The sequence below is a fragment of the Scomber scombrus genome, chromosome 9 (assembly GCF_963691925.1).
Source record: "Scomber scombrus chromosome 9, fScoSco1.1, whole genome shotgun sequence".
In the NCBI taxonomy this organism is placed as follows: Eukaryota; Metazoa; Chordata; class Actinopteri; order Scombriformes; family Scombridae; genus Scomber; species Scomber scombrus.
In genome coordinates this window covers 17,762,746-17,834,834 of record NC_084978.1, presented here as the reverse complement: position 1 = coordinate 17,834,834, position 72,089 = coordinate 17,762,746, and the positions used below count along the sequence as shown (strand labels likewise).

Here is a 72,089-nt window from a genome sequence, read left to right as displayed (position 1 = left end):
GCAATTTCTGCAAGTTGTGTCATCAAGATAATCTCTGTGATTGTTTCAGCCACATCCTACTGCATCTCTTTAATTGGTTCAATGCAAGGCAACAAAAGAACATATGGATGCAAGACTGAAAAAACAATTTTCTACCACCATCTACCTAGTTTATTACTGTGTATGAGCTGTGCACAAAGTTCATGTGTAACTCCTGTGACTCCTTCAAGGACAGCAAACTGTCCAACAAGGAGTGGTGTTACTGTTTCCAGAAGCCTGAGGGTGAGGAGAGTTTTTCTCAACCTGATGGAGTCTGAAAGAGCAAATTATTAAGCTGGGGGGAGTTGAGAGGATGCAGGGAGGAGTTAAGAGGGGGGGAAATTTAAAGAGAATGAAAATGTCTTGAACAGTAAGGTTTGCAGGCACAAAGGTGCACAAACTTTAACTCACACTCATTTCCACACCCAAAAAGCATCCAAAAGTAGGACATTGTCAGTGGTTGTGCTGCAGCCTCATGCAGAAAGAATGATGGTGAAAAGGGAAAGAAGTACAACATGGAAACAAGAGGAGAGAAGGAGAGAGCTGGCAAGATAAGCAGGTGTGCAAAAGAATAGAGAGTCTTTATAAACTTTGGTAGGTAGTTGGTGAATACATATAATACTTTGATTGATGAAGGGACTGAATTACTTGATTCGTGAATGTAATTATGTTGGGTTAAGTGGAAGAATCATTAATGAGAAAAAAGTGACAGGCTAAGAAAATGAAAGTGTGTTTTCTATTAGGTAGAATTGTGTCTTCCTGTGTTTGTAGTATTGCCTTGCCAAAGTAAAACAAAAGTGGGATTCAGACTCAAAGTCAAATGAAGAGCCACTTGTCAGTTTAATTTAGAGACATCTGTCAATCACTCACCCTTGTAGAAGGCCACAATATGCCCACTTTGGATGCTAACCTACACCTACAGTACAATAAAGACACACAATATATTTCATGTTCACACTTCTTAGATTTAAAGGAAGCAGTAACTCAGGCTCATTTGACATCCTCTACACAGTCATTCATCTTTTAGCATATTAGTCTTCTCCTTTACAGCAACACACAGCTTGAGAAGTGGTGTGTGTGTGTGTGTGTGTGTGTGTGTGTGTGTGTGTGTGTGTGTGTGTGTGTGTGTGTGTGTGTGTGTGTGTGTGTGTGTGTGTGTGTGTGTGTGTGTGTGTGTGTGTGTGTGTGTGTGTGTGTGTGTGTGTGTGTGTGTGTGTGTGTGTAAGTAAATGTGTTGTTACTGAAGGTGACTGCCTTTAAGCAGATGTATGGCTGATGTCCAGCAGCCTACACAGTGATATCTGTGGATTATGATGTCTTTGATCACAACTAGAGCAGATGTTACTTTAGATATATCCTGACTGGAGGCATGTTTGATTCTGTTTTGATATTTAATATTCTCAACAATCCTCCCTTCCCTGTGTTTTTCTGTCCTCCTTCATTCCATCTCCAGCTTCCTATATTCGTCATTGCACTGAGGACTGCTAGTAAGCCAACCCATGGCAGAACTCGTCCATCTTTGAATGTGACTAAATACAGCAACGAGATTGGCAGTTCCAGACAACAAGGTAACCACAGCACAGCACAGCACAGCACAGCACAGCACAGCACAGCACAGCACAGCACAGCACAGCACAGCACAGCACAGCACAGCACAGCACGCACACACATACAAACACTTACTTCAACTAAATGAAACATCTGTTTGCATTTTATGAGTTTGATAATGAAGATGAATAAAACTGACAGGTTGGTTCAAAGATACATGTTTCTGTCATACTTGGGACTGATTATGTAAATTGTGTTAATGTATTATTCAAATTTCTACTAGTCACTGGAAACTGAACAAACAAACAAACCACTTTCCTATGCATTCAAAACTCCATATCACCACCCATCCAGTGTTGTATACTGGGAATTCTCCAGTCCTACCCTTTGCAAAATGTGTCTGTGTCTCAGAATTAGCTCTTTGATCCAGGTTGTGTGCTATGAGACTGCCATCTCTCCACCTATGTAATTTGGACTGCTGGAGACACCCCTCAGAAGTCTTTCAGCATTAGACTAAAAAATTGTGAACGTCACAGTTACAAGTGTACTGTCTTCTACAGAGACATCATGGAGGGATGTGTGGGTGGCACACAGGTCACTAACTATTTAAAGCTGTTTTAAGCAATTGTCTGACCATTAGAGAAGAAAGACTCCAAAAGGAGCTCACAGGAATTCATTTAAATACAGTATACTGTAAAATCATGTATCAAGATCTGGTTAATGTTTTAGCAACCACTGTTCTAACATTACTTGCACATTCACAAACTTCATGAACATCCAAAAAAATATCAATTTTACCTGTTTTCTCACCCCCTGATGGCAAATCCAACATTTGCCCCCTTTTTGCCCATGTTTGGTCTGGCTTTAAAAAAAAATCTGGCTTAGTCAGTGAAGTTTTCTCTGCCAACCATTTATTTACTTTGGCTCCCCACAGTGTCATGCTGTATAGGTAGCATTCACTTGTGTGGTGTGAGCAGTTGTGCTGGGAGTAGCAGATTTAAATTGTGGATGGTGGCAGGAAAACTAAACCAAAACCGGGAGCTGAAATTGCATAAGGCTGCAGTTTTAACACATTCACATTACAGGGAGCCATTTGATTCAGTTTTAATTTCATTTCTCTCTATCAAGTGAACAAAACAGCAGAAATATTTGACTTTATCATGCAATCCAATATAATCACTTCCTTTGTGAGGTTTGTAATGTTGAATACCCATTGCCTTTTTGTCAGAGAGGTTTAGATTTGTGGTGTTTTTATGTCGAATTGTGTTTAGTTCTCAGATGTTATTTTCTATATCACTTTATATGTGTGTTGTGTTTTTTTAGTGCTCTTTTTGCCATTTAACTCAAACTCCCAAATATTTTAACTCTTAGGCTTGTCTACCAGGAGAAGTAGCCATCACAACATAAGAAAGGAACACAGAGGCAGTGTTGAAGGACGATGAACCTGACTCTGTTTAGTTGCTCCTTCCATCTACTCTCCCATCAGCCAACCAATCACATCTGTTCTCTCAGCACAGGTCTGGTTTTGTTTCAGCTGGTCCACAAACGTATCAACTTAAATTGACACAATCTAAAAAATCGTATTGAATACTGATTATTTATATATACATGTATGGCTAGGGATGGGAACTGAGGACCAGTTCCAATTGAGAACTGGTTCCAAATTCCAGGAATGGCATGGTTTTAACACTTTACACACGAGTGCCACTGCTTCCCAACTAAGCAGCAGGTCTGTTACTGTAGCTTAATGTCCTATTGTATAATAACACCTAACATAACATAACCCTAACCCTAACACAATCAATAAGAAAATCTATAAAGAATCGATAATGGTATTGGTACCAATGAAATCTTATCAATTGACTAAAACATGTACTGTATCTTACCAACTGAAACTGATAAGAAATTGTGGACCTGTGAGAAATTCCACTTGGTTGGTACTTGGCTGATCAATTCTCAGCCATTTAGCAAGTGTGTCAAGTGCCTCCTCAACCTTGTCATTGTTTGTCTGTCTCTTTCCACAATTGCAAAACAGATTCCAACAGAATTGCTGTCTTTTATTTCTCAACCCTCCTGAAACCCACAATGTGATGTAACAGACTTTCTCCTCTCTGTCACCTATTTCTTACTCTGCTTCCTATTTGTTGCAGTTTTTACACCTCATTCTGTCATCTTATTCTCTGTGTCTGTGCATCACAGTCAGGGCTTCTGGCCTCAGTCCGTGAGGTCAGAAATGCTATCTTACGTACTGCCATAAATATTGTATGTTTGTTCCAGGAAGGTCAGATCTTGGGAATGTTCTCCATCTCCTCTCATCTGTATCTCACAACTAGGCTCATTTAAGGGTTCTCCAGTGTCAATACATCTACACTGCAGGACTTGGAGGAACTATTATTGGTGATTTTGAATGTTGGAAAAAGTCCTAAAACATAGATAAAAGATTTAAGTTGTTTATTAGGGCCCGAGCACTGACAAGTCAGTGAGGGACCTATTGCTTTTGCCAGGATTCTTATTATTATAATTCATTATTATTCACGTTCTTATGCCGTGTAATGAATCGCATTTTTGGCAGCTTGAACATAAATGAAAACTCATGAAATTCTGCACACACGTCGCAGTTGGTGAAAATTTATTTAATTTAATGTGATTGGACGCAAGCGTGGTAAGGGGACTCGCTAGCGCCCCCTAACGTCGGGTCATGTGACCACAAATCCTCTCGGATCGGCATGAAATTTAAATATGTTACAGCTCTCATCGGATCATTGGGAAATTAATTTTGTGGAATTTTTTTACCAAACAGGAAGTCGCCCACGCGGCGTGGCGTGCACCGATTTTCATTTTTCGAACAACGCTTTGAGGACTTTATGATGTTCACAGAATCATGAAACCTGCCACGTAGGTTTCAAATCATGAGCTCTTTCATCTGATATCACATTTGCCCAATATTTTGCCCCAACAGCTCAGTAGCGCCCTCTAATGCCTTTTCCCACTTAGCATGTACTGACAAGCTCTAAAACTCACCAAATTGGACACACTCATCAAGACTCACAAATATTATTTTTTGGTATAACCGCAACCTTTTAAGTGGCAAAATGACTCTACAGCGCCCCCTAGAACATTAAAAAATGAAGCCCCGCCTTCTACATGCACGTACATGAACGAAATTTAGGATTCATATATATCATGACCAGACGCACAAAAAAGCCTCTTGGACCCATACCCTAAGTCCAACAGGAAGTCGGCCATCTTGGATCACAGGTGCATTTTTTCCGCCATTTTCCCCATTTCCAGGCCTCGCACTTTAACGAACTCCTCCTGCAGTTTTGACTCCACAGACTTCAGATTGGCATTGTATCATCCTCAGACCTTGATTATGTAAACTTGATCACAGATTTTACCTACGTTATACCAGGTGGGCGTGGCAGTCGTTTGTTTGTATAAACAAACAACTCCTTATAACTCCTCCATACATTGTCGGATGTTTATACATGCACTGCGTAAAATGTCACACCTGGTGACGCCGTTTCAATTTCAACATCATTGGGGGTGGATGTGGCAAGGGGTCTCCATAGCGCCCCCTAACAGCAGGTCATGTGACCACAAACTTTGTCTGATCTTCGTGAAATTTACAGGTCTCATAGCACTCATGGGTAAACCCTCAAATTATTTTTTTCAAATTTTTCGCTCTAACAGGAAGTGAGTTATTGTGCATTTCCTGCGTCAATTTTCCGTTTTTCCCTCTGCGTTTAGAGGACTTTCCCATCTTCACAGAATCACCAAATTGCCCACATAGGTTCACACTCAGGCGCACTTTAATTTGAGACCATAACTGCCTCTGGGCGTGGCACAACAGCTCAAAAGCGCCCCCTAATGCCTTTATCCATTTTGTACATTTTTCCAAACTCCTACACTCACCAAATTGTACACATACGTCAACAGTCACACATATTGACTACTGACAAAATTTGGGATTTTTAAGTGAGAAGATGACTCCACAGCGCCCCCTTGAAGATTTCAAAGTTTAAGCCCCGCCTTCCACATTGACATAGAAAAATGAAATCGACAAGGCCTATGTATTATGTCCAGACGCACAAAAAAGCCTCTTGGACCCATACCCTAAGTCCAACAGGAAGTCGGCCATCCAGGCTAAAATTTTCAATCTGGATAATTTTTATTATTATTATAGTTGTACGCCTTTTTGACAGCCTAAACATGCCCCAAAACTCACCAAAACTTGCAATCATGTCCGATCCGGAGAACACTTTGATATTTTAAGGAGCGCGGAAATGGCCGACGCAAAAATTGATTAATAGCGCCCCCTAGAAAATTTAAAAAATCAAGCCCCTCCACTCAGATTGACGTAAACAAACCAAATTCGGGAAACACATGCATCGTGTAAAGACGCACAAAAAAGCCTCTTGGAGCCATAGCCTAAGTCCAACAGGAAGTCGGCCATCCAGGCAAAAATGCTCAATCTTAATGATTTTTTGACCCTTCACCCACATTCCTTATTGCTTAGAAGTCACTCAGACTCATTTGTGGTCTTAGACTGCCATCTAGTGGAGACATTAACAGCTGCACACAATGTTCAATTAAAGGCACAGGAGCAAAGACATCTACATGCCAGTTTTGACAGCCCTGCGACCGCCGCACGCACCGACGTGCACGTACGGCGTTACAATTGGGGGGGTAAACGGGGGGGTGCGAGGGCCCTTCGACACTGCTTGCAGTTTTAATTTTTGTTTGTTTTTGTAGCTGAGATTAGGATGAACAGTATGCTGCTGCTGCTATCACTGTGCTACATATGATTTTCTTTCTTCTTCTGTTTTCCAATGCTGAGAGGGTTGTCTTTAATCACAGGGTTAGTGGTTCAATTCCCAGCTCCTCCTATCCACATCTTTAAGTATCATTGAAGGATCAAACTGTGCCTATCAATCAGTTCAAGTTGTTTCCAATCAGCAGGCCATCGCCTTGATGGCGGCCATCAGGTAAAAGCATTTTGCAAGTGCACTTATTTGTAAAAACATGTAACCCAAAAAAAATCAGTCATCCACCAGTTGACCTCTTTAAAAAATAAAAAAACTTGAAAAAACAGACATAGCTAACGGGAAATAACAAATAGTTTATTTGTTGGCTTTGGAAAGTAAGATTAGTTTAACTGAGTTCAAGTGTCTCTCTAGAGTTTGCAACTACTGAGCTTCTAATATAGTCCTAATGGTACTATTATCACAAATTACTCTGGTTAGGAGCAACAAGTGACCTTTTGGGTTTTATTAGAATGAACCAACATATCTCAGAAGAACTTCCAAAAGTCCCCAATGTAAGGACCATTATATTAAGCTTGGAAAATCTAACACAGTACAAGTACACTAGTGTTTAATCTCACTCCACTCTGATAAACAAACTATCTTTGAGGTCACGGTGCATGCTTTCATTAGAGAGTGGAAAGCACATTCTGTATAAATTTGTTCTTTGGTTGTTAAGAGATCATTATCTCACAATTAGTAACATTGGAATGTTATACAGAGTGGATTAGATAGAAGTCTTGTTGCTGAAGTTCTACAAAAACAGCATTAAAACCTACAAAAATACACATAAATCATATAAATCATAATCATAAACATTTCTGTGACTTTATTGGAACTATACTGACATCATTTCATTATTAGAAGATTATTTATTAGTGATGGTGAACCTAAAATAGTTGTAAACAAACATTATTGTCAATCAGCAGGTTTGCTGTTTGCTTCTCATGTCAATTACTAAAGCTCAGCTAAATTTCTATTACACTGCTGATACTTGTTTTAAACAAAAATTATATACCACTACTCACATAGATATTGTATGATCATCCCTTTTCCATCTATGTCTACCTTTTGTATTCTTTCGTCCGGAGCTTCCACTCTTTTCTTCACTCAATCCTCATCTGCAACCAGGGATAACTGACTCTATTACAAGGTCCACCTCTTTTACTGGCTTGAGTTCATCGATTTGTCTTTTTTGTATATTTAAATGGACAGTATTGATTTACTCAGAGATGAATACGACAAATGGGCATGAGCTCATTTCGCACTGTTACATCCCATTTTGTCACCTCTCAGCTCCTCAGTCAGACTGATCTTCACTGTTGCCCTGTCAAGATGTTGTCAGTAAACTACCATTTCCTGCTTGGTTGCTGTCTTCCCCTTTGGCTATGAAATGATGTTCACTAGGCTTTGGGCATAAACAGATGTACACATTTACTCTGTTACACACACAAAAACATTTAACAGATTTGTTTTTTTTACAAACACAAAGTATTTGTCCATAGATTGCACAGTTTATATCCAGGTTGATATAATAAATGTGACATTGTCAAATTGCATTTACATTAACTAAGCTGTATGAAATTCACTGTCCTCTCTGCAGTGTAGAGTTCTTTGTCTCTTCCTAAGCATATTGAATTCCAATGAAATGGTGATGTTACAAGCTGAAAACGTTTTGGTTTTACTGTGACAGCTGTGACAGGTTGAATAAATTTAAGTCTGTCCTTTTCCATGCTTTCTGTTCAATGTCCTCATTTCAGCAGCGGCAGTCTACATGTGCCAGCAGCAGACACACATATGCAACTGACAGTACTGCACACACACACACACACACACACACACACACACACACACACACACACACACACACACACACACACACACACACACACACACACACACACACACACACACACACACACACACACACAAATTATGCTCTCACACACACATGTGAGACCTATTCATGCAGAAACACAGCTGCAGTATAAATTGCGTTTTAAAAATATGACACGTTTGTTTATTTATGTTATGGTGAATGTGAGTAATGCATTGAAGAGTATTTTGGACAAATCATTCATATTGAGATGCATGCATGTTACCCAAATGGCATTGACTTTTGATCGTTGCCATCATCATCCTTCAAACAAAGCTTGCCTCAGCAGACACGCCTTTGTCTTCATTTAATACGCTATATTAAATCCATTGAACAGATAATGCCCTTTCTGTAGTCAATTTGATTAATGCAACTCGAAGAAAATCAATTTTCCACTATCTATCTCCCCTGATTCATCCCCTCTTCCCATCTTCCTCTCCTTATCAGTCTATCTGTGAGGTAATCGTGGTGGTGGCTCTCATATAATGATGTCAGACTGTTTTAAAGCTAAGCTGCATGAGTGATGGTATGGATTATACATACATGCACTGGGCTCAGTGGTATGAAAACCTCTTTTTTTTCTCAGACATGGCAACGAAGACTTCTATGTCTCTGGTGCCCACAGATTACAGTACCATAAATGAATGTGGTTGGTATTCATCTTAAACAAGTACTGACAATGGAATTTAAAGTATTTTCCTCCACCTTAGTACATTACATTAATTGCGCTAAAAGCTAAAGGAACACAGTCATTAGATGGGGTACTGTGCTGTTTATGCATGTGACAGGCATTGATGGAACAGATGTTTCTGAACAGCTGCATTTGGTATATTTTTGCATACACAAATGTGTTTTTTCTGTGTACAAATGTGTGCATTAATTTGCATTCTCCAATATAGACTGTTTGCAGAAAGGATATACCATCATGCCCTGGGAAAACTGGGAGATTGATGGGAGCATCTGCTAATCTCTCCTTGGGGAATGATGGGTGGCATCCAGGCTTTATCAGCTGCATGTATTGACTGCGACACAGCACTATCCTCCCAGCTAACATTGACAGGTAGCACATTTTTTTATCAAGAAATTCTGCTATTCTTGCATATTTATTACTCTACATTACAGTAACAGAAAATAAGGCAAAGGGAGTTTTTTAAGTCTAAACTTCAGCTGCAAAATACACTGAACTCTCTGCTCCCTGAGGCGTGAAAGACAATTGGATTATGCCCTGGGTCAGTCAGTGGTGTAGGCAAGCCAGCTGGTCCATATTACCTTTGGGTTTAACCCCTTTTCAATGCATCATTAAGATTGACTGTGTGTCCTGGCCTCTAAATTGAGGTTATTGGTCTTAATCCACTGCGCTGATAAACTCCTAATAGCCTACACTGTGTGGACATGAAGTATGCCTTGCCCTGTGCCTCAAAAGGCCTCATTTATATTTATGACAACCTCGACTCTCCATTCCTGATTAATCCACTTAATATTAGGACGCAGATCTGTAAATCTCCTCCTGCCTCTGTGGAGAGCAGTAAGAGAGCCAATGTTGTGACAGGAATGTCAACTCTGGGATTTGCAAAATAAAACAGCATTTACACGCCAGAACACCCATGCCACTGTGAACCCAAATCTTTTCACTTGTCCCTTAACTAAAAACTCACAGCAGTGCAGCAGATGGCTGGCAGACAGCAGCAGTTGTGCATTTTCAGACCCTTACAGTTCGTCCTAAGAAGATTGGTTTAAATCATAAGCAAGCTATTGAAGTGCTGACGATTATGATCCTCTCTTTCACTATGCAGTACCAAGAAAGAGAGCATGAGAGACACATACTGAGTCACAGATTAGCTAGTCAACAGAGAATAAGTGCTGCTTAATTCCCTCTGAGGAGTTCAAAGGTTTCCTCATCCTTGTTGAGAGCTGCACTACCCACACCAAGGAGCAAATTAAGTTTTCATGGGCGGGTAAGCATCAAAGCATTAGTTCTTTCATGACAGCAAGGTTATCAGAGTCACAGAAATTGGTGCCTCTGATCGAGAGCTTTGATTTGTTTTATCCTGATGTATTTTTATTTGTGTCTTTTTGACTAACTTTTACAGGGTCAGCGATGTCTGGTCCCCTCTCGAATAGACAACTAAGAGGTTTCACAACCTCATGTGATGATGTAATTGCCTGACTGTATCTAGAAGTAGCTCATTTGGGTGCATCCTCACTCTCTCTTTCATAGCTTGTACCCAACTCAAATTTCTTTGTGGTGCCAGCACAAGTACCAGCATTCACTATTTGATTAAGAGGTTACAGTTTTGATTGTTATTTTATTTTATTAAAGTTGTGGTCATTGGAAAACAATTATCCCTTGATAAGTCAATCATGATGGGAGTTGAATTAAAAAATGTTTAATAGCATTAAAACATTGTTGTTTCAATGTATATTTGAAGCTCTTTAAATGCTCTTGAACACAGAATACTAATCAAATTCACACAACTTGACAAGGCTTTAACTGCTTGCATCATGAGAATTAATTTGAACTAATAACTGAGCCAACAAAAGGTGCCCTTATATTGGTTATCCTCATTATTGCTAATAACAAATTCCTCAGTTTCGTATGCTGAGGATTAAACATTCTGTCACCATTCTCTCCTCATATGAATGTTCATGTGTGACGACCAGGTGAAATGAGGAATAACAGCCATGACCATGACAGCTCCTGTCCACAGCACAGCGAGTGCCATCCATTTCCAAGCGACAGATCATTACAGCTCTGATGGTCGACAGATGGTGATGAATTGGCTCTGATGCTAGCACTGGACAATTTTGGAGGCAGTCAGTTGCACAAAACTGCTATATCACTCTACTCTATGATGTAGCCATCCAGAAAGTGCCAAATACTGACAGAAATTCCACCCTCACCAGAGATGGCTAATACCATGGGGATAATCCCTGAGCTTGTTGTTTTATGCACAAACAGATGTTTGTTCTGATAGAAACCATCACAATTCACTGAAGACGTTGACTAATATTCAGCATATGGCAACTTAATAAAGTCTAACAAATTGCATGCTACAATTAGAAGAGCAAATACACAGCAAGACTTGACTTCTGAGTGTCCCATTGAGCAATGCAAAAAAAAAAGAAGGGATATGACGTTCCTTCATCTACTAATAAGACTATCGATGACACGGCAGACGCCCATTTGTCCACTAGCCAATGCTGTCATCTAGTGGTTTAAAACTGCATAGGCTCCAGTGTTGTTTTACTACTCTATAAAAAAGGGGGGGAAATTATTTTGGCTCTGGGCCTCTGTGTAGATCTTCTAGGAGGGTGTCTTGTCTGCCATTGTAGGCTATAACTGTCATACCCTTTTCACTGAATATGGTCAATAAATATGCCTTTAGCAGGCCCACTTGAATGATAAATCTAAATGGAATTATGCAATAGCAATAATAATAATGCAATAGCTGTCATCCACATTTTCTTCTTAAATTTGCTAATAATGTGGTGATCAAAGACAGATAGGACTACAACCACAATCCACAAAATATAGCATATTCTTTTGTCAACATGAAATAACAAATGTAACATTAACAGTGAACAATGATTAGTTAAAAAAGTTGTCTAATATGAGGTTGCCGTCTTTCTGTTTCTTTTCTATCTTTTCTCCCCTCCTTAAAAAAACCCCCACATGTCTAAAAAAGAAAAGGACAGGCTGAGATCTTTCACTTAATTTAATCTTCTACACCTGCAGAAGGTTAAGTATTTGATTGCTATGTTGAAGAATTACCTCTAACCCAGATTAAAATCCACACTGTACTCACAATCTGCCCACACAACAATCTTGGTTTTACACATAGCTTACCCAGCATCTCACCCAACAATTAGCTTCTGCATCATCAATCTCAAACAGAAACTCACTGGAGTACTGTTCCACCTTTCTTGTAAAACCAGCTAAATCTGTTTTTTTAAGAAAAGATTTACCACCAGTTACACTAATTGGACAGGTGACCTTTCTCCGGCTTCAAACAAGCCCATCAGCAGTTTGGAAGCAATATTATCCTGAAACTGGTAGGGTAAAGGGATCTGAACCTTGCTGATTTTGGTGAACAAAGGACAACATATACGCATGTGTTATTTACAAGATACCTGTTGTATCGCAAATTGTGGCAGTTAAACCTGAAATCACTGTTGGATAGGTGTCTGATGTTCATTAGAAATGTTATCTGTACAAAAGTGAATAAAAAGTAAATCCAATTACCTTGTATGGGGCATCTGTGGACTTAAATCATCATCAAAAGAAAAACTTAAACTGTGCCAGTTTCACATTCTGCTATCTCTCTTTTCTCTATAGTAAGTGACAAACTAAGAATGACAAGCCAAACACATCTCTGCCTGTACAGCTGGGTAGCAGAGTTAAAGGATAGGTCAGGTGCCAAAATGAACACTGACTGAGGTTTTCTTTGCTGTGATCTGTAATCATCTTTGCATACTGGCTATTCAACTTTCCTCTTCAAATGAGCTTTCAGTGTAAGTGATGGAGGCCAAAATCCACAGTGTGTTCACCCTAACCCTAACCCCGAATTCCGGGGACAGTCCCCGTTTTGGGTGACCTGTCCCCGGTCAAAGCTGTCCCCGAAAATGTCCCCGATTTTGACACTGAATGGGGGGAAAATACGCACAGAGTGTGTGTGTGTGTGTGTGTGTGTGTGTGTGCGTGTGTGTGTGTGTGTGTGTGTGTGTGTGTGTGTGTGTGTGTGTGTGTGTGTGTGTGTGTGTGTGTGAGTGATGTAACGTTAAAGTAAGTATGATTGTTTATCTGAACTGAAGACCTAACGTAACTTTATAAAAGTCAGTGAATGTTAACATTATGACAATGTTTTCATATCTGTCATTAGTGAAGCTGTAATGTTAACGTTAGCATGAGATTACCAGGTGATGACATTGTATGTGGCTCTGTTTTGGAAGAGGGGGAGGTGGAAGACTGCTTTGGTAGCATATGATTTTCCTGTAGGCATAGGGACATGAGACTCTGTTAAAAATAATTAATTAATTAATAAGTCAATGGTTGACTGTAGTAGTTATATATGCAGACCATCTGATCAGCTGATGCCCTGAGTCACTGTTTTGTATGTCACTATTGTTAGTAAAGGTGTAACTTGTTATATTAGATTACCATGAGATTAAAATATTATCTCTATGTTGCTGTGTTGTAGATTAGAGAGAAAACAAGTATAGGAGAGACTGATAGTAAAGAGTGAAGGAGAGAAGAGGAAAAGAGCAGGAGAACAGTGTGGAAAGGCAGAAATAAAGAAATTAACAACAGAGTGAAGAAGAGAAGAGCAGGAAAACAGTGTGGAAATGCAAAATAAATAAGTAAACAACAGAGTGAAGGAGAGAAGAGGAAAAGAGCAGGAGAACAGTGTGGAAAGGCAGAAATAAAGAAGTTAACAACAGAGTGAAGGAGAGAAGAGGAAAAGAGCAGGAGGACAGTGTGGAAAGGCATAAATAAAGAAGTAAATAACAGAGTGAAGGAGAGAAGAGCAGGAGAACGGTGTGGAAAGGCATAAATAAAGAAGTTAACAACAGAGTGAAGGAGAGAAGAGCAGGAGAACAGTGTGGAAAGTCAGAAATAAAGAAGTAAACAACAGAGTGAAGGAGAGAAGAGGAAAAGAGCAGGAGAACAGTGTGGAAAGGCATAAATAAAGAAGTAAATAACAGAGTGATGAGTGACTTTTGTGGGTGCACTTTATAAATGTAGGTTTTGATTTTAATACAGTAGTAAACTATTACTATTGGCTCTGTTCTTGCAGTTTTTCTCATGTTCTCCTCTGCTCTTATTCTACCCAGGCTCGTGAGGCGGAGGTGGATGAATGAGGGGATCACGGTAATGTCACCCATTTTTTGATTGCCACCTTTTGTGTCATAAATATCAGTTCAGTGTTCAGTTGTGAGTAGAAACTTTTGACCAAAAAATCCATCCTAACTCAAGCTAACAAGACTAAGATATTTTTGTCTTCCTCAGTGGATGGATGGTTGGTGATGTCACCCATTGGTTCTTTGTTTGATTGCAACCTTTTGTGTACAGCCTTCTTACTAGAGATGTATTTTCTTGTTGTGACTTTTTTGTACTATTTGGGCCAGGCCCACAGTTTCCAGTGGCACACATTATGTGATCCACTTACATCTTTTTATATGTTTTGACTTGGTAATTATTATTAATTACATCTTGATGATATTTACTAGCTACTGGTCTGGCAGCTGTCTTTGCACATGACACTTATTTTTGGAAGAGAGATGTTTTTTCTCATGTATTTTTCTATATTTGTGTTTTTGACACTGCTGTGCGCTACTGATACATGATATTTATGGGTGCTGATATTTTGATTTATTAACCTGGTCCTTTTGTAATAGGACAGGATAAAATACATGAAAAGTACTTGTCCCCATTTTTTATTTCATAATGATAATATTTAATGATTTTTCACTGCCGCATTTTCATTTCAGAAATCTGGTCACCTTATTTAACAGTGTATCTTAAGCTTGTGAGGCTTCAAAAGTCTGAGTTATTCATATCAAGTAGATATCCAACACACGTAGAGTCTTCTTAGCATCAAATTCCCTCTTGTGTTTCCTCAGACAATATTTCCCTGTTGAGATGCAGTGGAAATATAATAACAAAAAGAGGGACTTTGGCACTAAAAAGACTGTAATGTTGAGAGCTATATTTGATTTGACTAATTTAGACAGATGAAGTTTCATATTAGCTTCAAATAAACTTTTAACTGCATTTTTAAACACAGAAGGAGGCGTAAGGATTTTGAGCCCTATCACTTACATTGCAAGTGCATTATGAAAGAATCTTGTGAGAGTCAGAATGAACAGGAGTAATGAATGTGGCAAGAAAAAGCTGTTTAAATGTGCATTTGAACACCTGACTGTTATTTTAAGGCAGACTTGAAAAAATGTGAACATGTCCTTTAAATTTTAAGAAGCACACAAAGTGTAATCAAAACATTTCTGCAGACGTAATGGCTTGTCACAGTGTCATAGCTTATCCAAATGTCATCAGCCTACCAACTGCTGGTTTTTGAGGGTCACATGTTTCTCCCAGTTGGCTGTGTTTTTAGACCCAGAGAAGAAGAGTTAAGTTACCAGTAAGACAGTGCTAAGCACAGCAAAACATTTTAATAAGATGTGGGTTCAATATCAGTGAACCTATCCTTTAAACATCCCTGCACTTCTGATATTTCCCCCCTAAAATAGGATATTATATTTTTCTCCTAAAAACAGTATATTCTCATAAAATGACTACTTTTTTGTCATTACCACTTAATTCTTGTTATATCATGACTTTTTTCAAAATATTATGACTTTATTCTCAAAATTTCAGATTTTTCTCCTCTCAACGTGGCCCATGACTATATAAATATGTTTATATTTATATTGCTGGTATACTAAATATGAATATATTATATATATAGCCTACAGTCAATGGTGTAGCCCTTATACCCCGTAGAAAAGACAGGTTGATAAGTACAAGCTCTAAGAGCAGCCACTAGATGTCGCCCTTCACACCAAATATTTTAGAACACATTTTAAATAAAGAGCAATAACATCTAAACCTGACTTCTACAAGTAGAATTCAACATATTTCATGAATGTCCTCACTATGTAAATCCCGGGAACATCGCACCTTATTATGTAAATCCCAGGAACATTGCACACATATACTCTCAGGAACATTTATAGCCTATATTGCAGATTTATTTACACAGATTGTTTACTGTGTATACTATTTTGTTTTATTTATTTGATCACTTTCATCTTTACGCGACTACTTTTTTCCACTGCATTGTTGTGTCGATTTGAATTTCTCCCAAGGGGGATCAATAAAGATAGATCTTATTTTAGAGTATCTTAGAGTATCTGAGCTCTACTGCTAAGGAGTCTTCAGCTAAACGAATGAACAGAAAAGTGACACTATAAAGTTATTGTACTACTAGTCAATCTATTGGTTCAGTTTTAGTCTATGAAGCCTCATAACATCAACTACAGATCCCATAACCCACGGTGACGGACGCCCTCTCAGTTTCGATGACGTTTTCAGTTTTTTGGCCAATCGTTGTTTAGGATGTTATGATTGACGTACCAGTCGAGAGTCGTCATTGGTTTCTATGTGGTTTCCAGGAAGTGAACGCCAACAATCCTAACCACCTAGCCCACGTGAGCCTAGTCGATTGCACCACGCGCGGCGTGCGGCGGAGAGAGACACCGGTTGGGAAGTCAACGTCACTCCTCGGACCACCGACTCGACGTAGCAAAGCAGACCGAGAGTGGAGCGGAGCGGCGTTGTCCGAGGCAGGTACCGTACCGGCACCGTTTATGCTCATATAAATTCAATACCCACAAAAAAGCTGACAGTCGGTTTCCATCTGGTTTCCAGGGGAACAGGGGGAAAAGTAGGTCGTATTAGATAAGAACAGGGTGGACGCTAGGGCCTGGCAGGCTGTAGGCCTGTTAATCTCCGCGGTCTGTCCTGACAGAGGCAGCCCGGGAAGAACCGCTCCCTCGCGGTCAGGGCAGCTGCCAGTTACTGGTCAGGTGCCGTAACGGACACCCCGCCATTAGTTCGGAGAGGTATTTAGTCCCAGCTATAGTTATGACGACATTTGTTGTTAATCCATTTGGGATTGCGATTATCGATCAGTCTAGTCACTAACCGATTTACGGCATATGTTTTGCTCTCTTTTTCACGTCTTTTCAGGTGCTGAAGCGATTACAGCTGAAAGATGGCGGACGACCCCAGTGCGGCGGACAGGAACGTGGAGATATGGAAAATCAAGAAGCTGATTAAAAGTTTGGAAGCTGCCCGCGGGTAAGTGGTCGATGTGAGCTTTCAAACGGACACACTGTCCTGCGGTATATGACTTTCGGGTGATGGTGTTTAGGTGGACAACAGCTGGTGAACGTTTTAGTGGGGCCGAATTTGGGAGTGGTTAGCCTAGCATAGAATGTAGCTAACTTAGCTTACTGTAGCTGTGGCTGCTAACTTGCTAATGCAGTTAGCCCTAACTGCTGTCGCATTCAGTGCGTTTAGAGGCGAGAAACAATGTGGTAATCTCACAGAATGTGTGTTCTGATTTTGCTTAGGTTCATGTGCAATCTGTGATGGTGTGGGAAATGTTGCCTGGCGTCCCACATACGGCATGAAGTTAGTAACGGTTGTGTTAGCCGTGAAGCTAATGGGACCCGCTAATAGACGTCATCTCTGTAAAGAGGCCGCCATGAGTGTCTTTAACAAGAGAACACGCTGATGGGAAAGAAAGGCCGGCTAGCTTGCTGCCTCTCTTCCACATGCTGTGATAGACGAATTTCTCAATTTTGTATGACGCCGGCCTGACCTGTTTACATGTAGGTTATGTGACAGCTCGGTGTTTCCCTACAGAGTTCATTAAGTTGGTTACGTTACCTTTTGATAGTCGGGCTGCTTAGCGTTACATTAAAGCTTGAATAGCTACAGAAGAATAATTGAAAAGCAAGTAAGTCTCTTTCTGAATTATAAAACACGACGCTAAATGGGGGTGTTTCAATTCCAGCTAGTGGCATGCTTTGCGACAGCTTACCATCTGCGCAGAAATTTGTCGTCCTGTGCTCCACTGCCTGCCATGTCACACACAGAGTTGACCATTTGCCCCATATTCATCCAACTGCTTCTACCTGCCACTGTGTTTGTATGTATGTGTGCAGTGTCAGCCTGCTGCTGCCTTTTCAGCAGTAGTGAATAGAAAGACAACAATGTGGGACAGTGGAACTTAAACTCAGTCCTTGGCTTCAAGGACAGTAATTTTGTATTGTGTAATTGGAAACCCACCCCTCAACCTTTCAGACCTTGTCAAGGTGATGTTTTGCCATGGAAGGTTTTATGTTTACTAAATGGGATAGAGTGAGAGGAAGAAATATATTAGCAGCAATAAAATGAACAGGTTAACATTCAAATAATCAACATTGATTAGAGTTGATGTGGATAACACCTGTTATGTCAGTGTACTTTTGATCTAGATATGAATACTGCTACTGTGTTGTAAAGCCTATTACACAGTAGTTGTGGTAAACTAAGTTTGGTAGTGTGTTGTTACTAAATGTGCATGTATCATAAAGTGTGTATCCAAGCAATAACATTTTACCCTCTGTCTCTATAGTAATGGCACCAGTATGATCTCACTGATCATCCCCCCCAAGGACCAGATTTCCAGAGTGGCCAAGATGTTGGCTGATGAATTTGGTACTGCTTCCAACATCAAAAGCCGAGTCAACAGGCTCTCTGTACTCGGGGCCATCACCTCTGTACAGCAAAGACTAAAACTCTACAACAAGGGTATGTGTTACAATGACAACTCCGATAAGACCTTGCTGACTTTCCTGTGGGACTTTTGTTTTCTGGGGCAGCTGGACAGTACTTATCAGGATGTCTTCAGTGAAAAACAAGCCTCATGTTTTCAATAAATGCCAGATAGTCAGATCTAGTGTTGAATTTCTAAACAGTATGTTGTACAAACAGTAGGTTGACTGAATTGTTCAGTCTTTTCCCACATTTATTATTTTTTTCATTTTTATATTTTACATCCATGAAAAGCAAATTGATAAAACAGCATTATGTAGCAATGCTCTTCTTCCATGTGAAACATGGCATGTATTACTTTTTACTACTTTAGTGCTTGCTCATAGAGGAATGTTGGGTCTCAGTAAATAATATTGGAAAGCTTGTAGTCTAGACCTGCTCTGTAAAGTGCCCTGAGATCTGTTATGATAAGTAGTCAAGTCCATTTTATTTGTATAAAATGGACTTGACTACTTATAATAAAGTATTAATGAACAGGCTCAATATGTGCTGGGTTTAGTATTTAATTGCTAATTAGGTAACCACTTACCACTTTGAGATACTCTCAAATCTCCCTGTGAATACTGTAAAAACAAACCAAAAGTGGATTGTCCTCTAAGATTCTACTTTGTTGATATTTTTCTGTACTTTTTTTGATAATATTCAACTTAATGTGTCTAATTTTATGATCTCTGACTTTCCTTTCCTGTCAGTGCCACCTAATGGGTTGGTTGTGTACTGTGGCACCATTGTGACAGAGGAAGGTAAGGAGAAGAAAGTCAATATCGACTTTGAGCCTTTTAAGCCAATCAACACCTCCCTTTACCTCTGCGACAACAAGTTCCACACTGAGGTGAGAGCATTTACTTGGTTTGTGTGTCTGTATACTTCTTTTAGAGAACGGCACATGACTTTCTTCTCTTTATCCGCTCTCTTCGCACATCCTGTCCTCATTCTCCTAAACACAGGCATTGACAGCCCTGCTCTCCGATGACAGTAAGTTCGGCTTTATTGTGATCGACGGTAGTGGGGCGCTGTTTGGCACACTGCAGGGGAACACCAGGGAGGTACTGCACAAGTTTACTGTGGACCTACCTAAGAAGCACGGTACTTACCCACGATCCCCACACAACACTGAATTTGATATTTTCAACTACATTGCACTGTAGAGAACTGATTAAATAGTACTCTATTAGTTTGTTGCTCTTAGTTTTGCCAGTTAAAAACATCCTAATTGTTGCTTCTTTTATCTTTATCTTTCCCTCAGGCAGAGGAGGACAGTCTGCTTTGCGTTTCGCTCGTCTTAGAATGGAGAAGAGACACAACTATGTGAGAAAAGTGGCTGAGACGGCTGTCCAGCTGTTTGTGTCCAACGACAAAGTTAATGTGGCGGGAATGGTCCTGGCTGGTTCTGCTGACTTCAAGACTGAGCTCAGTCAGTCTGATATGTTTGACCCAGTAAGTGTGTTCTGATGAAGAGTAGTTTTAATCAAGTATTTACTGAACAATTTGGAGACTAGATAAGTAAACAATTTAGAATCTAAATGTTGTTTTTTTATACTAACACTTGTCACTGTGGGAAATAAATACTAAAATAAGGCAGATTTAATAATATAGACATAGACATATTGTTAACCTGTTGACCTTTATAGTGCTATTATAGTGTCTATACTTGCTTAATATATTCTTCGTATTGCTTTATAGTGTGTATACTTTTAGAAAACACAAACCTGCAAAGCCGTTAAACACATAATACACTATTAATACAGCTTATTATAAGGAATTCCTGTTTTAGCAACATGTATGTAACGGTTTATCTCGTAATTTCTGCGTTTGGCAAATACATCATGGTTTCTTGTGTCAACTGGGTTTTTCTCACACCTTAGACGTTTAGTCTAAATGCTAAAAGGCATTTTAACCTTTTTATATTCTATATACAGCTATACCCTAATGGAGACTACTTTCCTCTAGACTCTTTTAAAGCCCTTATAACACTGCAAATATACTGAGTATACTTAGAAGTATATAGCTTCATACTATGACAAAATACAAAATGCCCCCCGCAGCATAACAGAGCCACCAGACCTCTTACTGTAGGGGAACATCAAGGCCTATACTGTTATCTTGGTGTTCACCACACATGCCCTCGCCCACTTGTTGAGAATATGGTGAAGGATGACTCAACTGATCATATCACTTTTTTCTACATCTCTGTAGACCAGTGCCTATGGTCTTTGCACCACTGAACTCTCAAATGTGCATAATTAGGGGTTTATGCACTGCAACCCTATTATAATATCCCTCTCTATGTAATTGTGGACAGACTGTTCTTGCAGACAGTCTGATCACGTCCTGCATTGACATTCTCAGTCACCTGAGGAGGAGTTGCTCTTTTGTTTTTCCTTACATATTGCACTAATGTATACTCCACAATTTCTGACCCTATTTACTGATGTCCTTTCTGTAGATCTGAATGCAGATGCCACTTTAGTCATTGTTTCTATTGAAGCTCCTGCCATCCGTGCCTCAACAATTGACTCTCTTAAAGTCACTTAGATATTTTCCTCTTTCCATCTTGATACAAATCAGAATCAACTGTCTCTTTTTATACATGCCACAGAACATAATTTAATACATTTACTATGCTGTTAAGACCAGATATGGCCACAAATGTTCATGTTTCAGGAGCTTAAACTAGAGGATGTTTTGACTTTTCACTTAAGAATGTATTAAAAAGATTGGTTGCTTATCAAAATAGTTGCTGATTGAGTTTCTATCAGTTGAGGAATCAACTTATTGTCGCAGCTCTATCTTTAACTAGTTTGCATGTTTTTTTGTGTGTTTTTTTAACAGAGGTTACAGGCCAAGGTTCTGAAGCTGGTGGATATCTCATACGGTGGAGAAAATGGTTTCAATCAGGCTATCGAGCTCTCCGCAGAGGTTCTCTCTAATGTCAAGTTCATCCAGGAGAAGAAGCTCATAGGTAAGTGGTGATAACACAGTGGAGAGGCACTTATAGGTGTCACCCATAAGAGCAAAAGAAACAAATGCTTTTGTTGTGATTGCTTTCAGTTAAATATGTATTCCGCTTTACTAAATTTCTGTCTGTCTCACTACAGGGCGGTACTTTGATGAAATCAGTCAGGACACAGGGAAATATTGTTTTGGTGTGGACGACACACTCAAAGCCCTGGAGATGGGAGCGGTGGAGATCCTCATAGTTTATGAGAACTTAGACACCATGCGTTACATTCTTCGTGTGCATGGGGCAGAGAGCAACGGAGCGGAAAATGGTAAACAAACCACATACGCCATATTTACCTTTGCTGAGAAATGAAACAATATTATGTTGTAAAGACTAAATATCAATGTGTCTCTATTTGGTTTTCAGATGAGAAAACTTTGTACTTAACGCCAGAGCAGGAGAAAGACAAGTCTCACTTCACAGACAAGGAGGTGAGGGCCACACTAATAAGACAGTCCCCAAACATATTAATTTAAATTAGACCCATTACCAATCATGTCTGACTTTGTGTTTACAGACGGGGCAGGAACATGAGCTGATTGAGAGCATGCCACTGCTAGAGTGGTTTGCTAACAACTACAAGAAGTTTGGAGCCACGCTGGAGATAGTCACAGACAAGAGCCAGGAGGGATCCCAGTTCGTCAAGGGCTTTGGAGGCATTGGGGGTGAGCACACTTATTAGAGTAGAGGTCATAACACTTCCACTGTGCACTTGTATGGTATGAAGTTAAGAACAAGAAATCAAAATCTAGTATGTGGCTGGGCTGTGTTTGGTCAATGTGCAAAACGGTGGCCAATTTATTACAGGAATAGTCGGTGTCAGTCCGTAATATTTATCTGCAATTTTCAATAAAGGTCCTAATAATATTTGTAGCATATCACATGACGTGGTAAAGCAACATTAGAGTAAAGGTTATTCTTAATTTTAATTAATATAATACTATTCTAATTATTTGTTAACTGCCTCTGCTCTTTCATCTGTTTCTATCGGCGGATGTCTGTAAACATGGTCTCATCCATTTTTTACATAGAATTAGCATTGTAGGTTAACAGTCTGTCAGCTGATATCTTTCAGAGCTCACAAACATCGTAAAACGTACCTGTCACCTGTCCAGCATGGTGCTATTAAACCAGAAACACTGCAACTGCACCTTATTTTCATACAGTCTATTGGCTACAAACAGCACAGCATGACCATGCTAACATGGTTAGGCACGCTAACAATGCTAGCCTATGTGTAGGCTTGTAAAACTTCTGTCGTTTGTCTTTGTATCTGCTGGTTGGTGCTCCACTAAGTCTTGGACCCTCTGTGTGAGAAACTTCGGTCGGTAAACTTTCTCACTTAGTGAGTCAGTTAGACAGTGACGGACAGACATTCTGGGTTTTTGGGCTGGTCTGTGGCCAGTCGAACTAAAAAAGGAGGATATACTTAGTTCAGTGATTAGCTTGTTCTGTGAGTTAGCTCTGTGGCATAGCGAGTAGGTGCATAGATTTTCAGCTGAAGGGGGCAGGTTCAAGCCTACATTTATCCACAAATATCCACCATGATAAAGTGTCCTTAAAATATAAAGGGCGTGTTTAGACATCCTACAAATACTTGTGGCTTTTCTTCACTACCTTTTCCTTTGTAATCTTGAATCATCACTCTAACTGTCCCAATAGTGTAGGAGACAGAATAAGCCTCTCCATTAATCTCATTTTGAGGACAGGAGATCAGTAAAGTTACACATTCTCCTTATTTGACAGTGCATCTGAATGTAATTTCAGACCGTATGTCCTATTCATCTTATCAATGATAGATGCTTCATTGATCCTTCAAAGGAAATTGCTTATTTTACAGCAAGCTACATCTACACGTAGCGTCACATAGAAACACATCTGACTACCCAATTGAGAAAATGAAAAAACGTATTATTAAAAATACCCATTAGTTGTACTAATGAAATAAACAAACTGTGTGTGTAATAAATAATGATAAAATACTTGGTGTGCAAAAAGTGCACTGCAGTAACTAAACCATATCTATAATAGTAGTAGTAGTTTCTATAATGGTTATAACACAAAAAACATCACTTGACTAATCCCAATTATTCAATGGTTATGTATTTACAATAGTTTCCTGCTACCAGAAAAGCTTTATTACTGTCAAATAAGTATTAGTGTTATAGAGTCCTTACTAGTGCAGATTCTTTAAGGACTCTGATAATGTAAAATAAAGCACATTTCACAGGACAATGTGCAATCATGGAGGGTCTAAAATGTAGAGCTGGTTAAATAAACTTTAATAGCAGTACAAATTTTAAAAGAAACAAAGTAATACAAAAGAATAAAAGAGTCCTATTTCCAAAAATACATTTTATTTAGTTAGTCCTTTAATTAGGTAAGTAGCACTTAAAAAAGGATTTCAGGAATTCAGGCTTTTTAGCTACTAAAGCTCCAACCCTGATACCTAATGGGGATTAGACCAACCTTAATACAAATTCTTCCTTTTAATGCTGTCCCGATCTAACAAAACTTGACATAAGCTGGCCAGCCATCACATTACTCTTGTTAATCTATCGTCTTTGTGTTCCTCAGGTATCTTGCGGTACAGGGTGGATTTCCAGGGCATGGAGTACCAAGGAGAGGACGATGAGTTCTTTGATTTGGATGACTACTAGGTAGTCGGGGACTGATATTGGGAGAAATAAAAAGAAAAGCAAAGGAATGAATGAAGAAATAAGGAAAGAAAATTGCCACCTCTCTTGCAGCAAGTGAGAGGTGCAACTGTGTTGACCCATATATATGACAGACACAACTTCCAATTTACCTGTTGCATACACAAACTTGCACATACATTTCATCTGTACACACAACAAAATACATCACACAGGCTGAAGAGGAGTGAGATTTTCTTTCATCCAGAGAGGGAGAAAGCCCTTCCTGAATAAATCCCTGCCTTAGAGTGCTGGTTCCTTCCCCTAGTTGGATTGGACTCGACTCATTTTTGTTCTTTTTTTTCCCTCCTCCCCTCCATTTTGAATGAACACAACAGCAAGTTCCCAGATTCCTCGCTGCCCTTAACCCGGTCTGAAGATGAACTTTGGACTCACTCCTCACATATAGAAAATATATTTTCCTTTCTTGCCTCATCATGTCCCTACCCTCTCTCTCTTCTCCCTTCTATGCTTTCTCTCTCTTTTTTTTTTTTTTTTTTTTTTGCATTTCATTTTTTTACTGGTAACTGCTGCTGTTGTATTTTATGAGAGTGGGGGATTTTTTTTACCTGGGTTTCTGTAGAGAAAGGGGGACAAAGTATTAAATTTGAACTGCTGAAAACCATTGCTACCTCCTCATCTGCTGTCGTCTCAATCCTGTGCCGTGTCTGTCCTCTTCTGGAAAGGCTGACTTTTTCTCTGCTTCACTGACATCAAATGAATTCTTATTATTATTATTATTATTATTATTATTATTATTATAATCATTGTAACAGGTGTGTGCAAGTGTGGGTGAAGCATACATTACTGCCTTTAGGTGGTTCCAGATATCTAATCGGTTCATCAAGATAAATCTCATGTCGAAATTCAAATTTTTAATAGCAGAAAGCAAAGGTACCAAATCTTTCGGATATAGGTAATCATTAGGATCCTCCCACTATTGAATAGAATTGCATGTATTAATACATTTGTTCATCCAAAGAAAAATCCATTCACATCATCAGTATATCATGAATTTGGCAGTGTATTCCCACACGCGTTGAAATTTGATCGTTTAGTCATCTGAATGAAGAGGTTTGGCATTCACCTGCCTCCATTAGGAAATAAGCCAAAAGATAAGAGATCGGTTCGTAATCATACATTGTATTTTACAGGGATCTATTAATGAAAGCCCATTGTCAAAATAGAAAGGACCTTGATTCGAGTAGGTACTAAGTATGGTTGAAGTAAAACAAACCTGCACAGTGAAACCTGCCTTAGATAGTGTATATGTTGAGTAATTTAAATAAATACAGTCGATTACCTGTCAGGTATTTTTAAAAGACCAATTGGATTCATAGAAAGGGTCAACAAAGGTGAATTAAGACAAACAATGACAATAAATTAAGTTGTGCCTGGTTTACTTAGTTGTCAGGATTACTTTGCTGAGTCTGGAACAGGTTCCAGATTTGAGGTTGTTCCAGGTTTTACTTTAACTGGATAAGTCTTAATTGGGACCCCCTGCTGTAAAAGATTTGTTTTGGTTTTGGTTACCACATTATTTTAATCACTTATTCATTTTAACCATTCACAATCCTCAATGGAGTGACTTGAATATTTAAATGATGAAAATGTTCTCAAAAATTGTATTTAACTGCTCATTGTCACAAAGCTATGTGAACACCAAATCTGACACCCATGCATCATAACTTAAACAGCTGGTTTTTTTGGGGGGAGCTTAATCTAAATTACTATTGCCATAAATCACACATGACATTCTAAATTGCCCAACATCCTGCAGCATCTCATGGCAAAGCTATGCGGATGATTGATTTTGCCTTAGTGTATTCCTCTTCAGGATAGCAACAGCATCTTCATCCATTTGCCCTTTTGTTTGGGGGAGTCACCGGGGAAGCCTTGGTACCACGGTAAGCCAATCAATAAAAGGCAAAACGATAGAACCACACCCCCTTTGACAAAATCTGTCCAATCAGCGCCTTGTTTTCATTGCATGGGCGTACCCATCCCCCACCCACCCCTTTGACACAGCCCTACCAAAGCTGTGTGGTTGAGCGAAGTGAATGACGTCTCTGCATTTGCGGGCCGCCGACGCAGGGCTGGGTTTCCATTTTCAGAGCGAGTTTCGGGGGGGATCGTCAACATGGAGCCGGAGATGGAGGACAAAACGTTGGAACTGATGGTAAGATTTTTCTTTTCGATGTGGCATCCTGGACACTCGAGGTGTGCAGTATCACATTAATATTGAGGGAAGCGGCGAGGCTCGATTCGACGGCCGGATGAGCTGAAAGCGGCTTGTCGGGAGAGGTGGAGGAGAAAGGAGGAGGGGGGGGGGGGTGACCAGAAATCAGAGGGAGGGCCTGAAATTATCGATACATTTAGCTAAGAATGCTCCGGATATTGACTGGATTGATAAACAACACCTAGACATCGACATCTGATAAATGTAAATCATGTGTTCTTTTGGCTAAATCCGGTAAACTTCAGGGTAAACCAGAGGCTGATGTGTAGTCGTCGGCCGAAGACAGCCGATGATTCTCGGAGCAGCGCTCACTGCGGTGACGCTGCGCCACCTTCACTGGGCCCTGTCTGATACCTAGCCGTCCAGCTAACACTGGCTACCAGGCGATGAACCACGTCAATTTACGGGAATGTTATTTTATGTAGTTTATGTGAAGACAGACCTACACGGTAATAGATATGTAGAGCGGGTCGAGGAGCTTCCACAACACGCCGGAGTGAAGCAAAAATCTTATCAATGTGCCGCTCGTCTGTTTATATTTTTAAAGTGCGTAGAAGGAAGTGTATTGCTTTTTCATTCACATAGCATTACCGCGATTAGCGATTTAGCAATTAGCTAAATAGCTAGCATGGTAAAAACGCTAACTTGACAGCCATTTCCATATCAAAACAGTCAGCTGGTCATGATATTAAAAGAGCTTTTGCTTACCATAAACACAAAGTGTTACTTATATAGATGTTTTCGTTTATAGGCGGTTAGATTTGATGAGTAGGTAACTTGGGTTTCTTGTTGAATTATCAGCTATCGTGACAAGCTAGCCAGCTAGGCTAATGTTGGCTTACGAATGGCTAATATTAACATTACAGGGGTCAGTGTTCGTAAAGAAAGACGTCAATTAAGACGAGGCGCTCGTCTATATATACAGTTGTTATAGTTAATAATTAGCATTAGTTTGGTCGGTATTCAAACCTCACACACACACACACACACACATATATATATATACACATATATATATACATATATATATATATATATACATATATATACACACACACACACACATATATATATATATATATATATATATATATATATATATCACATTTAGCCTTCAGTTTAACCAACACACAAATAAATTGTACTGCCAAACAATATTAAGATAGCTAATTAGGCCTCGGAAATGAAACATTTTTTTTAGATTGTTTAGTTGATATCCTGGAGCATACGTATCCAGCGTGACTGAGCGATAAGTTTGTATCTAACGCTATTGTTGCTAAATGGCCATATCCACAATCACAATATATGTTTATAGATCATGAATAATCATCACTGAGAGTAACTGAATGTCAATATAGAGTCAAATTTACTAAAGGAGAAAGTCAGTGGATTACTGTGAAGTGAGAAACACGAATGGTAATAAATGCAATGCTCTTCAAATGTTTGTTTGATCTGTATTGTGGCCTTTAGGTTCAAATACATATTAAAAGCACAATTGATAATATATAAATGTTTGTAAATACATAATATTTGAATGTACCCAAAGTGCTGACACTGCCACAGGGTAAGATGTACATCTTGAAAAGGTACATAAGTTATTCATCTGACAAGGGCACATACTGTATGTATCTCTGTGTAGCCATGAACTTCTACACCTAATCTACTTCTTTCCACTGAAGAAAGCTCGCACATATTAAAATTGAGGAAAGATTATACACTTGTGAAGCATTTTGGGTCAGAAATCTTCTAGCTCAAAGAAAAGTTTGATTCCTGTCTGGGTTGTGTCTGTTTGTTTTATTTTATTTTATTTTTTGTCCCAGTGTTATTTCACTAACCACTCATGAGAGTGGGGATGGCAGAACAGTGGGTGGGGTGTTTGTCAAAACAAGAGTGTCAATGATTGACAATTAATCCCATTAACCCTCCCTCTCCTCTACCTATCCCCACCCAGTTCATGTCTAATATTGCTTCTGTGTGTATGTTTATCAGTCTGTATCTTGTGTGTGAAGGAGTGTGTGTTCCTGCGCTCACTGTGCCAATGTGTGTGTAGCTCTAATACTGGTTTTTCCCCTCACTATTCCCCCACCTCCTCCCCTCTTTTCTCCCCTCACCTTTAATGGTTACACACCACATCCTCATGAATCCCCACCAAACCTCACCTATTATTTATCCACTATTTTTGTATTCTTACACTTTCCCACACCAACTATTCTATTCCTCCATACAAACTTCTCAACACTTCCATCCATATGTCAATTCATTAATCCATCCATTCAATCATCTCCTTTGGTATCCTCCTCCCAACTTCCCTCATTAACTCCCCACGCCCCCACCCTCCTCTTTTCCTTTACTACCCATCTCTGGTCTCTCGCTCTTCCCTTTCTCTTCCTCCCTCACCCTGTCCACTTCGTTCTCCTCCTCCCTTCCTCCCTTCCTCTCTCTCTTTCACACAGTGCTCTGTGCCTCGCTCTCTCTGGCTGGGCTGCTCCTCGGTGGCTGAGAGTTTGTGTGCACTCAGGTGCCTGCAGAGCATCCCCTCCACCCGGGCTCACAACCAGGTTCTGCCTATCTCCTCTTAATTCTGCTGCTCCTCCTCCTCTCCCTCCCTCCTCCCTCGCCATCTCCACATCTTTCACTTTCCTTCGCCCACTCCACACGACTCCTCATGCCACCTCTGTGCGGACAGCATCCACTCACCCCCCTCACCCTCCTACCTCCTCACCTTCCGTTGTCCTTTCCTCCCTGTTGGAAGCACACTGCTCTCAGGTTCTTCTCTGGTGCGTCCTCCAGCTCTCTCTGCTTTAAACAGAATTGTAGCTTTCTAAACTATAATTGACTTCTTTGTAATCATGTCAAATCACAGTTCTTGCAACTAAATTAGGCCTCAGAACACGAAAACGGTGATTGTGTCCTGTAATGGAAAGTTTTACCATCAGATGAGTTTGAATAGATCATTTCCTTATAACATTGTGAGTGGAGGAAGGATTGAGGGGGTACCAGAGAATAACCCAGCACTGAGGAGTAATGTTGTCTCCCCTTCTACCTGGAGGTGTGAGGGCCGAGGTGGGGGGTCTTCCTTCAAGCTCTGAGAGGCTACATGCTTGCTTGCCTGCCTGCCTGGTCAAATCTGGTCTGTCTGTTTTAATCTCTCCTTCCTTCCTTGTTTTTCCTGCTCTGCATGATCATCAACACCAGCAAGCCCATCCTGGCCTCCTGTCCTGTCTGCTTTGGTCTTGGTACCTGACCTTGTTTGTTTGTTTGTGTGGTTGTGTCAGTGGCAACCACTGAGATGTTATATGTTGGTTTTGGCCAATATCCAGGAGGTAGCTTTACCAAGTTAGCTGGACTACTGCTGGGAGAAAAACCTGGAACAGCTCTTACTCAAATCCAAATTTGAGAGGGATCCTCTGGGTTTTATTTAGAGAGTAATAACTGGATAGATTAATAATCTTGTTTTGTCAGACACGCTGCATATATAAACCAACCAACTGCAACTCTTTGACCCCTGGAGAAGCACCAACAGACAAAGTATTACAATATATAGACAGACAGGCCTCTATTCTGGCCTTTTTGCCTACGCAGCCATTTTTAAAGACTGACCTTGGCTCAGTCATCACCTACACAAACTCACGCATGCAATAGCATTCACCCTTTCCCAGGTGAAGGCTATTTATCCCATTTCCCCAAATTTGTCAGTGAAAGTATATGAGACGAACGGTAATAATGTGTTTGTGCCTTCTTAGGTGTGTTTCATGGGTAGTTATGCTCTGAGAGTTTGTAGTGTATGCTTAAAAGTATGGGAACAGTATGTTAATTCATGATAGCCTCCTTATATTATGGGTCTAGTGTATTCTCAGTCACCAACTGAAACAAGTAGACACTGAGCCCCCTAAAAGGACAGCAGGTTTCTGTGTTGGTGTTATGTATATAATAATGAATGTAAGAATACTTTTGCTGCCAGAAGAACAGTATACACACTATGAGGAACCTACTACTTATCAAGTGTATCAGATAAATTTGGCAGATTACAATGATAACTATATACATTATGAATGAAGTGTTAAGAGCACAGCTCCCACTCTATTGTTGTCAATAAGTAAATTGTGCTTTACCCCTTTTGTTGTTGGAAGGATTCATGTTACTCTACAACGTTTGCAGTGGACTTTTAATGTGACTGGAATCATTTGTAAGACTTCAGTCATGCTAGAAATAGGAGGGATCTGATGACCTCCCAGTTTTTTCTATCCTCTATATATGCAGTAAGGCTGCTATCTCATTTTAGTTTCATTACATTCATGCTTGAGCTGCTGCCAGTGACATACCCAAGATGCTGCAGTTTAATTTCCTGTCCAGACTACTTAGCCCACATCACAGACAAGCAAGCAGATAGATTCCTTTTGTTGCAGTGCTCTGTTTTTTTTCTGTGTGTGTGTGTGTGTGTGTGTGTGTGTGTGTGTGTGTGTGTGTGTGTGTGTGTGTGTGTGTGTGTGTGTGTGTGTGTGTGTGTGTGTGTGTGTGTGTGTGTGTGTGTGTGTGTGTGTGTGTGTGTGTGTGTGTGTGTGTGTGTGTGTGTGTGTGTGTGTGTGTGTGTGTGTGTGTGTGTGTGTGTGTGTGTGTGTGTGTGTGTGTGTACACGCACGCCTCAGAAGTCATGATGGTTACCCTTCCTTGGCTGTGTTTGTGGCACTCTTGTGTCCAGCGCTATCCACACCGCTGCCCTGGCTCTCACAGTGCCTTTAACACACACACACACAAAGAGAATATAACACTAACCCACATCCACATGTTTGTTTTGTCCTTTTTCCACAGAACACATCAGGGATGGAGTCACAGAACCTTGTGGACGATCTGTCGCCAAAGAAGAACACAGTTCTCAAGGTGTGTGTTTGTGCGCTTGTGCTTATTTTTATGTGGGTGATGAGTTTGTGTATAGTTGATCCATGAGCTTTAAAAATGGGGGGAAATTGTGGGATGTGCACCACTCTAAATTTATTTAAAATCTTGAATATGGATATTCTGTGTTGTAGAGACACACAGTTTATCAATTGTATACCTTTTTATTCAAACCCCCTAGCCAAGGCAACCCTTTGAGGGCAGTCAATATGGATATTTAGTTGTATTTATAGTGTAAATATCTGCATGTTCCATTCAGGTCTTTATTTAAGTAAAACTCACACTGATGTAGACTAATGCTGTGGACATGAACATTTAATTCAAAGCATTTGTTCTTATCCCCACACTTAAACCCCCCATCCCCACTGAAATCTGGTGATTTAACAACTTTCTCTTGATCCTTGATACATAAACTGCCTTAAAACAATACAGCAACTTTCAGTTTCAGTCCCCATTTTTTCCAACACACTCATTTCAGTAATGGAAAATATGAGTCAAAAGTTTTTGTAGTAATTTTGTTTTTGCAGCTAAATTTAGCAAATCTTAACTGTGGTAGCAAGATTTGAAATAAAATATTTTTTTAAATATTTGACATAATTTTGAATTTCATTGCAGTGATGCAATTAGGCACTCACTCAAGAAGTTATGCCACCATCTGACATTTTCCCTTCTTCTCCAGAAAAAATGCTATCACAGGTGGCACAAATGTAACATCCAGATAATTAAACAGAATGCACCAATAAGACTGATCTTGATTTTGGTTAACTAGCCCCTCCAAACTGTGCCCGAATGGGCTGATTGCTTGGCTTCCACTATTGCGGCTTCAACGCACAGAAAAATTAATACAGTTGATTTGAGGTGTGTATTCTATTATACACAGATTTTATACATAGTAAATACTCTAATAGTAAATAAATGTTCTTTTCTCATTTCAAGTAAAATTAGGGCTGCATTTAAAAATACATAAAAGAGCTTATGAAAATGCGCATCTTAAAATAAAGTGGATCGATCATATAAGGCTCTTAAATTGTTTATTCTCTGTGCTCTCAGTTCAGATTTGGGTGGGTGTGTTAGCTCCAAAGATTTGTGTTTTGTCTGTAGTGTCACTTCACAATCGCCACAATCCTGCAGCTTATGAGACAAACTACTTTTAAACTGCCCGTAGAAAGAAGGAACATGCAAGAGTCCGTCCATTCTTGATTAAAACCCATTATTTTGCTATCTACTGTTCCCTTTTTAGAGCACGCCATGTAATTTCTCCAAATGTGTTTCTCCCATGTCACCTCCCCGTGTGTGTACCATGAAGGCTAGAGAAGCTATCTAGCTATTATCGATTATTTTGCTCCTCCCTCCAAAATCATCAATGAATAACAAACTGCCCATAGGAAGAATGAAGATGTAATAGTCTGTCCATTCTTGATTAAAGCTCTGTTCGCAGTCTACTTTTCTCTCTTTAGACCACGCCATGTGATTTCTCCAACTATATTTCTCCCGGCTTGTCAGCTCTGAAGCTCCGCCCCACTGCTGCAGAGCGGAGCGGCTCGCTGTTAACTTGTTTATTCTAAGTTTATTAATATTAAACGTGTTGCTTGTCAAAACTGCACCAAATTCAACACAGCTTTTCCTCAGGTCCTAAGAAATACACCTGCCAAATGTGAAGTTGAACATATGAATCGTTGTGCGTCATTTCATTAATCTCTTAAATGACTCTCAATCTAACATAATTGATTTATTTTGTATGTTTTAATAAATGTGTTGTTGTACCCCTGCTCTTTACAGCTTAGTAACGGTCCTGTTGTGGGGTCCCGCAAGCGTCCGTCAGAGGGGAACTATGAGAAGGAGAAGGAACACTGCATCGTCCTGTTTGACCAGTGGTCAGAGGCCGACCAGGTGGAGTTTGTCGAGCGCTTGATCTCCCGTATGTGCCACTACCAGCACGGCCACATTAACTCCTACCTCAAACCCATGCTGCAGAGGGACTTCATCACCGCGCTCCCAGGTACAAATGCAGATGTGAATGCTTTTAGTGGCAACAAATCCAGTGTGAGCTGATTTGCATGACTCGTGATGTTTTTGTTTTTTAATAATTTCCACAGAAACATGTTAAACGTTATTTTATTGGTTTGCTTTTAAAGGAGCAAATCAATTCAAAGTGATTTGCATCTAGTTTTTACCAAAGTTGTTTGGTGCTCAAAGACGATGATGAATATTGTAGTTTATAGTAAACAATTCCCTCTTGTAGTGAGCATAGAAAAAAAACTGCTGATGCTACAAAATTTCTAAACTGATTTTTGTATTGTATTTTTTTAATCTGCTTTTTAGACATTTTAAAATATGAAAATAATGAGCCCTAGGCACAGAAAAAAAAGAGATGAAATTCTTTTAATTTTGTTGCAAATGCTTCTTCACCCCTTTCTCTTCCTCCCTACAGCCCAAGGCTTGGATCACATAGCGGAGAACATCCTGTCTTTCCTAGATGCACGCTCGCTTTGCTCGGCAGAGCTGGTGTGTAAGGAATGGCAAAGGGTCATCTCTGAGGGTATGCTGTGGAAGAAGCTCATCGAACGCATGGTCCGCACTGACCCACTGTGGAAAGGCCTGTCCGAGAGACACCAGTGGTAAGACTGGACCCACCTGTTTACACACAAACACACACACACACAGGGGTGGCACTCAAATTGTAGAGGTTTACTGGGTTTGTTGTCAGTTTTCCTCCAGTTTTTGGTGTTGGATTTGCACCTTTCTCATTGAAGTGAATGGGAAGTTGTGTCCAGAAGTTTGACTGGTACTGTAATATAAAAGAAAGTCAGAGTAAGAGAGAGAAAGAAAACTGGTTGTATTAGGCTGAGTCTTGAGTGTCTATTGCAGGTGAGGGGAAAAACCCAGTGCACACAAAGCAGCTGTCACTCATAATATTTTTCTTCCCTCAGGGAGAAATATCTGTTCAAGAACCGCACAGCAGAAGTCCCGCCCAACTCCTACTATCACTCCCTTTATCCCAAGATCATCCAAGACATAGAGGTAAGTGAAAGCTAAACAAATTTCAGTATTAACCGAACATTATGAGATTTTAGTAGTTTTGTTTTGCTTTCATTGTGCCTCAGAGATGACTTCTTCTTCGTTTGTAATGGCAGGGACTGTATTATAGTATGTCAAAAACTCTCTATACTATAATCAGGACTCCCACTTAAAAACTGACACAATACAGGTCTACATCTACACATGGCTGATTGAATGGCATTAAAATGGTCTAATATGATTAAATATTCTGCTGGTTAATTTATTTATGTTATAATACTTGTTATAATACGTTTATCCTCACATTTGCAACCATATGTCTTGGTGTTACAGTGTTATTCTAATCCTACAAATCTGTTTCTGTCCCCTTCTAATAACGTTGCATTACATATTATTTACCTCCATCTTCTCCCTGTTAAAATACAGTGCTTCTCTTTCAGGCTTAGGAGGCCTCTTGTGTTTGTGTATTTCTTTCTCATTGTTTCTCCCTCTTCCCTCCAGACTATTGAGGCTAACTGGCGATGTGGCAGACACAACTTGCAGAGGATTCAGTGTCGCTCAGAAAATAGTAAAGGGGTTTACTGTCTCCAGTACGACGATGACAAGATCATCAGTGGCCTTAGGGACAATTCCATCAAGGTATGTGTGTTTTTTAAATTTAAAACATGTAGGACTGTCTGAGTTCCCTAATATGATGACTTGAAGTTCATTGCTACTGTGCTCTGCCACCCATTGGCACCTCAGAGGTGTGTCCAGTGGACATGTTGGCAGGTTTTGATGTACAAAATAATAAAAGGCTGTATTTATTTATTATGAACGGTATTATTTCATTAGATTGTAATAGTCATTTCATCAAGTAGATCAGCTCCTGAAAATTAAAAACCTGTTTCGTAGAATAAAATCAGAACCCATCATTTTTAGTTAGAAGTAGGTTAATTAGTTAACAGAACTCCAACTTTATTTGTAAACCATCATGTATCATTGTGTGCAAACAATGATTGATTACCAGATCTCTTACTGGTAGCATATATACATTAGTATACTGGAATTTGACATTGTCAAATATATATTTATGAAGTTGTTTTTTCCTGTTGCTGTGGCAGCGAAAACATACTGTCTTCATGTATCAGTCTGTCCTAGTGGCCCAAACTGACATGTAGCAGTAATTAAGATTGATCCGACTTGTGCTAAGCACCAGCAGTAAAGCGAGCCAAAAGTGCTGGCTATAAGAATGACATGCATGCTCTGTGTGTGTGGTTGTTTCTCCCTACCTGCATTAGAGCATTTTATGAATTGAATCTTTTCTTGGGCTCAGTATGGCTCATCATCTTATTGTCTGTGGCGCTGGGCTAAACGAGCAGACACTGAGACAGAACACAAGTGAATTATAGGATAAAAAGGCTCAGCTCCAGACCCGTTGTGTGTTCCATTTATCTGTCTGGCCTGGGAGGAGAGGAGAAGGAGGAGGAGGAGATGATGAAGAGGAGGGGAGGGTAGAGGGAGGAGAAAAGTGGATTTGTCTTCTTATTGTTCTGGAGGAGGCTGACGCACACCCAGGGAAGAGCTGAATGGCTCTAAGGTACACACAGAGCTCAGCACAGCAGAGGGGGGAAATGGGGCATGAACAGTTCATGAACACTGCAGTGAGAAAATGCCATTCTTAGCATGACCCAAATCTGCAACCTTTTCTTAACCACTTACTTATTCTATTTCTTCTCCTTCTTCTTCTTCTTCTGTGTCCCACTCTGTCCATATGTCTCCCGCTTTCTGCTTCACTTATCTTTCTCCCTCCTCCTGTCTTTCCTGCTCATAGATCTGGGATAAACAGTCTCTGGAGTGTCTGAAGATACTGACTGGTCACACAGGCTCAGTGTTGTGCCTGCAGTATGATGAGAGGGTCATCGTCACTGGGTCTTCTGACTCAACTGTCAGGTATGAAACGCATCGTCTTACAGATACAACACACTGTGTTTTGAGTAGCACCCAAAACTGTGTCGGCAAAATTAAAAATTTAGTTTGAACACCAAAGGTGGAAAGTAGTGTAAGTCAATTTAGTGGAGTACAAAATATTTACTCAGTTTGGTTTGATGCTTCAGTATTAATGTAATTATGTCATTATATTATATCAGTCAGAGGGATGAAACCAGTATTTTTACTGTAATACTTTTAAATATATGTTGCTGCTAATACTTCTGTACTTTTATTTGTAATGGAGTGTTTTTACATTGCTGAATTGGCACTTTTACTTAAGTAAAGAATCTCAATACTTCTTCTGCCCCAGCTGAACACAGTGTAAAACCTTTGTTAACCATGACAACATAATGAGAAAAAAATCCCCCTAACCCTTTACATTTACATTTTCCATAAGTCCAAACCACTGCAGCTTCTGTTAGTCTGCAGATTTCCTTGTAGGATATTTTTCATATTTCCTCTTGGGTTGAATACATCACTTTAGATCTGTCAGTAGAAATTTATGCAAAATGTATGTGTCCAGAAAGTGAAGTATAGTCCAAAAAATGCTATATTTGAAATATGAACATTTGGACACATTTTTTTGAAACATATCATAAATGTATAACACCAGGCTCTTCTAACAAACATTATACTGAAGGTCACAGTACAATATGGTGCTGTCCTGGGAGAAGGACCATCCACCATCTCACATTAGCTCACTGTGTACAGTGACTGCCTTTCCAAACCTGACCAAAAAAAGTTTACGTTGCTGTCTGTCACAGCGCAACTGACAGCTGCTGTGTAAGAGTATTGAAGTTTTTTGTTTCGTATTTAGATTAACCATCATTTCAAGAGGTAGTGGCGTATGTTACATAGCATACATTTAAAGACCTGTCCTGTGTGTGCGTCTGTGTCTGTTGACACTTGCTTGGCTACTGCATACAGAAGCCCAACATTAATTCTCTTATTACTTCACACTTCAGCCGTACTTGCTGGGAGATATCCAAGGAAAGTGTGACTTCACTTCCTTAGAAACACCGTGACAGGCACTTTGTTTGTAGGTTTGGCTGTCAGCTTTTCCAGACTGTTCTGTATTTAACTTGCAATACTCAGCAGTGCAGCTCAGTAACATGTTCTTCACAGCCGTGTGTGTGTGAACTCGGATTTATTCTCCATTGTAAAACTAATAAACATAATTCTCTCTCATGTCTCCATTGTTTTCCTTTTTCCTTTGCTCCCATTACATATCTTTTCCACTCTGTCTTCAACCTTATTTTCTTTCGTTTCTGACCGCTCTTCCCGTTGTCCCCATCTAATTTTTCTTTCCTACTTCACCCCTTCCTGCTATCTTTTTCCACTTTTCTCACCCTTTTGTCATTTCTTCCCTTTGTCCCTCTCCTCTCATTCCACATCCCCATTTTTTCACTCCTGCTCCATTCCACCTTTTCTTTTCTTTCTCCATCACCTTTGCCCTCATCATACGGCCACTCTGTCATCTCTCCATACTTCTGTTTTCTCAATCATCCCGTATCCTCCTGTTTCCCTCCATCTCTGTCTTCCTCTGCAGGGTGTGGGAGGTGACAACGGGTGAGGTACTGAACACACTGATCCACCACAACGAGGCAGTGCTTCACCTACGCTTTGCCAACGGCCTGATGGTCACCTGTTCCAAGGACCGCTCAATTGCTGTCTGGGACATGGCCTCACCGACTGACATCAGCTTACGTCGTGTCCTGGTAGGACACCGCGCTGCTGTCAATGTGGTCGACTTTGACGACAAATATATCGTGTCCGCCTCAGGGGACCGCACCATCAAGGTAACAAAATCTAAGAGCGCGATTGCTAGAGAAACATTTCTGACAGTTGCTGCAGGGTAGAGTTTCATTAAATGTTATTTCTCTAATAAAGTTTGGAGCAGACAGGCTTTTTTCATATTTACACAGCCTGCTGTGGTAGTTTAACAGACTAGACAGTGTTTCTCATTAGATTTCTCGATCCATATTTCTACTGTAAATCCAGAATTCAAACCAGCAACCCTCTGCTTCCCTATATTTACTGTTTTAAAAAGACATTGGCCAAACAATGGTCAACTCACAGTGTGATCCAATTATTTGTACAAGATGCACTCAAAGACTGTAAAAATGTCACATTTATCTGTTGAACAGCCTCATAAGTCTTAGTGGTTTCAGCATGTTAACTTTTCTGGCCATTATTATTTCACAAAGTTTTCCGTGTTGTCGTCCCGCAGGTATGGAGCACCAGTACCTGTGAGTTTGTGCGCACCCTAAATGGTCACAAGCGAGGCATTGCCTGTCTACAGTACCGGGATCGCCTGGTTGTCAGCGGCTCATCTGACAACACAATCCGGTACGTTTATGCCATCTTATTTCAACCACAAAGTTGTTATACACAGAAGCTGTTGGCTATCTATCAGAGGTTTATGATTAATATGTTATGTAATATTTTCGTCATCTCCCAATCATTTTTATATATATTTTTTATAATATTTGATTCACTGACACAAAACAAATTGCTAGATTTCCAATATAGTGCCAGAAAAGAGATGTGTCGTACTATTATAACTTATCCACCAGATATCATGATCACTTTTGCTGAGTACCAACACACCTGCTTTCAGAGAGAACACAAAACCCACAACAGACGATTTAAAATTTTGGCCTGTCATCAAGTCACTCAGGGTTAACTTTCATTAGGGACAGCTGATATGATCTGTTGGCGTTGATGTTTTTTAGTTTGAATTGACGGCCAGGACAACTAAAAGTGAGAAGCTGCCTGCTGAATATTTTGTACACTGCTACTCTCTGCCAATGAGAAAGAGAGTTTGAATCTGAATTGACCAAATCCATGTATCTTGCGCCAACTAGGATGTCAGAATACAGATAAAACACAGTTAAGTACATGAATCACTACATTTAGGAAGACTGGAAATTAACATTTTAACATAAAAGTGGATCTCTCATCTAGAGGCTGAAAAACACTTCCCATCATGACAAAAACAATCCCGCTGTTAAGTGTCATTGAAATAATATTTGACCACTTAAAACTGTCTGAACAGTGGAGGGACTGTATATCTCTGTATTTATTTACTAATGCTTCCCTTTCTGTAGGTTATGGGACATAGAGTGTGGGGCATGTTTGCGAGTGCTGGAAGGTCACGAGGAGCTGGTGCGCTGCATTCGCTTTGACAACAAGAGGATTGTCAGCGGGGCTTATGACGGGTGAGTTTCATACACACACACACAAACACTCACTCATATGCACAGACACACAATTTGATTCTGATTTTGTGTTGTGTTGTGTTTCTCTCTTCAGTAAGATCAAGGTGTGGGACCTCCAGGCAGCCCTAGACCCACGAGCCCCTGCCAGCACACTATGTCTGCGCACTCTAGTGGTGAGTATCCTCACTGCTGCCAAGTGGCAATGGATGAGGCTAATGCGCAAGTTCTAACTGTGTAATGTGTGTAATTTCTAACTGCCTTGTGAAAAACAAAGTGATTTTTCTTTCCACATAAGAGTTTTTATGATTGATTACACCTCTTATAATGTGTTTCTTGATGGTGAAAATATGTCATTGAGATGATATTAAAGAATATAAAGAATTAATACAACAGCAATACATTATTACCTCATTAATCCTCTAATGTTACATTTTTATTGAAGCTGTGTTAGAGAGGTGTTAATTCACTTTCATGGTCATTTTGGAGGCTGTAGTTTGTGGTTAAGAAAAATAATGGATATTTGGTCTACATGTGGTGATATAAATTGGGTGGACAAAATATCAGAAACCCACCTAAAAATGTATAGATGTCACCACAAATCTCCATCTCAGTCTTATCACAGTCTATGGTCTGATTGTATGCAAACATGTGAACATGATTTCCTGATTCGTTTTGTGTTTTCAGGAGCACTCTGGCCGCGTGTTTCGTCTGCAGTTTGATGAATTCCAGATCATCAGCAGTTCTCATGACGACACCATTCTGATCTGGGACTTCCTGAACGTCTCGACCAATGGCCAGTCAGAGGGACGGTCTCCCTCCCGCACCTACACTTACATTTCTAGATAGCAGGTACACAGACTCTACAAATGTGTATATATCATGTTAATGTAAGCATTACGTGTGTGTGTGTGTGTGTGTGTGTGTGTGTGTGTGTGTGTGTGTGTGTGTGTGTGTGTGTGTGTGTGTGTGTGTGTGTGTGTGTGTGTGTGTGTGTGTGTGTGTGTGTGTGTGTGTGTGTGTGTGTGTGTGTGTGTGTGTGTGTGTGTGTGTGTGTGTGTTGATGCTCAGTGTGTGATTGCACGCTTCTTTCTTGTTCACAGGTGGCGCCATCCACCACACCCTCTATTGGAGGAGCCCAGGGCTGATTGGCTGATGGGTGCATCCATCATGGAAAGGAGCCCATCTCTTCTCCTTCCTCCTCGTCATCTCTCTGTCCACCTCCCACCCCCGCCCTTGCCACCTCCACTTCCCTGCCCGTTCTGACAGACTCTTAAGCTTGTGCCCCATTTCCCACCAGTCCCACAACATGCACACACAGACACGCACACACAGGTCAACACTGATGAGGATGCCCTACTACAGAACCAACGCAACTCTCCCAAGAAGTTCACCTTCTACTACTAATTTATGTTTGTAAAGTACACTAATGACAGTATTAATGTAGACCTTATAAGTCACAAGCTCCCCTTTGTCCCCTTTATACAAACTAAAGCAGCCTCTGCTCCTCAGTTTTCAACCCCTGCCAAAACAGGTTTCCACAGATATGGAATAGCTTATAGATATATATATTTATATATATAAATATAATTAATACACACACACACACACAAACTCACATAGTGGCACAGTTGGACAGAGGATGACCAGAGCTGTGATGTGGGAGACAGAGACTCTTTACTCGGCTCTAGGAAAGGAGGGAAGGATGGGAGATGGAGGGAGTGACTGAGGGAGAACTGTGTTGGGGATGACTTGCATCCGTCCCCACTCCCTCTCACTCCCTCTCACTCCTCCCTGTCTCTCTCTCTCTTCACCCCCACTCCCCCGTCGCTCCCTCCCCTCTAACCCCCAGAGATGCACACTCGCTTGGAATATGGGGGCGCACACACTCAAGTTTGCGTGAGCGTGTGTTTGTGTATGTGGACTTGTGAAACGGCAGAACAGAGCAGACGCGTCAAACAGACAGACAGACATGCATGTGAGGTTGCCTTGGATACAGCATCCCGGTACACCTCAGCTTTTTTTTTCTCTTTAACTCTTACTTTCTTACTGTTTTTTATTACTGTTATTTTCTAATTTTATTTGAGTATTTTGGTTCTTAGTACAAAAATCATACTAAGCGTAGTCCTCTTTCTCTTCCCCTCTTTACTGTCTTTTTCCTCATTCTTTACTCTAACTTCAACCCTTGTTCATCTGTCCCTTTCACTCCATCTTTCTCTCCCCCATCATCTACGTGCTTGCTTTGGTTATGAGAGAAGCTGGAACTCAAGAGCTCAAATTTAGCTGTAAACAGAGTTGTCTTGTCAAAAATTGTGTTGTATATTAAAAATGATTTTTTAAAGAAGAAAATGACCTTATTGTGAATAAAGTACTTGACAGTGGTGGAGTGTTGAGCCAACTGTAACATGAATGAGTGTCTAATTGTCTGTCTGTTCATGTCTGTATGTGTGTGTACATGTGGGTGGAGTTGTGCTATGCTGCCCCTCTCACTTCTGACTTGTAGATACAACACTCGCTGGTGCTTTGGTTTGTTTCTTTTGTACCTCAGACCAACAGCTGCAAAACTAAAGAATATCAACATTTATTTGTAATTTTGTTTCTTGACCAGTAAATACTTAAAAGGTTTGGACCAAAAAAAACTTTTTTTCTGGAGGCATCAACAGCTTTTTTCCACAGGGTATGGAGTTTGCTCAGTTGACAAAATAACATTTGAGCAAGCTACAGCAGATAGACATATTGAAAGCTTAAAAATATGTTTACATTTAAAGCTTGATTCTGATTGACTATGAGAGAACAATTATAAACAATGGATGGAATGTGTGTGATGTCACAGGTTTAGAACACTGCAGCGGAGTGAGTTCTGTGCACTGACACCATGAAGTTGCAGTCAGCGGGTAAATGATCTATTAAGACTGGTATCGGTATGGATAACAACTGAAAGTCATTTTAAACCTTTTTTTTTCCCTCTCAGCATATTCTATAAAAACTTCGCTTGCAGCTGTTTTCAATAGATATGACAAAATGTTCACAAATGAAACATGTTGACTTTAAATTTGTATTACTAACTTGTATGCTGAAAAGCTGGTCTTAAGTCATTTTAGTTTTCACTATTTGTGACTGAAAAAAAACAAAAATCCTGCACTGTTAATCACCAATATTTCAGTCTCAGACACAAACCTTAAAGTAATGAACAGTGTGCATATTTTTCACAGTCAGATGTTATAATAAATTAAAGTAACTCAAGGCTAGTTTGCCTCCACTAAGTCAGTTATACAAAATGGAGTTTACCTTTGTGTATATATATATATATATATATATATATATATATATATATATATATATATATATTTGTTACAAATTCACAGTCAAGGATTTTGATCCTGTGCACCTGTCAAGATTTTCTGATGTGTAAGAACTTATAATTGATACTTTTCACAGTTCTGGCTTGCATAAAGTAATTTAACAAAAACAAATGTTCCATAAACTGTATTGTGTGATAATATCGTAAGTGTTTTAAGGATAGCCACCAGGTGGGGGTATAAACTCAACTATCTCCCACAGTCTAATCTGTTTATGAGACTTGGGTTCTAACTGTTTGGTAGCCAAGTTTGGAGTCTAAACAACCTGTTATAGTTGATCACATGCAGTCTGGTAAACACTATAACTGTGAGGGAGGAATGTATTTAAAATGCTTAAAGTGGTACATTTACAGCAAAGCTGTGGCTAGTGTAGTTGAGCTCTATAATGCATCTGTCTGGTTATTGTACAGTATGTATTCTCTTGACTAGGAGCCGTGGGGAAGTTGCTCTGCTGAGGGGGTTGGTTTTTCTACATTTCTGGGTTTAGTTCAGTATAGTAGAATGTTTCAAATTCTGGGAATAAGTTATGTGGGATGGATTTGTGCTTGGTGGAGCACCATTAGTATATGATGTGTGTATGGGTGTGTGTGCTTCCTCTGGGTCTGTGGGATTTTGGCCCATAATTCCTGCAGCTCTCAGGTCACAGCTCCGTTCTCACGCACATATTTGGCATTCCTTCCCCGACATGATTACCATACACCTTCCACTCTGGGTTTGGCTACGCAGAATATTTCCATCATTCCCGAGTAGAACTGGAGCAACGTTCCAGAAATGAACAACTCACCCCACCACCACCCCTTGCTCGCTCTTCTTTATCCGACCCCCATACCCCCCCTCTCCTGTTTCCCTCCCACCCCACTGTCTCCTCCTTATACCACCCCCCCTCCAGCACAGATTCCTGCTGCCTTGCAATAGGAATCCTCTGGTACAACCCTTTTTTTCCCCCTGAGTCAGCTGTTTGTGTCTCCCGGCATGATTGGGTCATTTGGCAGCGACATCTCTTCAGTGACCTCCCGCTAGGATAGGGAAGGAAGGGGAGGGATGTGGGGGATAAGGGCAGGGTAGATGAGAAGCAACTATGAAACTCAAACTCACTACTGCATGTTTCCCTTCCTCTGTTTTGTCTTATCCTTCATACTGTATATTCAGGCTATAACTTTGCAACAAGGAGGTGACGGTTGTTTTTTGCAAGAAAATTGGTGGTCAGCTGTTTTTCAGCTGCTGTCAATGTCAGAGGGTTCCCGAGTGAAGCTGGTCAATCTTAGATTTGTATTTTTGTGCAATTTATTCAGATCAGAGCTTGAGACCTCCAGTGAATACTTCACCCATACCAACCACTTACAGTTCGAGAATCCGTTGTACTCTGGGATTCAACTGCTCGCACCTTGGCTCTATGAGAGATCTGATGGTTTGAATAAAAGTGCTGCAGGTGTCAAAGAACATTCTGTGGGAAATCCAATAGCTACAGTAGCTCTCATAGCTGAAAGGAGGAACAGAGCAAGGTTTTTGCCATGATGTTGGCCCTTGATACTTGCTCAGGATATTTTAAAATCTCTTAGTTTTCTCAGATTTGCAACTAACAACTAACAAGAATTTTCATGAAAAATAATCTGTGGAATTTTTTTTTTCAATTAATTAATTGGTTTAGCCAAAAAATAGTGAAAATCTCTTTCTGGGGTGGGTGGTATGTTGATATGTATGCCATGTTAATTTTATGAAAAAGGTTTTTGTTTTGTTTTTTGTAAATAAAATAAGTAGATAATGTCTGGTTTCTTTAATCCTCTGAGTTAAATACCTAAAAATTAGATGCAAAACAATCATCATCATTAGAGATTGTTGTTGTATCAAATCAGGATTATATACAACAGAAAACCATTCAAACATCACGCTACAGTAGCCAGAACACGTAAATATGTAGTATTTTTTACTTAAATGCTGAGGCAATAATTATCAAAATGATTGCCTATTTATGTTCTCTTGATACACTAAAGCTATCCAAGCAAATCTGGAGCCTCTCAGAACGTGAATCTCTTTCTATTCGTGACAGAAATGAGCGCATGTGAAGAAGCAGTTCAAAGACACACAGGAAATGTTTCTGTAAGGTTTACTGAGTCAAGAAAGACTGCTGCACACAGAGCTGAAATAAATAAATGAAATAATTTTATCGTAATAATTATAGTAACCGTCATAGTAAGATTGCTTATTTAGGGTTTCTGTCTTCTTTTATATATATAATATATATATAACTTTCAATAAATTGATCCCTTTAATATTTTTTTCTCCTGTGTGTATGCATGAGACTTTGGTTTGTTCCACTGAATGTCCTGGTAGCAGCATTCTGTATCCACGGTATCGCATGGGAGCATCATCCCCTGGGTCGTTTCTATAGCAATGCTAATAGAGAAGGCACCCTCCCCGCCTTGTCGCCCCCCTGCGCTTGTCATCCTCTGCACCTATAAGCTGAGGGTGTTGTGTCCTCGGGGTTGGGGGTGGGGGGGTGCAGGGCGTAGGGAGGAGTCATGAGGAAGGTCTCCAGTTGTCTTTGGTCAGTCGTTGGTTTGGTTTTTGTTATTGGCTGGCTGTTTTTTGGTGCAGCTTGGTTTTTATACATTCCAGTTCCTGAAGCTTCAGTCCCTGCAGTGAGTTGTCACGGGTTCATGCAGGGACTGTATGGTCCCTCTCCAGAGTCCCTCGTGATCCAGCTTCACTTACGGTTGTTGGTGCACGCACTCATACACACACACACAAACCCATACACACTGTTACATATATTTCTTCATCTTACAAACATACATTTATTCAGTAAGTCACTCACTTAATCATTCCCTCATTCATCCATCCATTCATCCGACAGTCTCACAGGCTCCCACCAATTTAGCGGTGAGAAACATAAGTGCGTCACATGTCAATAGTCCATTATTTGTTTGGTGCAGATCATTTCATCCCTTTGTCCTCTCCACAATTTTCTCCGCAGTCTTCTCCCTCCTGTTTTCCCTTTATTCTGTAGGATAAGCACCCACTCCCTTGTTCAGTCAGTCTTTCCCACCCTTGTTCTGTCTGCATGGTCCAGTTGTAATCCCATACTTGACATTGTCCAGCTGGTCCAGAACAGGAGACGGGAAGGCCTTGTGGTTTTTGTGGTTGTGGAATAAAGGCCTTTGTGGAGCCATAAGCTGGGGACTCTGTTTGGTTGCCCTTCAGGTTCCCTGTCAATATTTCTGGTCTATGAAAGGGAAGCAGACCAGGTCCATAGAGCTTCCAGTGATGGACCAGTAATGGTCCAGTTGGTCCAGTAAGGGAACTAAAACTGAGAAGAATGATCACTAACTAGGGGGCTGTAGTGGCAAATTAGTAGGTGTAAAGCTAAACCCCATGAATGATTCATCAAGTTTCTGGTCAATGTTTGTCCCAACAAAGGGAGGTGTTCAGTCATGTGAGACGGAAGAGATGACTAGGTTAGCCATTTTCAGGCTCAGGTCAAGGCTCTGGATGACAAGACAGTTGGTGCTAGTGTTAGCCACTACTAGCGGGGCCCAGTAGCACGTACCCTCTTGCCCCGCTTGCTTACGGTGGTGAAGCGAAAGGGGGTGGTGAGGTCAGGCTGCTCCCCAGGTGGGAAGCGCTTCATGAAGTGTACGTCCTGCTGGTTGGGGAGTGTGTGGGGTCCACGGCGAGGACGCCCTCTTTTCGTGAAGCCCACATACCAGCCTGTGTAGCGCGCTGACATCAGAGCTGTGTAGTGGTTTTCCAGAACCTTTTCCACAAAGACGCAGTCAGCGCTTCGATTACTGGCCTTCTGAGAGAGCAGAGAAACCACAGGTACCCACCCATACACACACACACACACACACACACACACACACACACACACACACACACACACACACACACACACACACACACACACACACACACACACGCATACATTTGGAGAAACAAAGAGAGTCTGGTCAGGAAACTGAATGAAAATACAATCAAGATGTTTTTTTGTCTCTGTTCATGTCTTGATAAACCAAAAGAAGTCTCACCTTTCCTACCAGCTTGCCCCTGCGGTTCATGCACAGGTAGAAATTGGTTTCTTTGCCCCGGATTCTCACCTGGCTACCAAAGGTATCGGCCTCCACTACGAGCTGGGCTTGTGAAGGGACAGACAGAAGGACAGACAAACATTAGAGCCACAGTGTGATTGTGTTTAGTTGTTCTCTCAGGTCTATTAGGTTTTACCACATACGTATTAAAGGTAGAAGGATTGGGGTAGCCCAAATTTCGAGCTCAGTTAGTTCTATACTGTGTGCCATCACTTGCCAGCAAAAAACAACATTCAAGCTTCCATTAATGGAGTGACATTAATTGCTCAGATTACCTACCATCATTAAATCAGATTTTGCTTTTAAACCAGGTAAGGCATTCACATTGAATCACAGTTTTAGGATTCATAGCTGCTATTAAACGTGCTGATAAATCACACACAGATGTAAATGTCTTTGGCTGGACAGATGGTTGTAAGATAAGCCTGGTCACACACATGGATGTGAGACCGCTGACCACAAATGGGCCTCGTAAAAAAGATAACAGCCACGAGCAGACAGAGCACAGTGGGTGTAAGAGCAGCAGGAGAACACTCAGATTGAGTGTCTGCGACCCTGTTGTTTTAAGGTGTGTGCGTGTGGCCCTGTGTGTTTGTGTGTTTGCAGGTGCATGCGTGTTCATCCTTTCAGGCAATATCGCTTCACTAACTACACATCTTCAGAGAGTGCTTGTGCCTGTTTAAAAATAAATCCCTAAAATGGTTCCTACATGACCTTAGTCAACAAAGGGGTCAAGAGAAATCAATACCTCCCTCCCTCTTGTCCTCTTCCTCTCTTCCCCCAACTCTCCTCTCGTCTCCCTTCTGTTCTTTCGCTTCATGTTTATATCTTCATGCACCTGGCCCTTCTTTGCTGTATTTCTTCTCTTTCTGCTATTGATTCCCTGGTGTAATACCTCAGTGACACAGTTGGTCTCTTTTAGTCTTTAGCGTGGTATCTGTCAAAAGCAGACAGTGTTCTGCATCTACGGTCTAATTTATGTCTTGAAGTGGCACGTTACCAACCTGACATGTTTGTGAATGGAAGGGATGTGCAATATGAGCCATGACTGGAGTTCATACAGAAATATGAACTCTAGCTTTATGGCTTGGCTTTCTTTAGCCCATTGATTCTGTGCATAGTTTAAGAATGGGTTAGACATCATTACAGATGGAGAAGGTGGAGAGGAGGAGGGAGTGGGGGATGGACAGAGGGAGTATAAAGGATGGAGGGCGGGCGGGAGAGCAAGCCTGCTGTTTTAAATCCAGAGGAGACAACAGGGAGGATGAGAAATCAATGCAGGGATCAATGAAGGAGATGAGTTTCTAACATTCAGTCAGACACTCTACCTGCAAGGCTTCTCCGACTAACTCACGCTTTTTTTTCCACTAACACCTTCTTTCTCTCTCTCTCTCTCTTTCTTTTGCTCTCTTGTGAATCATTGAGTCAGCAGCCAGTCGATGAGGTCTTTGTACTCCCAAGACAAGCTCCACTGCCCCTCTGCCAAAGCCTGGGGAGGCATGTGTGTGTGCTTTTGTGAGTGTGCCTGCACAGCTGCATTGTGTATCCGTTCATGCATGCACTTGGTCAACCTTCAAGTCTTTGTACTTGTAGTCTTTAGATGGTGTGAGTGTGCATGTGTGCAAGTCAGAATTTTGTGAATCTCAGTGATGCATTCACATAGATGTACCAAAGTGTTAATCTGTGTATTACTGCCTCTCCACACACCTCTGTGTGTGTGTGTCTTACCATATTTGTCTCCATCTTCTCCACGGGCACTGATTCTGCGTCCCAGCACCTGGACGTGTTTGCCACTAGTGCGACTGTAGAGCTGGTAAACCCGGTGGTGTCGCCGACTCATGGTGTCTCGCACCTGTGTCTGGTTCTCCACATGCACACTGAAGTTGACCCCATCCACACCAAGTACCTGCTGAGAACCCACATGCACACAACCAGAGGTTGGCGCGCCACACACACACACACACACACACACACACACACACACACACACACACACACACACACACACACACACACACACACACACACACACGCACACACACACACACAAACACACACACACACACAAACACACACACCGAGTCATGAACAGGCCAGGCCTTAAAATTTGCACCTACTACAAATATGCAACATGTCTTTTATACTGTAAAATCATTCATTGTCATGCCTGCAGACTCTTACCTGTAATGGATTGCACATCACCAGCAACATCTGGATACATCTGGAAAAAGTAGAAACAGATGCGTTTAGAAATATGTAAGCAACATTTAATGTTGGAAGAGTCAAGCGTGACACCATGATTTCCATCTCTTTCTTCTCTGCCATTCTCTCTGTTCAACATGTCTGTCCCTTATTGGGTGATTACTCACACTGCTGTGTGTGCAGCTGGCACAGCAACTTTACATACAGACAGGCAGATGTCCAGGGATCGGCAGACAGACAACACCCAGAGCAGTGTTTATAGTTACGCTACCAGCCTTCTGTCCAAACCCATTTTTTGACCCATCAGTGACTTTCGCCAACACCAAAATCTGGCCTCCAAATGACCTGATTGGACCGTGGCGAAATGGCAAACATGCCGAGACAACTAGAACATGTTTTGGTTTGGACATCTAAGGGAATGGGCTGGCTTATTTGGCTGCTGCATATATGTAGACAGCTGGGCTTGACTACAGGTGTACACGCTGCTGTGATGTGGCTTTGGAGAGCGGTAGACTGTGGTCACATTTAGAGATGCTATGAATAAGTGAGAACATGAGCTACCAAAATGTGTGGAAATATGATTTATGGAGGAATCAACAGATGAGGAATAATTATAGTGGTGTAGCATGCAGAATAGGTGTGTGTTGTCCACATGAAAATATAATTTATGTGGATTATTACTTATTTCTACCTTATCCTCCTGACTATAGACATTTATGACAGAAACAGCTGGTTTTAGTTACAATTAAAATTCTTCCCACTTTATCTCATTGCTTAATTGAAGTTTAGACCTTGACCTTGGATATATCAATTGTTATTTACAGCTTTAGAAAGGGAGGGAGTGAGTTGCGCAAAATCTATTCTGGCAGTCCTTGAACTGCTCTGAATTAGTGGCTGCAGATTTGAAGAAGTTCAGAACTAAGTGTGTGGGCTGAAAAGCAATTCTACAACTTTTGTCTTTCCCCACCTCATTCTTTGCTATCTCTCTGCATGCCTCTTCCCTTTCTGCTCTCTCTCTTTCTCTGACTTGTTGTCCTCCCTATCTTTCCTCTACCTTATCTCTCTCTTTCCTCGCCTCTCTGTCCACTCTACCTTTCTACTATCACTCCCTGCCTCCCATCTTCCTTTATGTTTGGGGTTAGCGAGGTGACTCCTCCACACTGTCATGGGCATGCACACAGATGTGCAGATGTGTGTAGGGTGTGTGTGTGTGTGTGTGTGTGTGTGTACAGGAGGAGCAGGCAGCTGACAGCTGGGCCAAAGCAAAGACATACGCGCTGCTGAGACAGGGAGATAGCGAGGAGGAGAGAGAGGTAGACTGAGAGGTACACAAAAGGATAGAGAGAAGGCAGGACAGAGGAAGGTGATGTAAGAATAAACAGAGGGGAGATGAAGCCAGAGAATTCTGACAGAGAAATAAAAGAGGTGAGATAAAATCAGAAAGAGAGGGTAGATGCACAGATGTGAGAAAGAGGAGAGAGGGATTAAAAAAAGACTAAGGTTACACCTCTAAGAAAGGAGAAGAAAAAGTGCCAAAATGAGAGACAGTAGTGTAACCACAGAGTGTGGTCTGGCGTGAGAAGTAGACAAAAAGATAAATAATGGGAAAGAAAGAGGAAGGGGGTTCAACTCATGCACATCGTAACACATGTCACTGCCTCCTGACTCACACACACACACACACACACACACACACACACACACACACACACACACACACACACACACACACACACACACACACACACACACACACACACACACATACATACACACACACACACACACACACACACACACACACACACACACACACACACACACACACACACACACACACACACACACACACACACACACACACATATATATACCATCATAAACATCTTGCTTCCTTTCTCTCAGCCCTTCTCTTCCCAATCTTTTCTTTCCCATAGCTGGTGTGTTGGCTGTTGAGTTGTTCTAATAGATGCAGACATCCTGGGCAATGCAATAGAGTGTTGGCCCTCACATTTTGCCTGCGCAGCCGAAAAAACCTGAGCGCCTGTGCATTGTGAGGACTCTCAGCTGTTAAAACACCAAGGCTGCACTGCCGCCGAGGACACTGCAGGAAAAGTGCCTCAGCACTGGATTCCCCCGCTCCCACAAAAACCACAGACACTCCATATTATGCCAGCCACAGAGAGAAAGAGAAGGAGAGAGGAAAGAGGGAGAGAGGATCAGCCGGGGGTGGGGGAGGGATGAGAAAATGAGAGAATAAGAGAGCGCAGAGTAAAAGTCAGGGAAGTAAAGACAGAAGGAGGTATGGAGAGAGGGAAAGCCCGGTGCGCCTTGGCCAGCTGCCAAAACAAGCAAGGGTCTGACATCATAAACCTGCGTCCCAGCAGATCTACCATATGGAGGCTGTGGTTAGACTAGCAGGCCTCAGCACCGAGGACTGGGCACCAACATGGAGTGAGAGTGGTCGGCCTGGTGGGACTCAGTGCAGAGCAGCGGTTTCAGCTGTGTGTAGCAGTGGTTAGAGTGGTAGGCCAACACTGGAGCAGTGGGCTTCGGCACATTGCAAGAGTTTCAGATGTTCAGCAGTGGCCCTTGGTGAGGAATAGTGGTTAGGCTAGTGGGCGTGTGAGTGGTATCAGCAGTAACAGACCCAACGGTGGAGCAATGGTTAGAGAAGCAGAGAGCCTTGATATGGAGCTGTGGCTTTAGGAGAAGAGCAACAGGTTGTTGTGGCAAAAGGCTCGTGGCTTTTCTCATTGACTGAAGACTCATCATCAAGTTGGTAAAACATGTTTTGAGAATAAATGCAGATATGATGAAGTGGCTGTGGTAAAAGCGATAGGCAAGAAGGAAATGAATGGATAGATTATTGGCTCTGGTAGACTTAAACTAAAACCAGCAGACTAAACACTCCAACTGCTCCTCCTCAGATACTGCCCGGGGCGCCATCATTCATCAGTTATTAATTCATACTTTTTATCTGAGCAAATATCTGTGGAAAAATGGGGTATAGGCAAGACAGGAAGACAGATGTAGGCAGTTAGGTGGGTAAGTGGAGAGAGTGTGAGGGAAACACAGAAGAGAAAGAAAGTCAGGCAGACACCAGCAGCAACAGCAGCAGCAGCAGCAGCAGCAGCAGCACACACCCTGTCCAGGTTGTGTGAGGAATGAGAAGTATCTGGAGATGACTGCCATCTGGGAGAAGTACAGCCGACACAAAGAAAGAAAAATAAATCCCCTGGCTTTTAACAAGACACACCTCAAATGGGCAAACTCAAGCCCCCTGAGTCTGTATCCTCCTCCCTTAGATTTGCTCTTGGCACTATATCATTTTCCTATCCCACTAGATAAAGCCGGTGTTATTTGACTCAACTTTTGAAATATTTTCAATAGGAAAAAAAAACATTTTTTTGGCGATGGGAAAATGGCCTTCGCTAAGCCAGCTTGGCCATCCCTGAAGTAAGTGCAGATGGTGATGGAGATGTTTATGGCAGGTTTTATGAGTAACATGGCCCTGACTCTGACCCAGTGACCCTGAACTGTCAGCCAATCAAAACAGGGCCTTCCATGGCATGTTTTCTATGGGGACTGATGAGGAGTGATGTAATCGTTAGACACTGCAACCTTCCTCTCCATCATCTTCATCTGTAGCTATAGGCCTTTCATGGAAATAGTTTTAAAACTGAAGAAAGACAAAGAACCTGAGTAAGAAAATGAGATTATTACACAATAAAGTGATAAAAGTGACTTACAAGACGGTCAGCGTGGAAAGAAGGGACCACATTGCTTCCCCCCTCCACTATGGAACTTGGCCCAGAGACGGTCTCCTTGCTCGGTCTGAGCCAGTCCGACAGTCCGGAGAGTTCCCCTCTGGTGCTGGAATCCGCTGGATGTTGTGCAGAGTCAAAGAGTCAGCGGACACTCCCGTTGGCATCGGCGGCGGCGTGCCCCGGTTCCCCCGGCGTGGGTAGATATGCGGGCGCGGGCAAGGTGGGGTTTGAGGCCGGAGTAACTGTGCCACTGTGACCGCCGGGCAACCTCTAACAGCTGTCCAGACCGGTGGAGAGACGGATGGGCGGGGGAGCAAAGGGGGGGAGGTTAGGGCTTTAAACGCTGCGCGTCCCCGACAAGTAGAGGAACAGGTGAAAGCGCGCGCACGCCTCACAAATTACAAACTCCAATCGACCTTGTTGACCCTCAGAATGATGCTTGGCCCTGTGGACAGATGCGACGCGTGCGTAATCTTCTGCGTAATCCAATGCGTAACGTTTAAGCGCAACAGCAAGCTTCTGGTCTCCAAAATGAATTCTGTAGTAGGTAAGATGACAGAAGAAAGGAGTGCTTGTCCTAACACAGGCAGGAGCGGGAGCAAGGTTTAGTCCCAGCAGTGCAGGATCAGGAACTGTTTGAGGTGGGCTACCTGGGCTGGCTGATGAAGCAAACGGTGAGCTGGAGACGGGGGTTCTGCGGGCGCAGGGTAATGCAAGGCGGTCTCGGTCATGTCTGCGCCCCCACGCTGGATCAACGGGTCTGTGGCTCAGGTGACACCCACCAACAGTGTCCGACAGGGAGAGTGATAAGGTCCCGGAGCGGTCCAGCTCAGAGGGGTATATGGAGAGTGCTGAATGAGAATGGGAAGGGATAATAAAGGAGAAGGAAAGACGAGTGAGGGAGGGGTGGCTGGAGAGGATGGGAACAGCTGTGACTGGGTGGCAGACTCAGCCACCCGCGACACAGCGAGGAAATGACAGCCGCACTTTGCACCTGATTTTCCGGACTTCCCCGCAGCCTCAGCCGCTGGTTACCGCCTGGCTGCAGTAGTCCTCCCTGCGCCTTCTCGACACAATACCAGCCAAAACACAGCACGATGACATCACCTCCAAAATGTTTGAAGGGGGAAAATGCAATCCGATCTTTTTATTTATTTTTTTAAACGTAGAAAGTTTAAGCAGTTTCTCTGAAGGGGAAAAAACACGAAAGTCTCTTCGTTCCGAGAAAAACGAACTACGCGGTGCAAGAGGAGAGAAGACGAGCTCGCCAGTTTCTGAAGAAATAAAAGTTAAACGGGCCCACTGGAAACGTGTTTACTCAAAATCACACTGACATATCGACTCCCAGTCCAAAACCTGCACCGTCCATCTGCCCTTTATATCTGCCTCCCTGTTTCATTCAGACACCAGAGGAGAAAACGCAAGAGAGAACGCAGAAAGAACCCAGTGGTGTGTTTTTTTATCCACTTTTCTGGTATTATGTAGATCTTTCTCCCTTTCAAAAAATTCCAAGGTTTCCTTCAATAAAAAGCTCTTCTTGAGGGGGGCTGCACAGGAGAGGCGCGTCGGCAGGCACAGACCTCACTCCAAGAAAAACCAGAACAAGATTTTAACAGACGCGGATCAATCCTCCCTCCTACCCTCCCTCCTCTCCTCTCCTCTCTCCTCCTCACCCCCTCCCACCGCTCTCTCTCTCTCTCTCTCTCTCTCTCTCTCTCTCCTTCACTCACACGCATATGCACACTTATTGGATCAAAATGGGATTAGTCAGTCGCTATTCGATGCCGACCAAACTAACACCGAAGAAATATCAATTTTAAGTAAAAAAAACTGCTAATGAGGTGATATAATGTCTCTTGTTTACAATACAAACCAACTTCCAACATTTCCCCGAATCAGGATAATTTCCAACAGGTCGTTATTATTTTTATCTCTTCTGCTTTATTTCAACTAATATGTGTTTATATAAATTCTTGAAAAAAGCAAAATACATTGGAAACGATTTGAATTATGTAATTTTATCTGGATGGAAATGTCTTTAACCGAAAGAGAAAGTGTAAAAAAAAATATGATAAAGATTTTTATAAAACAAAGACACCTGCCTTAGTCATGTTAACATCTGCCTTAAAAACAAGCAGACTTTTTGGCCTCCATTATCTCCCCTAAAGATAACCTTACCCCTGCAGCCTCAGTGGCCCCGTTCTCAGGATGAAGTGTGGAGGGTAGTGCACTCACTCAGTTACACACACACACACACACACACACACACACACACACACACACACACACACACACACACACACACACACACACACACACACACATCTCAGAGTCGCTGTGCTTTCAAGTGATGTATTTTGACTCCCCATTTCATAACTTTTAAGTTAAACCTTAAGAGGGGAAAAATGAAACAGAGAATGAGAGACAGTCGGGAGGGCGGTATGTAAGCACGGATACGGATCCAAAACGAACATTTCTCAGGGATTTCGGCAGCAACGCCCGCTCTGAGCTCCCAAAACTCCCTCTCACTGCCGCACAACCGCAGACGGTCAGCCAAGCCAACACAACACTCCTGCCATACCTTTCATTCACACACGCGCACGCACACACACACACACACACACACACCCACACACACACACAAACACACACACACACACACACACACACACACACACACACACACACACACACACACACACACACTAAGAGAAAGAATAGAGAGGAGAGTAAATTTGTGCGTGCATGAGTGTGTGTCTGTGTGTGAGTAGGTGGGAGGGGGTTGGCCTCATACATCAGGGACAGTTATCTTGGCTCCAAGTGTAGGCTTATTCTTTTCAACATTGTACTTTCAAATCACACACACACACACACTCTCTCTCACACACACACACACACACACACACACACACACACACACACACACACACACACACACACACACACACACACACACACACACACACACACACACACACACACACACACAGACTTCTGCAACTGGACAGGGTTGAGCTGGGCTGGGTAGGGGTACTGTGGTTGAATGCCTTTCCAGTCATGCTCCATAGACAAGCCTCTGGCCCTCTTTCCTACCACTGGCTCTCTCTGTCTTTGCACCTGTGTCTGGGTGCTTTTTCGCCGCTCACCGCACTGCTGCAAGGGACAAGAGTGTAAATGTTGTGGAGAGGGATTTGAACCACATTCTGGTGATGAGGTATGGGCCCGTCTGGTACTCTTAAGCCCAGATGGAAGGGTTCAGAAAAGGGACTACAGCACATCTTGGTACAGTACTGGAGGACAGACTAGCAGGCAGAAGATCCAAACTTCATTCATATGATACACAAAAGCTTGATTTAATGGTAGGAGTAGATTTGTAGATAGTAGTAGATTTTCCAAAAGATGAGATTATCTTACTGCCATTGTAAATTCATAAAATTTATGAGATTCTTCTGGGAGACCAGAGTTAAGGTATCTGGCTCAGCACATGAACATCCATTAAGGTTCAAATGAAAGATCTGGGGTCATAGACCATTAAAATATAAGGTTGTTGTTCAAGCTTTCAATACTCGTTAAAACAAAACTGTGCTTGAACGACTTTTTTTGTCCTGTAATTTTACACTGATTACTTGCTGCATGTAAAGTTTATGATGGAGCAAAATGATCGGCAGGTGTTTGTGCTGGCAGAAAGAAACAAAATATTACCTTTGCACGCACATTGTCCCAAAAATAACCCAAAGTTGGGGGGAAACTGATTTAAAACCGAAGAGGCCTTTTCTTTCTCTCTCACCCCTTCTGTCACATCACTCTTTCTCTCTTTCATTTTCTGTCCTCCCTATCTGTCTCTTTAATCTCCCCGGCTGTTTTTTATCTGCTCACTCTGTACCTCCCTCTGTTTGCAGCCAGCATATTGATTGCCCATGTCTTTGCCTCTGCAGCTCCTGCCTATTGATCCTTAGCTAAGACGCACACACAAACCTGTATTCACACACATCCTCACATACATGTCCCCTTGCCGTTTCCCTGCACTCAAAAACCTTCGTACTTTCATGCAGACCAACTTTGCCACACACATTATTCATATGTGCACATGTGCACACACGCACACACAAAGAGACACACACCAGGACACATATTTTTTGCATATACCCTCTGTTGTGTTGAATAGACTTGGCATTGATGGACGTTATGCCTTTGTGCTCCTCTCTCAACTCATTAAAGTGAATGAGAGCTGTGTGTGCGTGTGTGTGTATATATCTGGGGCCCAGTAGCTGCTGTAGGTCTGGGCCCAGCAGCTTTTCCTCCCTGTATCTCTGTCTCTCTCTCTTTGACTGGGCCTGCAGGCTTCTTCATCCAGGGAGCCTGGTCAATATGGCCATTCTGTCTAGCAATTAACATCGATCAGTGCTCGTCAATACCATCAGCACCCAGACAAAGACCCAGGGTGCATTGCGTGTGCTTGCCCTTTCTCTATCACAGTCCAACAAATCCCCAAACAGCACTCTCATTATATTCTGGCCTGACCCCAAGGTCACCGTTGAGGAGAGGCATGGTGTGCTGTACTCTATGTTATGGGTGACAGGAGTGGAACCTAATGCAGAGCTCGGAGCGTCTGAGCTGCGGGCCAGTTGTTGACCCATTATGACAGTGTGATGGGTGTGTGTGTGTGTGTGTGTGTGTGTGTGTGTGTGTGTAGTGGCGTGTGTAAGGAGTCAAGTTTAGATATGCCTTGGTTTAGTCAAAGACAAGTTGGCAGACAGGCAATATCATCCCCCCGCTGTGTGCTCTAAAGTGTTAGCCACTTTGAAAACTTTGAATAGTATAAATGCAATCCATCATTCTGGTGACACACTGTGCAGATTTGGATGTGTCAAGTGCAGTGGATTGTGTCCAATTAGCTTTGTCTATAAGGTATGGGCTGTATATGTTTGGACGGGAGGAGGGACATGGGAAACAGGCCTGTGTGTATGTGGGATCTCTTGAGGGAGAGAGAGGCTTGTGGCTTTGATTAATACCTGCAGACATGAGCCTCAAACTTCACATCAGATGTTGAGATGTCAGCCTAACATTGGTTTCTGGGATAGATATCCCTGCTCTGTTAATCACGGGCCAAGTTTAAACTGTTCCCCAATGTGTAAATGTATGAGACACTTAATAAAGGCCCTTTGATGACAGGGGGGCCCATGCGAAGTCATGGAATGTGTACAGTGTGCCGGGCTTTGAAATGAGAACCTGTTCGCCACTTGTCTGCGTCTGCAAGATGAGAGAATCGACAGCTGCAGCTAAGTAAGAGCAGGAATTAATTAGTGGAGAGCCGTTTGTGCGATAGTGAGCCGCGGTTGAGATGAAGAGAAAAGCAAAATATTGTTTTTATTAGCGACGATGTTGGTGGTGCACAGCCTGCTCCTTTCTCTCCCTTAGCAAAATTAATCCAATGAATATGAACATTTACTCTCCTCTGCGTCCCGGAATCCATTGCAGCTGTTGTCTCTATACATAGCCCAGCTAAAGCACTGGAATAACTTTACTTTGACACTTTAAAGTTGGAGGGTTTGATGCTGCTTTGGATTCATGTCAGGGTAATTATTCATGCAATCTAGCTTGTCACTGTTAGGCCAAAGCCTGGTTTTACAGAGTGAATCGTGCCCAGGGAGTCTTGTTCTTCAACCTACACCTTCTGTCATGTAAAAACCATCTTCATTCGGACATGCTTTCATATATGTATATATATATATATATATATATATATATAGCAAGACCATCTTGCCTTTAACTCCATGCCATTTGGCAAGACCACTTGCTGAAGCTTGCATTAGTGGAGTGGTTAGTAACAAACATAAATACGTCAAACTTGGATGCCTCCATCATTAAATACCTGGATCATTTATCAACATCTTAAGGAGGCCATGACATGACCTCCTATAGAGGCCAATAAGCCAAGACCATCCCCATTAATTAATCCCTGGACAGTAATTGATTTCTATGGACAACAGGAAATATAAAAAACTTCAAAACAAAGGGGCAAGCAAAAAAAGACCTGTGTGATGAAGATTTACTGCAGGAGAAGTGACTGCATGCTGTCTGACACTGAATGGCAGAGGCTGCTTTGTGCGCTCTGAGAGTATGTTCGAGCTAATTGCTTTTGACCAATGAGGTTGTACATAAATATGCAATGCTCAGCGACTGGGTGGATGTTTGTTTAATTATGGTCCTTGTGGTTGTGTGTGTTTGGGTGAGTGATTGTGTCATGACCCTCAGTGACAGACAGTGCACAGCTGAGTGTGTGGCTATAGTGTGAATGCTTATGAGCAAATGCAAAGATTGTGTCAACAAGGGTATGCACAAATTTGTGTAAGTATGTGCACATGTGTGTATGTGAGAGAGAGTTATCCTTTGCTCTCTATGCATAGTGATGTGAATTGCAGCTGTGGTTTGTGTTGGACGCTGATCCAGCATGTTTTTTTTCTTTTTCTTCCTGTTTCATGTTCAGGCACTCAGCGATGGAATCCTTGAGCATGGTAACCTTCACTCCTGTCATCTTTTCTGTTCATCTCTTCTACACTCCTCCCTTCTGTCTTCCTGCCCTTTACTCTTCCATCCTCCCCACTCTCCTTTGTGCTGCTTCTGCTCCCTCTCACTGTGTCCATTTCTCTCATTCTGTTTTTTCCCTCTTCCTGCCCCTTTGGCCTTGCCACCGGGCAAAGGAGGAACTGTAATGTTTATAAAACCCTTTAATGTGCTATGTAATTACCCTGGCAACACCTCCCATCATTACTCACGCCAATAAAGCACCTTCGAACTGACATGTCAGAGTGAGAGAGCAAGAGACAGAGAGAGAGAGGTGGGTAGGGGGAAAGGGAGACAGGGGCATAGCACATACACTTTCCATCATTCACCCCCGACCGGACCTTCATTAATCTCTCCTCCTTTCTTGTCTTTCCTCAGTCTCCATTTGTTCATCTTTATTTTGTCATTTCTTTCATTCTTTCCATTCACAGCTCCTTCCTCTCCCACTGCATCCCCTGCTCTCTGGCTCACTGTGACTTCTGCCAGATGCCCAGGTGGTGGTCAATTACAGCAACTCCTTTGGAATAACAAAAGCATTCTTAAACTTGCTCCACTGAGCCTATTTTAGGACGGCTTCTCTGTATATTGGAAACTGGGTGAATGGGCTTGAAGAAGAGGAAGAAGAGAGAGAGAGAGAGGGAGAGAGAGAGAGAGAGAGAGAGAGAGAGAGAGAGAGAGAGATAGAGAGAGAGAGAGAGGATTATAAATAAAATAAAAACACTTACTGAAAGAGTGTAAATGAGGATGCATAAAACAGGCAGGCAGCTGCAGAAGTAGCCTGAATGATGCATTCCTAAAACAATTGTTGTGAGTAATGCAGAAAGGTTTGTTTATGCTAAAAACTTCCATATGCAATTAACACCCTCCCTTTCCAGCTCACCCACCCATGTTAGTCCTCCGGTCACTATACCTCCCACTTAGACAGCTGAAGGCCTTGCCATTCTTATGTTAGCACTTATGCTAAGTCCCATAGCTTTTCTCTACTTCCACTGTCAATGCTCAAACCCTCTTTGATGTCTTAACATTGGGCTCTTGCTGTAAAACCTTTTGCCCACCTTCTGTTCATGAGGGGCTGTAGCCTCTCATTCTTTTTCTGTCCTGGCAAAATCCTCATTTGTAAGACAAATATTATAACAAATTAAGCAGCAAAACAATGGGTGGGTGTCTGCCTGACGTCAGTCTGCATTTCATTAGCAATCGCTAGGCTAACGCGTTCCATATGGAGGAGCCTGCAGGGTAGCCCCCTGCTGCCCAGCCCCAGCCTACCCCAGCCCAGCATGGCCCAGCTCGACTTGGTTGCCACGGTCTGCCCCTACCCTAAGTCTCAGTCAGCCCCCAGTTTGGACCCCATCTGGGCCCCCGCCATTATGTCATCTTTAATTTGAACTTGTCACACATCACCTGACACCTACCCCCGTCATGCTGTAACCTTTTGTCCCGTTGGAGCAAAAAAAGCACTCCGGAGGCTTTCTCCCTCTCCTTTTCTCTCCACTTTGCCTGTTGTTTTATTCTCCTTTTTCCTCTCATTCTTTCGCTTTCTCTCACGCTCTTTCCCCCTCACTCACACTCTTTCTCTTGGCTTCCGTCACTCTCTCCTACTCTCTTCAACCCTTCACTCTGTGCAAACCCACCTGCCTTTCTCCTCTGCCCTTTGTCATTCAGACTTAGGTGATAAGTATGTGTGTGTGTGTGTGTGTGTGTGTGTGTGTGTGTGTGTGTGTGTGTGTGTGTGTGTGTGTGTGTGTGTGTGTGTGCGTGCGTGTGTGCGTGTGTGCAGAGTGTAGGAAACATTCAAGAAACATTCGGACAGGATTCTGATGGCACCTCCGCTCACCCGTAGCCTTTTTCCCAGACCCCCGACAGATGAACTGAATGACAGTGATATATGGGAAGTGACAGTCAGAGAGAAAGTAAAGTGTTTCTGTAAAGAGCTAAATTATAGCACATGACAGGATTCTGGAGTCAGACTGGTGTGTTGGACAGAGCTATGGACTTCTGGAGAATGGTAGGGCCACAGGGCTGTCTCCTGTGATGGAAATATGGAATGTGGCGGATCCCTGGAATTTGATAGAAGAAGAAGAAGAAGAAGAAGAAGAAGAAGAAGAAGAAGAAGAAGAAGAAGAAGAAGAAGAAGAAGAAGAAGAAGAAGAAGAAGAAGAAGAAGAAGAAGAAGAAGAAGAAGAAGAAGAAGAAGAAGAAGAAGAAGAAGAAGAAGAAGAAGAAGAAGAAGGAGAAGGAGAAGAAGGAGGATGAAGCTGGAGAGGGGAAGCACAGAGAGAAAGATAAGAGGAGACATGCAGATGACAATGGATTCATGATTACAAGCTGTAATTCAGAGCAGAGTTCATGTGTTCATTGAGTACTGAAACAAAGATGTGTATGCATGTGCACTACAGGTGAGTTGTCTGTATGGTTACTTATGTGTGTCGGGACTTGTGAGCATTGTGCGTGTGTGTGTGTGCATGCGTGCCCCTACTCTGGTCTGTGTATGTATGTGTATAGTCATGTGTATTTTTTATGGCCCATGTGTCTTAGTGTGTGTGGGTTGCTGCGCACACGAGTGTGAGTTGCTGGGTGTCTCTGGTAGCTGTCCCTCATCACTGCTCTGTTCCCTCAGGTCTCTGCTGTTGGCTTCACTCTCCTCTCCTGTTCAGTTGTGCTGCAGTATGCTTTGTGCTCAGATCGCTTTTACTATTCTATTCTATTCTATTCTATTCTATTCTATTCTATTGCTGAGGATGACAAACTGGAGCACTTGTAAAGGGCTTTGCCAGTGTACATTCAGTGTATTTTATGATACAGATAATAATGTTTGGCTTTGACCTGTTTGAAACTCAAAGTTGGATTGTTGGAGGATTAAACTGCAGTCATAATAAATTTGTGAGTTTTGAAAGCTCTATTTTTATATCATGCAAGTCATGACTCCCTTTTGCTTCTGCAGTAAAAAAATGAATGAATCAAGTAGTGACAGCTGGTGGATAACCATTTGGTTAAATTATTCTCCTCAACTTAATAGCCTGTATTCAGCTCAGTTGGAGGAAAATTATTTTTATTATGGAGGAACTATTTTAGACTCTAATGATCTGGTGAGAACTGGGCTGACTGAAGTGAAAGGAAACTTCAGAGACTATAAACCACAAAACTACATATTGGATAAAACATTAAAAAATGGAAAAGAATAGAAAAACCTATACACAACTGAATTATTTTCATCTAATTTATTTTGTTTTGAGCAAATACAATTTCCTGCAATTTTTTCAAATGTTGCATATCACTGAAACCTATTTGTATGACACAAGGCTATGAAACTGATATTTGATGTTTTCCATCCACAGATAGGTGACAAATTAAATAAATCTGCTGGTGTCTCCCTACAGTGCATGAGGACTGTCTAAATGGTTTGATGAGTATGAAAATGATGTCAATCATATTTGATGGCCTTCACAGTCACCAGATCTCAACACAACTACAGGAGATTCTGAACAGACATAAGTAAGTAGTTACATTTTAGTTCTCTAGTGGCTTTCAAAACCAGAGTTAAGGTAGCTCACGAAATACAATACCATAAAATATAGGTGCAGTTTCAGCATGCACATTTCAACATAGAGAGATAGAGAGCATAGAAAAATAAAACAAAATTTTATGGAACAACATACACAGACAGTACAATAAAAACAGGGATTTCATGACGTGGGCAAACATAGAGAAATAATGCAAAATATAAAAAGAACAATATATAAACATTATAAAAACATGTTAGACAGCACTCTGCGCCACTATCATCAAGACACTAAATGAGGGAATGTCATTTGGAAGAACAGTGTTCATCCATCCAGTAGAGTTTAGAGAGTCTATGCCACGGAGCATTGAGGTTGTTCTTGAGGTTTGTTGTGAATCTTACAGACACCTTATGAAGACATTTTATGTTGTTCTTTCTTCAATTTGTTTCACCAATCTGTATATCCAACACTGTTTTCTTCTGTATATAAATACATCCTGATTCTGATAATGCTGAACATGTTTCAGCATTATAAACAAACTATGTACAAACATTTCTGAATAAAATATTTAACTGAAGATGCAGATCTGTGGCCGAAACATTAGCTCAAGTCGAAAAATATACATAATACATAACACATACACATCATTGTATACACAGTTTCCTGTAATGTGTATGACAGATAATATTCTCAGTTCATGAAATCGAAACTCAATGTCCACTTGCTGGTTATTTCCAAAGCTTTCAACTGCATCACCATGGTCTTCCTCAGTGGATGGACTTTGCTCAGTTGTCATGGAAATAGTTGTCATTGACAAAGATTATGTTCGAACAGAGACAGGTGTTGCAATGTCCCCTCCACTTAATATCACACGGTTTCACACTGAGGTCACATGATATCAAGTGACCTTTCCCCATGACTACATCTGCTGAAGATGACTGTGGAATGCAGTTGAAAGTTTAAGAACGTTTGTAAATGGACATGCAATTTTGTTACATCAGATTCTCAGTGTTTGGACTGAGAATGAGACAGGCTGGACGGATATGTTTTTACCAGATGGATTTTGGAGTTGTGTTAAAAAACAGGCAGTGCAGAGTACAGTGTCTACTGTGAGGGATATCACTAAATCTTTACATCAGGTGTTCAAGTAGATCACTAAACATTTTATTCTGCAGTGAAACAGAGATGTAAACTGTGTTGACGTAGTGGAACTGTAGCCATTCAGCTCTGTTTTCAACCAATAACTGTCACATTATGTGAGCTTCACTTTCAGCGCGCAGCTAAAATCACAATGCTTGCACATTCAACGTACCGAGGCTGGCTTATAAAATGACAGTGGTGGAGTGGTAAATACCAGAGTGACAACATCAGACATTTGTTTAGTGAGTTTGGAGTGTCTGGTTGCGTGGTATGCTCAGTAGCAGTGTGTTTTCAGCGGCTGTGTCGTGTGTGTGTTTGAAAGAGTGGCTTGTATGTGTGAGCAGTTAACTGTGTGTGTGTGTGTGTGTGTGTGTGTGTGTGTGTGTGTGTGTGTGTGTGTATGTGTGTGTGTCTATGTATGTATGTATGTGTGTTTGTTTGTGTGCACGTGTGTAAATGAACACATACATGTGTGTAAACCATGTCAGTAATCTGTGTGTCCAGTAGCATGATGTTTGTATGTGTGTGTAAACCGCGTCAGTAGCTTGTGCGTCCAGTAGCATGGTGTGGTATGTGTGTGTGTGTGTGTGTGTGTGTGTGTGTGTGTGTGTGTGTGTGTGTGTGTTGTTCTGTGGGGTTGTCGATTGCTCATGCTGGTTGGAAGTTTATGATCAGTATTTTCCGGCTTGCATGACTTAGCGTGTGAAAATCCATTCACACCCAACACAAACACACACACACACATACACACACACACACACACACACACACACACACACACACACACACACACACACACACACGTGTGGATCTTGATGATATTCCATGGTGTGTCCGTTACTGTATGGTAGTCTTGGTAGCCTGCAGTATGGCGGGAGCATGGGTGTGTGTGTATAACTTTGTGTGTTTGTGAGTGCAGCTGCATGTCGGTGTGTGTGGAATGAGTGTAAAAGACATCAGACACCGCCGTTAATGGGCTTAATCAATGACAGATGAAATTCCTGTTGTTTTTCTCACCGCAGCACTGTCTGCTCCAATAGAAACAAGGCACAGAATGTGCAGAGAGACTGATGGGGACGACTGAGGTTGGAAATCTCACTTACGCTCTCTGCCACCATACACACACACTCAGACACACACACATACACACACTCATAAACTCTGCAAGAAAAGGTTCTACATTGGCATGGACCTGCTTGAGTTTTGCTCTGCCACAGCGTTTACGAATTGCATGAAATATGCATATTACAAATAAACTATGCATACACTGGTCTTTGACTCTGTTACACACACACATCCACATACACTGAGTCACACACGCACACACACAAAACACACACTTGCCAAAGTCCTTTCTGTGCTCCAGCTGGGGACCCAGCTGCAGTGATGTCATTGCTTGCTGCCACTTTGCTGATTGTGACTCTTATTGAAAGCAGAGCACTTTGATTCGCCTTCAAGAGCGGTCACCGTGCACAGATGTGCACATGCATACACACGGTGCACAAACACTAAAATAGATTGCTCGCTTTATGCGCATACCCACACACATGGTTCATACCATCAGCATATTTTAAGCATATACACACATGCACACACACATATACGCATGCACCCATGCACACATGCACACACACACTCACACACGCACACACGCTTTAAGGTTGGATCATAGAGGCCACATCACTTTCACAGCACTTTTCTAAAGTAGACAAACAGATTGAATACTCAGGAGATGAGATGGAAAGCAGGATGAGAGGGAGGGAAAGCGAAAAGGTTGTGCCCCTGAAGACATGATCCAGAAAACGAAAGAGAGAAAGAGGGAGAAAGAGAGAGACAGAGAGGTGGGAAGGAAGCATTGACAGTTTGCTTTGAGAGCAGAGATAAGGGCAATGAAGTTACGCAATGAGGGAATGTCTCCTTTGTCTCTCTAAACTATCCCCAAATACATCCTTCTTCTGTACACACTTAAGTTTATGCACACAAACACACACTCATAACTGTGTGCACATTTAGGTACAGGGCAACACACACCAAATAGTCTTTGTCAGAACTTTTTTTAAACTATCAAGATCTGATATAAAACATCACTCTCCTCTTAACCTCCCCAACAGACACACATGCACACACACACACTGACAAAATCAGTAACAAGGCTCTGTGAAAGTCCTGCTTGTGTAAAAAGCTGCAAACATATGAGAACAGGCCTGAACAGTTTCCCCATATTATGGTCCATCTGGAGTTGTCCCAGCACCCCCCTTTTCCTTCTCCGCTGGCCTTAGCTCTGTGTCCTCACTGCCAGTGGCACAATCTCAAGTTCTCAACCTTCCATCACCGCCTCCCGAGACCTTTCTACCCATTCATGTCCCCAGACCCTATTCGCTTGCCTCTCTCTAAAACCTTTTCGCCCTGTCCCCTTTCCCGACCCCCTTTCTCTCCTGTCTCCCCCTCCCTCCCTCCTTCCCTCCCCCTCCTCTCTCCCCTGCCTTGTATACACTCGTCTGTTGGCATGTCCTCTGTCTTTCCAGCCTTTGAAGGCTTTTCAGGCTGCTAATAAAAGACAGGTCCCCACCACAACAAAAGGACTCAGCGCTGCCTTTGAATAAACAGTTTATTTCGCTTTTTTTTCTCCCCATCATACAACCCCCCTCCCTCACCCCATACCCCACCCCACCCCTGTGTGTGTGTTTTTTCACTCTTGGCTAAGAGGGAAATATGTGCACTTGCTATGTTTTTTTTCCATGTGATCACAATGCTCTGGAACAGATTAACAGAAGACGAGGGAGGGAGAGAGAGGGATGAAAAAGAGCAGAAGAGAGAACAGGGGAGGAACAGACAGAGAGAGCAGGTAACTGTGGCAACCTTGGCCTTTAGAGTAGACAGGCAGTGTATGTGTGTGTGTGTGTGTGTGTGTGTGTGTGTGTGTGTGTGTGTGTGTGTGTGTGTGTGTGTGTGTGTGTGTGTGTGTGTGTGTGTGTGTGTGTGTGTGTGTGTGTGTCTGTGTGTGTGTGAGTATCTGTCAGTCAGTGAATCTGGCCGTCTCTATCTCCATGCTGACTTGGACTATATTGCTCTGGGATCGTGGGACACATGCTCTCCTCCCATCTCAGCAGCATCTTATCTTCCGAGCACTGCAACACACTCCTACAAGCACCTGTAGTCTGCACTCTGAGGTAAACTCCCCAAAACCACATTAGGCCTGTGTACACTGGCAACACCTGGCTTTTCCCAGGGGGATTCAAATAAACATCTAGTTGAAGAGAGACCTGTTTTGTTGGATAAACTGGAACAACCTTCCTTTGAATGTGAGCATAATCCACCACATCCAGGGGAATCACGTCAAAGTTAAGTTGACAATTTGTCCTGTTTACATGTGTAGAAATATTTCTTTGGCTAGAAATGACTTGTAAGGCATATTTGAAAAGGCATATTTTTCCCCCAAATGTAAATAAGTTCTCAGTTTGTTGGAACTGGAACCAGCGTGGCCCTACTAGCTGGAAAGACACTCTGCTACTGAACGAAGCCCCAACAGCCGGGCCAGGAGCAGGCTGGCAGGGCAGTGCTCCCTCCAGCAGACATGGACAAACATAAATACGGCTCAAAATATTTGAAATACTTGAGGTGAACCTTAATTCATCTCATCAGATGCTTACACAACCTCAAGATGGACAAGAATCCCTTGGAAGATAAGTTTATTAAGCACTTGTAATGTGTTTTCAAGTGCTCTGAGCGAATTCATCTACTTTTTTTGCCTGGGTTTGTTTCCCTGCTCATTTCAGCCCAACCCACATAAGCCACAGCCAGACTGTAACACAACCAAACGCTGCACCGGACCAAACCACAGCTTGCTACTCCACATCCACCAGCAAACTCTTTCCCTCTTGCTCAACCTGTAGCTCTTTCTGGCTCATTCTTTACTTGTTCCTCCACCACTCCTCCCTCTGTCCTCCTCTGATGTTCGCCTACCTTTTGCCTTCCTACTCCCTCTGTCTCGCTCTCTGACTATTTCTTTTTTTTCTGTCTACTGGCAGGCTGTGTTGCCGCAGCCCTAGAGCTCAAAGTAAATAAATGGTCATTTTTCGGCCTCTTTCTCTTGGAAGAAGAATAACAGCGAGAGGAGCATGTGTGTAAAGGTTTGTGTTAAGTGTGTAAGTATGTGTGTGTGTATTCATGCGCCAGTGTGTACATATCTGTGTATATGTGTGTGTATGTGTGCATGTGTGTATGAGGCGGCAAACCACAGGCTTATTGGAGCTATTAGAGAGCTGGCTGAGCAGCACAGCATAGCAGCACCAGATGGGCAACTAGAAGTAGACACATAGCATGTAGAGGCACACTACACACATACAAACACACACACATACACGTACACACACACAGCATACGTACAAAAAAATACACACTTTGTACACAGACACATGGTGCACATTAATGCTGACAGATTGACAGAAGGAATATTAATACATACAATACGTGTGCATAAACAGACTTTGAAATGTATGCAAACAAATTGATTACACACACGTACACTTGTGCACAGCTGACATGCACAGCTGCCACACTCTCCGGAGCCCCATGATGCTGTAGATGAATGATGGAGAGTGAGAGTGAGGACGGGTGACACCAGAGAGCATCCCTTCATCTCTGTCACTCGGCTAATCCCTCTCTCCTCTCATCCATTACGTCACTCTGCCTCTTGCCAGCTGCCCCCCCCAAAACCCTCACCCCACTCTGTGCGTCAGTCGCTTACTCTTTCCCTTCTCCGCTTGCCTACTTTCCTCCATAAGATCCATCTCTTTCTCTCTTTTTCACTCCATCCCCTATACTCCCACACCCCATTGTTAGCTTTTAATTCTCACGTTTTTACCTTCATTTTTTTCTATGACATACTGTTGACTCTTCGTTCTGTCACGTGCAGTGGTTGAAGAAGTATCCGTTACAAATATAAACACCTGCTTTCAAGGTTTTACTTACTGTCAAAAGTTTGGACACACTTTCGTATTTGAGGGAATGGAAAGGTGTGTCCAAACCTTAGACTCGTGCTGTTTGTAAAAGCACAGAGGCATAATGTACTTAAGGTTTCAAACGTAAATGCACTCACTATGAGAACTACTTTCAAAGCATAACATCATTATCTATGTTGTATTATTATTGATGCATTAACATAGTTAAGTAGCATAATATGGAAAGTTAAGTGTAAGTACCTCAAAATTGTACTTAAAGTCAGTACTTGAGTAAATGTTTTTTCAAATTGCACCCTCACTCATGGACCTGTACACACAAACATGTGTCTGTGGCCACATACAGTGTGTGAGCATGAAAATCATATCCTAAAAAACATATACTATATATTTCTTCTGTCATTTTATTCTGTTTTCTGTATTTGTACCGACTGTGTGTTTTATTGCAAACACTTTTAACTCATTTCCAACCTCCACCACTGCTGTCAAAATCAAAGTGGATGATTTATTCCACATCTGTGCTTTACACCTTGCATAGTATTGGAGATAACCTGTCCAAAAAGCTCTCCTTATTTAATCCCAGTGTTTTAAATCCCACAAAACAGTACAGCTCACATTTATCTGCTTCCAAGAAATCACAGCAGCTTGTCTAGAATTTCTTATTTTCCCTGCAATGTTCCCTTTGCATCTCCCTCCAGGCCGCCTGGAATTTACTACAAGCTCCAACGTTACCCCTAACGTTCTCCTATTTGTCATACATCAGGCCCGGCAGAGTTATTGGAACATTGCAGTTGCACTTCCTGTGGCGTGGATGCGGCCGGCGGGCACGTTCTTGGGGTTGCAGTAAAACAAGCGTCTAATGACACCCCCTGTAACCACAGCAAAGGGGGGGCACGCGTCACCAGCGCTAACCCAGGAAATGCTTTGGTTGGCCACAGGGTAATTGGAACTGTCCCATGTAATTTGGGCGGAGAGGCAGGCAAGTTTGGCCGGCACTCCTGCACTTGTCTCTCCCTGGCTGTTGGTCAACCACACAGCACCACAGAAATGACAAAGGGATGAAGGAAGGCAGGGGGAGAGGTGGAGGAGATAGGGTACCGAAAAGAGATAAGGCTGAAGTTGGGAAGTTGGAAGAAGAAGAGTGGAGAAAGAATACTGAGAGGCTGCATGGAAAGAAATCTGAAAATAGAAAGCAGAAGGAGTGAAACTGTAGAGATTGACAGAGTGGATTAGCAGTGTGTGTGTGTTTAAAGTGTCACAGTGAGAGTAGCTAAAGTGAAGAGTGGCGTGTGTATAGTGGGCATTATTTTTCCCCACGCAGGTTCTCCTACGCTGAGGCAGATGGAAAATAGGAAAGGGGAGCAGGGGGAAATTCAGCTTAGTCAGGTCTTCTGCTCCAGCAGTGTACTCATTGCAGTGTGTGTGTGCGCGTGTGTGTATGTGTGTGTTTTCTCTGTCTGTCAGGTCCTCTTCACAAGCAGCGCTCACTTTAAGTGGGACAGACAGCTCAAAGACTAAAGAGTTCTCTGTGCTTTGGCCTGAAACCACAGGTGTGTGTTTGTGTGCACACACTTATATCTACTGTATATGTGTGCACATGTATTTCTGTTTTGTTGTGAGCAGATCCAAATGTGTATTTGTGTCTGTCTATAATGTGTGGATGTGTGCATGGAGGAGTGTACAGCATGCACTTGATTGGTTATCAGGTGTGTTGATGTGTAAGTGTAACTGGCACCTTTGCATACTTATGTGTGACAGTCAACAGTAGGTTTGGTTGTAACTTTGGTAAGGACAGGGTATAGCCAAAATAACTGTGTATGCGTGCTTGCTCTCTATCACTCTTTTCTCTGTCATAGGTAAATGTGCGCACACACATACACTCATAAAGAGGCTGACTCTGCAAAATGTGTACGTCACTGAATATGCATTTGCTGACTTGCCTGAAATTTGACTTCTATCATGTTTTTTCTCAGATTTTTATGTTTTATTTTATTGATAGACTACTTTACTATAAGTCTGAGACCATAATTAATATAAAAAGAAAAACACATTACAGACTGTCACAATAAATGTATAGAAACCTATAGGTAAAGTGCTGCTCTGTAACTAGCTTCTCGAAGGTCTTTTCAGTTTGTGGATTTGGGAAATACAACTCAAGAGTTTCATGGCAGAGCCACAGTGATGCTCAAACCTGTCTTTAAATCATCTATAATCTTCTGTTTGTGTTATTTTTCATTCAACTCGTGACCCTATGAATAGATCTTACACCATGACATCAGAGCTTACCTGAGAGGCTACAGCTAACCTGGCTGTGTGTCTCTGCACTGCTCAGGCTGCTGATTACAAGATTTTCATAAAAATGATGCCTGACAGTCACAAATAGATAAGTTGGACAAGCTGTGGCTAATTTATAAATAATGATCTCTTAATGACACATATGCAATAATAACTCTGCTCTTGATCCACTCATGGAAAAGAGGAGAGATGGCATTAAATAGTAAATATTCTTCCCACTAATTTCAAAGATTAATGTTTAGATTGATTACAGAACATTCCTATTAAGCTCAACTGTTACTGACACTTTAGTTCTTTATTAAAAAGGACCAGATGTCTTGATTTACATTTGGGAGGAATTTTCGCCAACAGTAATAAAGTTGTTTAATTAAACAGCATGTCTGAGCAACAACAACAAATTAGCTAACAACACCTATCACCTGAAATTAATATAATATCAAGTGAATGAGTTTTGTCCAGTGAAGTTTGAACCATAAATACTAATCCACCTCACCAACTACTGCTGCAAGAGGGGTCTGCATGCAGGCCTCCTGTGAGGATAGT

The 72,089-nt window shown here is 41.8% G+C and overlaps 3 protein-coding genes across 5 annotated transcripts; 2 read left to right on the top strand and 1 right to left on the bottom strand.

Annotated features, from left to right (window-relative positions):
* Positions 1–16,464: 16,464 nt before the first annotated feature.
* On the top strand, positions 16,465–24,957 carry etf1a (eukaryotic translation termination factor 1a). Of its 3 annotated transcripts, none has more exons than XM_062425148.1 (11): positions 16,465–16,594; positions 16,997–17,107; positions 18,432–18,607; positions 19,324–19,463; positions 19,579–19,717; positions 19,878–20,068; positions 21,464–21,593; positions 21,730–21,903; positions 22,002–22,066; positions 22,153–22,300; positions 24,213–24,957. In XM_062425148.1, the coding sequence occupies exons 2-11, from the start codon at positions 17,022–17,024 to the stop codon at positions 24,293–24,295; spliced, it is 1,332 nt and encodes a 443-aa protein (XP_062281132.1). In that variant the 5' UTR covers positions 16,465–16,594; positions 16,997–17,021; the 3' UTR covers positions 24,296–24,957. The 3 variants fall into 3 exon arrangements, with proteins under 3 accessions (XP_062281132.1, XP_062281133.1, XP_062281131.1); XM_062425149.1 differs by having other exon boundaries at positions 16,504–16,590; XM_062425147.1 differs by lacking the exon at positions 16,465–16,594 and adding an exon at positions 16,659–16,869.
* A 1,435-nt stretch (positions 24,958–26,392) lies between these two features.
* fbxw11a (F-box and WD repeat domain containing 11a) lies at positions 26,393–42,511 on the top strand. The gene is made up of 13 exons (XM_062425146.1): positions 26,393–26,510; positions 31,380–31,448; positions 33,243–33,462; positions 33,895–34,081; positions 34,394–34,484; positions 34,983–35,120; positions 36,295–36,413; positions 38,002–38,251; positions 38,683–38,801; positions 39,563–39,673; positions 39,768–39,846; positions 40,358–40,522; positions 40,774–42,511. Exons 1-12 carry the CDS (start codon positions 26,472–26,474, stop codon positions 40,517–40,519), a joined length of 1,584 nt encoding a protein of 527 aa, XP_062281130.1. The 5' UTR covers positions 26,393–26,471; the 3' UTR covers positions 40,520–40,522; positions 40,774–42,511.
* A 3,919-nt stretch (positions 42,512–46,430) lies between these two features.
* fgf18a (fibroblast growth factor 18a) lies at positions 46,431–53,103 on the bottom strand. Its single transcript, XM_062425590.1, has 5 exons — positions 53,072–53,103; positions 49,299–49,338; positions 48,846–49,023; positions 47,058–47,164; positions 46,431–46,825 (listed from the first exon to the last, which is right to left on the bottom strand). Exons 1-5 carry the CDS (start codon positions 53,101–53,103, stop codon positions 46,553–46,555), a joined length of 630 nt encoding a protein of 209 aa, XP_062281574.1. The 3' UTR covers positions 46,431–46,552.
* Between the last annotated feature and the right edge of the window lie 18,986 nt (positions 53,104–72,089).

Excerpts from the sequence above, each read along its gene's own strand:
- etf1a (XM_062425148.1), top strand. The coding sequence starts at position 17,022 with ATGGCGGACGACCCCAGTGCGGCGGACAGGAACGTGGAGATATGGAAA. Across the intron at positions 18,608-19,323 it reads ACTAAAACTCTACAACAAGG|TGCCACCTAATGGGTTGGTT; the intron begins GTATGTGTTACA and ends CTTTCCTGTCAG. Across the intron at positions 21,594-21,729 it reads CCAGGAGAAGAAGCTCATAG|GGCGGTACTTTGATGAAATC; the intron begins GTAAGTGGTGAT and ends GTCTCACTACAG.
- fbxw11a (XM_062425146.1), top strand. The coding sequence starts at position 26,472 with ATGGAGCCGGAGATGGAGGACAAAACGTTGGAACTGATG. Across the intron at positions 33,463-33,894 it reads CTTCATCACCGCGCTCCCAG|CCCAAGGCTTGGATCACATA; the intron begins GTACAAATGCAG and ends TCCTCCCTACAG. Across the intron at positions 39,674-39,767 it reads GTCAGCGGGGCTTATGACGG|TAAGATCAAGGTGTGGGACC; the intron begins GTGAGTTTCATA and ends TTCTCTCTTCAG.
- fgf18a (XM_062425590.1), bottom strand. The coding sequence starts at position 53,103 with ATGTGGTCCCTTCTTTCCACGCTGACCGTCTT. Across the intron at positions 49,339-53,071 it reads CTTTCCACGCTGACCGTCTT|ATGTATCCAGATGTTGCTGG; the intron begins GTAAGTCACTTT and ends TACTTTTTCCAG. Across the intron at positions 49,024-49,298 it reads TGATGTGCAATCCATTACAG|GTACTTGGTGTGGATGGGGT; the intron begins GTAAGAGTCTGC and ends GGTTCTCAGCAG.